Source organism: Pinus tabuliformis, chromosome 8 (assembly GCF_031772625.1).
Source record: "Pinus tabuliformis cultivar Carrire ecotype Pingquan chromosome 8, CPIR1, whole genome shotgun sequence".
NCBI lineage: Eukaryota > Viridiplantae > Streptophyta > Pinopsida > Pinales > Pinaceae > Pinus > Pinus tabuliformis.
The window spans coordinates 339,613,927-339,686,015 of record NC_142294.1 but is presented as its reverse complement, the minus strand read 5'-3'; positions in this window follow the sequence as shown (position 1 = coordinate 339,686,015).

The window sequence follows — 72,089 nt, the reverse complement described above, 5'->3', positions numbered from 1 at the left end:
TAGACACTATTGGGTACCAGTGTCCCACAATGGCCATGTTCCTCAAGTGCTTTACCAATATACTGTTGCATGTTCCAATTCCTTTCACTGGCGCTGCTAATTCTTGTAGTCAATTTCAACCACCCAATCGGGCATTTTCGTGCTTCCTGTATGAGTCACATAACTTCCATTAGATTCAAAATAAATTGAAATAACTTCAAATCACACCTCATTGTTGGCTCGTCAATAAGGTATGCTTGCAAATATGTTTTCTTCCTGTCACAATAAGTCAAACCAACATCTTTTACCAAATCATCATGTATAAACACATCACATCAGGTTAGCTCAAAACACAACCATCATAGATCAGAATCATAAATCAAATATAACAATCATAAACCAAAATATTAGATCAGATATGATCATCATAGACCCGAATCATAAATATGCATAATAAAACTAAAATAAAATATTGATACTTATCCTTTAATCAATCCTTAGCTTCTACCTTTTTCCTTATTCTATATGCTTATTGAATCAGTTTCCGCACTTGAAAACACCTAGTGCCTTCTCCTCACCCAGGTGCACATAAACATATTGTAAATCACATGCATATAACCACACACGACGTAAAATTCCATGCAATACATGTAGCTACCCCTAACATACAACACATACACCTACACCCAATGTACAACACAACACCATACATACTCCTACATCTGATGTACACCAAAAAACAACACAGACACCTAGACCTGATGTACAACACAATACATATATGTACACAGAGTACAACACAATGAATACAACTGTCATGATACCATGACTACAAAATGTACATACATAGTACCGTGTGCCCACAACACAACATATACGACTTGCACATAATACCACATGTACAACATGTACACAATACCACCTATACACAACACTTTCTGCACAACGTGTACATGGCATCAAACGTACACAACACCACATGCACGACATGCACACAATACCATATACACGACATGTACACAACACCACTTGGACACAACACCATATGTACAACATGTAAATGACACCACATGGTCACAACACCACTTGTACAATCATGCACACAAAACCATATGTACATAGTACCACTTGTACAACATGCACACAACACCATATTTACATAGCACTGCATATACAACATGCACATAGCATCATATGTACACACCGCATATCGAACATGTGCACAACACCATATGCACACAACACCGCATATCCAATACGTGAACAGTACAATATGTACACAACACCACATATCCAATATGTACATAGCACCATCTATACCCAACACTACATATACAACATTCGCACAACACTATATGTACCAGCCTATACATAACATTGCATAAACAACATGTACACACAATATATATGCACAACACCGCATGCGCACAATGTCATAGATGCAACATGTACAACATATGCACAACAATAGTACCACACATCCAAAACACCAAGCAACCTTACTTTCAGTGTCTCTCCTCCATGCATGCTTATTGCAACATGCCGCAAATCACACCACTTTCATTCCACTGATGTACCCCTCAACATTACCTATCCATAACATAAACATAGGAATAGTACAAGCATATAATATCAATTCATGTCCACATGATACTGACCTAATAGATCTATCAGGGTTGCTCTTCTGACTTTATTCCTTGTAGGACCTAGAACCCCTTCATGCCATTCAATTGTGTATGTAATCATTCCTTCACAATAATTATTCCTAATGACCCTGTTAGACAACCACATACATACATACATACATACATAAATATACATATAAATATTATCATTAAACAATCTGTTAGGAAATGACATACATAGATACATATATATACATATAAATATTAGCATTAATAATCATGATCCATGATGACCATGTCAAACAGATTATATACATACATACATATATACATGTATACACATATAGCCATCAACATAATCATGATCACAATATAATTATTATATATCATAAGGTCAAGGTTAAGGGAACTCCTTTTATGCGCATAACACATGCGCACCATCAAGAACAACAGTTCCCAACATATCCAAGGCATATGATGCCTCAAATCCATTCACCTTACCTTTCTTGATTACCATTCCCATGAATTTCCTACCATCGTCCATTTGCACCAATGAACCCAAACATTCCAACTTCCTGTCATACTCTTGCTTTCAACTTCCATTATACATGCACCAAGCTTCATCTAGTTACCTTACTTGTCAAGTACCACACAGCTCTCCCAGAGCTCCATTAATTTTCCTCTTTCCCAACCAATTCCCAGGACTCAAAACATAAAAGGAAAGAACAAGAAGAAAACAAAAATCAAACCATGAAATACTAATAACAATATGATACCACAAACATGGTGGTAAGGTGTTGCACCATAAATAAAAAAAAATGCAAATCAAGCACAAACAAATTGCAAAAGACCGAAAGAACAAGACTAACAATAGACACCATGAATTAATTCCCATGGTTCCTAGGGAAATCTCAACCTGAGCCTTCTTCAATATTTCATGATAGTCTTTTTTCCATGCAATCCCATGCATCATATTTCTATAAACACATAACTGTCAGTGCATAATAAACATAACAATACACCAATTACCTTACCTTGTTGTGTCAAGCACGTTGTCTTGAAACTGAGCACATCCACACCATCTCTCAAGGGACTCCAATTGCTTTGACAGATGTACCTATAACTAAACACTAGTTGTTACACTTGTCCAATACATGTCCATGAATATAGCACATACCCACATAATGTCAGATGAAATCAAGGTTAAGAAGACTTCTGGTATGCAAAGCACTCATTCGTTTGGAATTAGGGTTTCCAAACATAGCCAAATGAATTATCACCCAATTCCTTTCTTTTACCTTTACCTTATTTCAATTGAGTCTTACTATATACTTTCGCATCACCCAATGGATAGTTATATAAACAAATCAACTATCACCTTGTCATGGTAATACCAAGCATGTTTCCTGCAACTATTCACACATGTCAACCACATGTTCCAAATATCAAGACAATCATATCTATCAATTTTAAATCAACCTTTACCAAGGTTAACCATCATGTCATAATCCATAGTCAACTCATAGTCACTAGACATCATGCTACAATTGTCACCTACTACACTCAGGTACATGTCAGCTATCTCAACACATATGTATTAGTACAAGCATCTTAAAACAAGATCATTATGTTAAGAAATCTTATAGAAACATACTCACATCATTCAAGTAATCAAACATTCATACAATATATAGATGACATAATACACACGAAACACTCAAAAACCAAATAAATTACATAGCCAAACATTCAAACACCAAATAGACGTCATAAGAAAACACATACGTTAATGTATATCAGGGGAGGCTATCTTGTCTGCACAATCAAGCTAGATTGGCACGATATAATTTCACCACATATCAACTCAACCATAAATAAGATCATGATATCCATAATAGCCACTAGCTAACATGTTCACATCATAAACTCATCAACAATTAGCATTCACGCATAGAAATCACATATGCACAATTAGTCTAGATTAATACAACACAATGTCACAAATAAGTCGACTCATACCTGAATGTCATAACCCTAACCATCTGCACAGGCCAATCCAATTAGTATGATACATATAACATCAAGATATTAATGCTATATCCCTAATCATCAGGTTACTAACATATAACAACAAGTTATATATCATGCTCATCAACAACATATAACCTAATCATCAAACTAACTATCATATAGCAACAACAAGTTAACCTATAACATACTCATCAAGAACATATAACATAATCATCAAGTTAACTAACGTAAAAGAACAACAGCACTGCATATAACAAGAAGTTACTATCATTCATAACTATACGACCGCATTGATTAACTAGTATCTACCATGCATGTAATCACAACAATAAATAAAATGAAAAACATGTATATAACCCTAATGCACATAACAATCCATTAACTAACATACTTGCATGCCAAACATATAATACCTGTATGATGATCTTCTCTTACCCCAAAGTCTAGTGCTGCAACCTCACACAAATGATTTGCATCAACTACTTCAACTCAGTCAACACATTAGCATAATAACACACCAATAGCCTCATCATGACCTAATTTCATACAATGAATTCACAATACATGTTTGACCTACCATACATACATAACCATAAACATGAAAATACATGCATAACAACATATAGACACTAACATGCATAAAAAATTCATATACAACCATACACTCATGATGACACATTTCACAACATCACCATCAACCTTCACATGAAAACATCACTACAACCATGATCAATACCATGCAAATGAAACAAGCACATGGACTACAAGCAAAAGAAACAAATATGCAACTGACATGAATGCATGACCAGCAGACCGCCCATATAGTCTGAAGGGTGAACCATGCACTGATACCACTTTGTGGTATCGCATATGACCCAAAGAGAGCGTAACCTTCTCTGATACCACTCTGTAACACCCTCCTCTCTCATATACCAAAGTAACCATCCAACTGGGGTAAACATGTGATGAGAGGCTACTATGATATGATTCAACCTCCTAGGTGACCTTAAGGATATGGAATTGATGGAAACACATCATAAAAACCTTCCACATTAGCTACAGGACCCATGAGAATCATCCTAACACTTCTGGTAACCAACTCCTCGGTCCCACTGAGTATTTAGACCTCTTGACATTTGGACACTCTCATTTTATGGGCCTAACATCATCGAGGAGGCTTTGGATGCTCTCATGACAAGGCATGTAAACATCTAGGGACTATTTTTCTCAGTGCTGTGCCAGGGTCCCCAGGATTTGAGCCACTCTTTCAGGCCCAGAGCGCAGGTCACTGCCCAGAATTGAATGGCACCTTTAGAACAAAAATATAACAATGAAACAATAATGCAAATGAAAATACTTGAACAAGCCCTTGACTTGACCCCTACTAGCCATGATACACCTTTCATCAAACATATCACGAATATGTTATCTACAGGTGTAAATAACAGATCTAAGAATAAAGGTCTCATACTCATATGAAAATCTCTAAGAAGAATTAATGCCTCAACACAATAGTTGTAGTTTCATCCATTAAGTCATAGATACATTGTTCATTCATTTACAAGTAAAAACGTGATGAGAGCCATACATAACCAACATATTAGCAACAAAAATACCAAGGATATCACAACCATATGATCCACATATAAACCTATATAATACTCATAGAGATATAAGGAGAAAAAATGCCATATTGATGATGAAAAATCCAAACCCGGGATGGACTACCATGTTCCACCCGACCATAGAATGTTTGAGCCAAATCTCTCTTCACTCAATCACCCCCATGCCATATTCCAAGCATGAATGTGGGATCTCATAGAACATGTCAATCCAAAACCATCTAGGGCTTCTAGAGGCCATCCACCTGAACCCATCAAACAGTGATTCCACCTCACGGTCGAACATCACAAAACCATCATCAGATTGGTCTCTATCCAAGCCTTCCAGGGCTCCAGAGCATTTGTTCCAACCAAGGCTTCTAGGACTAGTAACTCAACCCATAGCTATTGCCGAGCTCCATAGCGTTTGTCCAACCAAGGCTCAAGGAATAGTAACTCAAACCACCAAGGGGTCCAGAGAGTTTTTCCAACAAAGGCTACAAGACTAATAACTCAACCCAAGATGTTAAAGGGCTATAGAGCATTTGTCCAACCAAGGCCCTAGGAACTAGTAACTCAACCCATGCTAAGGAAATATGAGAACCAACCAGAAAACAAAGCAAATGAACCCACAACACCATGACTATCCAGGAAATGGAAAGGCTAGGAAATTCCACTGTCAATCCAAGCAGTACTCCATGCCAATGATAGATCATAACCAAGAAACCACATGCATGTGTCATGCATGCAAAAACTAGTGAGGAAAACATACATGCAACTCGGTACCTGCAATCAAAATTCGTTGTAGTTGTTGATTCCGATGTCCTCTTGTGCTTTCATACTCTTCCTTTACCTTCTTCCTCCAAAACTCCAAGTATGCCACACTCTCCAAGAGTGTTCCAAGAAAACTCTAAGTATCCAAGCGTATGAGAGAGAGAGTAGAAGAGAGCTCCACCAAAACTGAGCTGACCAAAGCTTTCACTTACCAAGCGTTCCTGCTAATCCTCAAAAGCCTTTTTATCAATGAGCGTATATTTTCTTCATTTTGCATTTTTTCCTTCAATTTCCTCCTCACATGCAACCTGTGACATTTCACCTTCCTTTTCTTCTAATTCCCATTGTTGTTTCCAATTTCCTTAGCCATAATAAACTGAAGTGAACACCCACTAGGATGTTTTTCTCGCCATTCAACTTGGAATACATGTCCCATGAACGTGGTCTTATATATTTTTACATGGATTTTTATCCAGTGATGTTACATGATTGTTGTGTAGTCTGTTGTATGTTGTTCCTATAGGTTATTATTTTTAGCAGTGGAGTCATTGTTATCACTTGGACAAGATCAAAGATCCTCTATTGGAGAAAACATGTCACATGAATTTGATCAGACATCATTCACGTAAGAGTTATAGTCTTAGAGTAATTTATCCTTTGCAAATCTGAACATACAATTTTCATCACTGCATGGTACGTTGAACCATAACATCCACTTTTGTTGTATTAATGCAATAACTTTGTTGTTCAGAAGACATATGGTTGAGGATGACTTATGTTGAGTTAAGAAGTTGTTATAGGTTAATGTGATCAAATTGAGGCAGAGAAGGATCTCAAGCTTCAGGATTGGAACGAGTCTATTTCACTAGGAGATCATGGAAAACCAGTTAAGGCACTAGGTGTTATGTTGGACACTACACATGTTAACTCAACTTCCCAGTTCTCAATCACGGCCCTAAACTGAGCGAACCTGGCTCTAATGGTATCATTAACCAACTTGTGTTGCTGGTGGTGAAATTGGACTTTGGATATGTGTTTTGCGAGCAATGCAATGCTCCAATGCTATAAGAAACGCCTGCTTGAATGAGTACTTTTGAAGTTTCAACATCATTTCGAGGATTAGGACAAAATGTGTGGAAATGGTGGAGGAGATCTCCATAGCGCGCAATAAAGTGAATTCCTTTTTCATTATAATATTCAACCATGCTTTTGCATATGAGGATCGCTGTTACGATGACCCAAATTTGACTTCATCCCTCAAATTTCATAGTTGTTTTCACGTGGGGAATTATGGCTGGCAATATGGCTCTATTGATGACTACAGTTAATTGCCAAAGTGGATGGTAGGCCAAATGAAATTGGTCGAATTACATGTTATGTTGTTGTAGGGGAAGCCATATTAAATAGTTATAGATTTTTATAACTATTATAAATTTGTTTGTAAAATAATTAAGTGACGATGATTTTTTTCAAAATTAGATAAAGAGGTCATTTTGTAAAATTGACTCTAGATACATTCCATATCTAGACGACTTCCACAGATCACTGCCAAGTGCAACAATTGGTACCCATGTATCTCGGTGGATGGGAGCTCATCCATAAAATGACTAGTAGTTCAGTTATTACAAACATGTGATTGATTGTGTCTGAAGCAACTATTTTAAGAGATCGAATGGTGTAAAACTCAATATGGATGGTTGTTCAGATATTTTGGAAGTTGTGGATCTAGGGAAGGATCCCTCATTTGTTGAAGATGTGAGAGTGGTCTTCTGATGAGGTTATGCGACAACTTGGGATGTTGTTCAGTAATTGACTTCGGGAGATCCGTGATTCAGGAGTTCGAGAGTGGAACTCGAGAATCCAGTTTGTCAACTACACCTTTCTGTGGGTTATGAGATGATTTGATGGAGTTCACTCTATGTGATTTCGAACATGTTTAATGAAGCTAATGAAGAATTTGTAGGCATGAAGATCAAAGACAAGTACCCGTTAAGGGAGAGACTTGGAAATTTAACTCCTAGCTATCTTATCCACATTGAATGAGATTCATCATCATAAATGTAATTGTTGTGTGATTGTTAATTAGTTGGATCTCAGATATTTACTCCAACTAATATAGCGCCTACTTTGGTATTTAGTTGAGATATTTTCTCAACTAGTTGATTGTATAGTTAAGATGGAATTTCTATCTTGAACGAATACTTATTGTATTTATATGTGATATTTAATCAAATGCACGAAGTATTTTGATGTGAAATTGGCTTTTCTACCTATATATTTTAGATGATAGTTTTGTCTCTTTTTTAATGGATATGTAATGATGGATCAACTATGCGTAACTATTTTTTTTTCTTATTCTACACGTCTTCAAAGCCTTACGTTATGTAACTGGTTTTCAATCTGTATAAATAAATGGAGTCGTCTACGATGGAGGAATTGCCCGGACGACAAGAAGTGATCGGGCAAAGAAATTGAAAAAATCTTGTAGATGCAGTGTTTGAATAATGTTTTTGATGGTGGAAATTCATTCAGCAACATCAAAAACCTCCAAGACATCTAAAATTATGAATTTTGACAACTTTTACTTTGATTTACAAAAATCCCTACCAATTTTTTTCAAAATATAATCAGAATTTCTATAACTTTCACAGCAAAAAAATATAATCGTTAGAATACGGTTAAATAAACTTCGAACCATGCGATTTTGAAGCTAAGGAAATCAAACTCTCTAGAATTATACGATATACGAATCTAATCAGGGAAATTTGGTATTTTTTTTTACCGAAGTCCCCCTGGTGCTCCAACTTATGCCACTTCTTTTAGTACAGGTTAAGCTGCTGCTCCCGCTGCGATTAATGTATATCTAACTTAAATGTAGTATATTTAACTTCTTTGGAAAGAGTATGTATGTATAAAAGCCGGACGGCATACTTTTTTTTGAAAAGTAGTACAATATTGTTAATCGAAATGAGAAAATATGAAAATGATATATATAAATAGTATATTTGTGTTAGTGATTATTTATATTAAAAAATAACATATATATATATATAAACTTTCACTAATGGAAGTGAAATGAAATAAAAAAATATGAAAATGATATATATAAATAATATAATTGTGTTGGTGATTATTTATATACATATTTTTAATCTATATAAACTTTCACTAATGGAATTGTGTTAATGTTATTTTAGATATTAAAAGAAAATATAAAATAGTGTGTTTATTTCACTTTTGATAAAAATATTTAATCACGTCTTCACAGCACAGATATAGTGTTAATGTTATTTTAAATATTAAAAAAAATATAAAATAGTGTGTTTATTTCACTTTTGATAAAAATATTTAACGAAGTCTTCACAGCACAGATATTATGTTGTATATCACTATATTCCATGTATCTCGATCTTGTGGGTTATACACGGGAAACCAAATCAATGAAGTGTCGAGGGCCTAACTGTTTTAAGGTTGCTATCACGATTTGGTCTAAGGTAATGTATTAAGCTCTATAATTAATATATAGATTGGATTTTATTTTTCATTTTACAATTGAAAGAAATATCAAATTTATATATATATATGCAATGGTAAAACTTGAATTTTTTTTATACAGTTAATATGAATTTTAAAGTTTATATTAATAAATGATAAGAGGTTGATTATTGATAATTAGTTGCCGATGGGTTTTGGATTGATGGTGAATGGGTGTATTATTAAGGCACTCCTTGCGATAAGTCACTAGTTCAAATCCCCCGTCGGTGCTTACCTACCAAAAAAAAGATTATTGATAATTAGTTTAGCGATACCACATATTTGCTCAAAATCTCTATTAACATAGAATTTAGATAAAGGCAAATGGTTCTTAGATTTTTTAATAAGATCCCTTTTTAGGATATCTTCTATTTCTTTACAATAGAACTTCTTGAGCTCTATAGACATGTGTAGTTAATATTTCTATTTCATCATGGATCAACACAATAATGCTCATTATAGCTTTCTCGTGTTAAACTATAAACATCCTCATACCTCCTATTTTTACAAGGGGTGTTATAGGAATTTCTTCTAATGAGGGCATAGTTTTCAGAGTGTATGGGAGAGGATTTATATGATATTTTTCTTCATTGTCAAGAGTATCTTGTTCATGGTTTTTCTAGATGTGCATAATTTGTAGTTTTTTAACTTGTAGATTTTTTATCTCTTCTAACAATTGTTGATGTGCTTGATGAAGGCATTCTAGATCATTTTTTTGCTTGGCCTTAGCTTTTCTCTTTTCTTTGATTTATGGGAACTTCGAATTCCTTCCTAGAGACGTTTGTTGTTGACCGAAAAATCCAATTTATTTTTCTTGGGAATCTTTGAATAAGAGGAATCAAAGTTGGATTTGTCTTCTTTGGCTTTTCCCTTTCCAAAATATATCTTGTTGAACATTTGAACCATTTGGTTCTTTTTTTTCTCTTCCTTCCATATTTTGTATGGCCATAAGAAACAAGGGCTATGCAGATTCCTTGTCCTATGCCATGAAGCAAGCATTACCAGCACATGGGTGCCCTTTTAGGCTTGCTTAATGGTCCTTCCATGACCAATGAAATTGGTGGTGTTGGTCTTCAGTGCTATCTAGACTCTAATCATCTGAATATGTATCATTTGGTTCATAGTTACATTCTTTAGAGTCAGTCATTCACACTAGTTTTCATAGAAATTCATAACTTGTAGAAAGTGATTTCTAGTATCTGATGTCTAAAAGGTTTGAGTCACTTTCTTCTAGAGCATCCTTCTTTCAAAATCTTCAGATAATAGAAATCTTGCTTTTCTGATTTAGGCTACTTGAATTGAGGGCATTAATAAAATGTGTGGGAAGGATCCCTACAATTTGGGCATAATATGATTTGTTTACCTCCAAAATCACAAGATCCTCGTTTTCTTGTTGTAGCTAGAGCTTTGCCTTTTTTAGAAAGGGATGTAGGGAAATCTTCCAAAGTTAGTCCTAAAGCACCACAAGTTCAACATTTATATTGCTTTTTGGGTCCATATTTCCCTTCAAATTTGAGGTTTTGGCTCAGATATGGAAGGAACACCCTTTCCTTTCAGAGGTTTTCTTGGTTTTATGGGGAATCCATTTTTTATAGTATTTGGAATCTTCAAGATTTTGTTATTTTCTCTATAGGTAATATTTTGGATTCCTTTTCTTCTTAGGAGTGTCTTGTAAACATTTACCATGTTTTCTACATATACTGGCACCGCCAGCCAACTTTGTTGCTTAAGAAATGGATTTTGTGGCCTTTTTACAAGAACATAGTTCTATAATACATCATCCAACCAAATTTCTGAGTTTTTCTTAGGAATAGAAATCTACAGGATCTTTGATATGACTTTTAACAAAGACTTTGAATCTTGCAATAGGTCTTGACAAATATTTATCTTTCCAAAATATAGTATTAGGTGAGCTGGTCTTATTGGTTTTGATGACCTATTCCTTGTGATATTATTCATACTATCCTAGGGTTTCCATCCTCATTGGCATAAAAGATTCTTTATGTTTATTGACCAAACCTTCTCAAGCACCACACTATTCTTCAATGGTTTTACATATTATACAACCTATCATTTTGTTTTATTCGTGACGTCTTACTTTGCAACTTCTACATATGTGTAGGTATCCCACTGAGCCTTGGTGATGATTGTATTCCACCATTTTTTTATGCTTGAAAATCCAAATACTATGGAAGTAAAAAACTCCACAAGATTTGTTTCTCCTATTCCAATATAACCCTTGTAACAAACCAGCGTCTGGGTGCAATTTGTGAGGATTTATTGCTCACTATGGCCATAAAAAATCTATATATAGAGGTTCTTGGCATTTGTATTCTCTTTGGTCTCTCATATTTTGATACTTTTCTATGTCAAGAGGTGGCATTTGGTGAATATAATATTCTATTATTGGTGGAATTATGACAAGGTTGATAGACCTTGTTAGTATGCAAGAGAATTTTCTTCCTTTGTTGGGAAAATCGGTGCAACATTGGTAAATGCAGAGGAATGGACTAGAGCAAGAGCCAAAGCTCTTAAAAAAGTAGAAGGATTGGCTTCTATTTTATAAACATTAAACTTGGATGCATCAATCTTTTTTTGGCTACACCTCTACTTTATCTTCCTTCTCTTGGTGTTGATTTTATTGAGCACTATAATCATGATAATTCCTAAAGCTTCGTCAACATCTTCATCATGTTTTTATAGGGATGCTTTTAGCTCATCAATGGATGTAAGCAGTAAGCTGGAAATAGACTCTTTCAATTGATCTACTCTTGTAAGATTCAAGTCTTCTATTATTTGTTGGCACTAGATTTGGAGATGGTCTACTGATCCTTGTTTAGAAAAGTTGAAGTTACAGATTTAGACTACAAGTCCTCTTAAGGCCATATTTGTCCAATTTCATTGCTGAGTTTTCTCTATGTTTTCTATTTTCTTAATAAACAAGGTGGTAGTAACAATAGGTTCAGAGGTTTCATTTGGAATATTTAGATGCTTAGGATGAGAAAACTATGTACATGTGATGGTAGTAGATTCATCTCCTAATTCCCAAGTGTGTCCAAAGGTAGTCAAACTACAATTTTCTTCAACCTTTGGAGTAGATGGAGTAGATGAACGTTTCCCAGACTGAATCATGAAAGATCCATATGACTAGTTTTGTTTGATCAATTCAAATAAAGATATCCATTGGTCATTTTCTTTCATCTAGCTCTGACATGTTGCAGATCAATCCTTTTTGTCATGTTTACTTATTCTTTGGTTAAAGCTATCAGAGTTAGGGTGAGTATAAGAGGTAACAATAGAAAATATTTTTCATATAGGAATCTCCAAGATTGAAGGGTTTATGACCCACAGGTGCTTCACCGGGGGAGAAATACCATACCATGTGCATTCATATTGGAGGATATATATTGAGGGGAAAATGACATAATATATTAAGCATATAATAGGGGGTAAAGGGTTTTTGTATTGGTAGGTATAAAAAATGGAGCTCAAAGTTAATGGAAAAATATAAAGGGGCATACAAAATGTTAATGAAAAATGGATAACTACAATATCTAGTGAAAGTAGAGGTTTTTTAAATTGGAAAGGTGTATTGGGTTCACATTGGTAGGGGGGTAAATAATGTGCTTTTTAGAGGTATTTTCCAATATGAAGTCAAAATAAGGGTATTATTTAGTATGCCACGAATGCACATGATATGCGAGAGGTTCATTTAGTGGAGCCCTTGTGTTATGACCATGCTTAAGTGTCTCAAAGGATTCCATTTGTTCTAAATTACGCACATTGAAACCTTCACGTAAATTTTTGGTAAATATGGATGGATGGAGTACCTTCTCAATAAAGTTATTTTTTTCTTCTATTAGCCTAGGGTCAAGACTCCATCCAAGCTCTAGATTCATTTTCTTGACTAGACAAAGGTGCATATCCAAGAACTCTTCTTATGTTGGGATTTCATTGGCTTTGCACGAAAATTTCTAATGAAGAAACAAATTGTTGCTAGGACTCTGGCCATTCAGTTTCTGTATTTAAGGCAAAGGTTTTCTAATTTCTTAGACCAATCTGTTGTTGAAGCCATGAACCAATGAGATTCTTTCGGCTCATGAGGGAATATCGCTGCACATAGAATTTATTTTGCAGACATAGATTTTGTAGATAGACTTTTTGTATTGAAGCACTAAAAAACAATAGAGATTGGGGTTGCAATAGGAGCAAATGGATTAAGATTAGAATCACCATGGTGGTTGTGCATTTTGGAAGTTTGTACATTATAAGAAACAAGTAAAGAGCAGAGATGACATTGTATAAGGTCGTGAATGGAAGACCAATCACATATAGGGTCATGGGTGTAGCAAGGAGTGGTTGCACCATAGGAAGATGTAGGGTATGAGGAAGTAGAGAGATGGGGTAGAAAGTAGATAACAACTTTATCATGATATTTAGATATATGTGTGTTATTAATGGTGATTTGAGGAGAAGGATTAGGATCTTCGACTCTCCATTTTGTAGGGGAATCTAGCTAATCACATGAAATGAGTTGAGGAACTATTTTGGAAGTGCTGACAAAAGTGTAGATGAAGGTAGAGCTTTCAGAATCCTTATCAAGGGCATGTAGGACTATAGGAAATAAGGTATTTGTATATTGGAGAGCCAATTTGTAATGTGAAGCAATATTCTCATATTTTGGCTTCATATCATACCATTTAGTTAAGTTTTTTATCTAGCAAATATCATTTAGGTGTTCATCATTTATTGAAACCCTAAAATTAGGATGATAGTCAAACTAGATAAAACCCCTTGCAAAATCACTTTCGACACCACTAATTAATACATGGAAAAATTGGTGGAATCTATTGTCTAAAACAATTATGAGGAAAAACACACAAATACTATACCAATGTAAAGGTTCTATACCAATTCGATGCATCTTGAATGCATAAATAAAGTTAACTTTAACCTTCTTTGCTTCTAACCAAATTTCTTTAGAGTAGATATGCTACGATGGAAAATTCCTTTAAGCCTTTGAAACCATTTGAACAATTTTAAAATGGGAAGAAGCTCTAACATGAAACATAGGCATATCAACATAAGCTTTTTTGGCAACAAAACATAGGTAATTGCCATCTAGGTAAAGGCTTAATCTCCCTTATAGACTTTACGGAAACTATTTACATCACTCCTATGCAAAAATCCAAACATTTTAGAAAAAAGATAATTTATATCACTACACTAATTTTATTTAGTTATTACAACCTTAAAATCCATTGTGTGCAATATCGCTTAAAATAATTATTTCACAACTTTGATAATCTTTGGAGTAATTGGATTTCAATTATTCGCTTAGCGGCATGTTATCGCACGTTGCTAAAATCAACGAGGAAATTGTTGCCAACATTGTACGGCACAAAAAATGTTTGAAAATTCACCGCAACTTGTGTACAGATTCTCACGCAGCGTGTACGGTAAGTTGAGTTGATGACGACGCTCGTTTCCTCGAACCTCGCCATGAAAAAACTGTAAAATAACATATAAAAATATTATTTGTTTCGATGTAAAACGACTTTTCATGTGTAGAATGACGAGCGCTCATTAAATTAATGAAATTAATTTAATTGTATGAAGAGACGCAACTGATATATTTGTATGAATAAACGCAACCGATATTTGAGACAATTGAAAGCAACTTTCGTATGGTATTGTCAAACACGTTACATTATGAAAATGCAAACACGTTACGACGAAGCACTGAACACGAAGAAGTTTTCTAAGATCGTGCCTTCTTCACAAAAAACGGAAACGAAAGCGAATGCAGTCACGTTTTTGATGGTGATTTTTTACATTTATATAGATTTAGTTTGACAAACACGACTGCAAATATCGTACAACTTATGCACGGGAACAGTGATCGCGGAGAGACACCACAGAAATAAAAATGGCCAGGCTCAGGGTTGGAATTTGGATATTTTTTTACAGTTTAGATTTTTATATTTTTGATTAAAAATCGTTATATTTAAAATCTTGTTATAATGTTTTCATAATAAATTAACCCTTCACTAATAAATTTTTAATTAAAAATTTACTTTTCAATAACACATTTATGTTAAAAAAATTCACTATTTATCATAATAACATATTTTCTATTTTAAAATATATATTTTAATATCAAAATTTCTTAATAACCAAATTAATAATCAAATGAAGATTAAAATTAGTTGTTGAAAATTAAAACTCCTTAATTGTGAGTCTGGTTAAAAAAATTATAAAGTCCCTTATAATAAAGAACATGCCATGGGGCTTACTTTGGCTTTAATTTTAAACTTAAATCAAATAAGAAAAATGACTATTTGATTTTAAATTAAAAGCTAATTTAATGTATAGTAGAGGAGAAGTAAAGTAGTTCTACATCATAGAATGATTTGTTGTGAGTTGACTTAGGTAAAGAATGATACTAGTTGATTTTAGACTAAAATATGCTATAAAGTAGAGTAGACACATAATCTTTACATTACATAATCATTTTTTGTAGATCAAATGTTATTGATGCTTTTGGAAAACCATAAAAATATTGCATTCACCAAAAGATAAGATAACAAGATATAGATTACCCAACCATGTCATAAGAGTGAACATATCATTGTATTATCATTATTAGTTTTGCATATGAGGAGATAGCTTACAGAAAGAAAAACCAAACATATTTGTTTTTTTGGGTAATTAGGCTAAACCTAGGTTGGGTTCATTTAGTCTATTGGATGGAAGAACTAACTATGCACTAGTAGGATGCTATCACAAGGATTGTGGAAATCTCATTGGAGCTTGGAACATCCCTTGGATAGTTTAATTCCCCCAAAAATGTTTTCAATCCTCAATCCCTCCTGACCCCTCCCCATGATGTTTCAAAGTGAGACCTAGTCAAAACTAAAGCTTCCCAAAACAAGTGATCTAATTAAAAAGAGATTTTACCATTAATTTTATCATTATGCACTAAAATAAAATTAGATTATTACTCTTGAAAAAAATTATGGAATTCCTATTCCCAAATAAACATGCCTAGAAAAAATACCATTATAAACAAATTCAAACTTTTTATCAAATCCAAAAAGAGTTTTCACCCATACAAATTTGAACATCCATACTTATTAATTTTGTCCATTAACTCAACCTCCTTATATAATTTGGATTCCATTGAAACATTACAAATAATGAGTATTCTCAATAGGTAATTACTAGAGAAATCAACAATGGTTGATGCATTTTTCATTGAGTAGATATATTTACAATAAATTTTAAAATCTATTTAAAAGATAAGATATTTCATAAGATACATATCATATCCATTAATTGAGGCTATTTGTATTGGTTTTGCCTAATTCCTAGAGAGATCTAGGATTGATAATGTGTTTTTCATTAAGAGTAGATATATTTACAATAACTTTCAAACTATAATTATAAGTTTCCAAATTCCAACCCTTCTGATTAAAAATTTTCAAATTCCAACCATGTAGAAGTTTATAGATAATGGTCTACAATATGAACCCCACCCAACTAAAGCAAGTAACGCCTTTTGAAAGGAACGTTTTATCCAATTACATGAATCTCCAAATAGTCACTGGTGAAACTCCAGATAATATGATTGAATTACAATGTAGTATAAAGATGATGTGATTGAATTACAATGTAGTATAAACTAGAAAAAATTCATTTTAACTCTTGATCTCTAGATCTAACTAGTGGCTAGAGGGATCAAATATCTTTTCACTCTAAAAGAGGTTTGCACCACAAAAAAATTGATCCCTCTCTGAGCTTGGTAGATCTAGAATTAAAATAGATCTATATTAATTTATAAAACAATTTAAGAGAAAATACATTCTCGCGACATTGTTATATATTTTTCCTTTCAAATGTAGATATATTCACATTAAATATTTATTTTGTATTGAAATGTATATATGTTCACCTTAAATGTTTATTTTATATAAAATAAGAATATGCTCATATTAATGTTTATTTTATATCCAAATGATAAAATATTTTGAAATATATATATGCAATTGTAGATGATAGCCATTTCTTTTTTCCAAAGAAAAAATCAAACTTTTTATTAACTTAAATAAAAAGCTACATAGTATATGCGTTAAGCGTTCATTTTTGCTGTATGATTTGCAAATCATAGAGCGCATAGGATGTAATATATAAAATCTTGTCAAGAGAAACATGAAATGAGCTGTTCCTGAAACCAAGAAACAACAAGAAAATAAAAAATGATCCAACTGGCCTATGCTTTCCTACCCTTCTTCTTCTCTAGTCTTCGCCAACCTATGTTGGGGGTGGTATCAATAATGGCAAGCTGGTTTTCCATTGTATTCGCTGGTTCTTCTTTGTCAGATTCCGATCCTTCGGAGCCATGAGTTCGTTTGATGGCACTTACTTCCTGCTGAGGTTCTTGTTGTTGTTCCATATTGTTATGCCCCAAATTTGTCTCCTAGGTCTTATCTTCCTGTATGTTTCCCTGTCCTATTTGCTCGCCTGTAGGTTTCGTCTGCAATTCCTCTTCTTCTAGCGGTTCAGTATGCTGCCAACCTTTCGGTTTTTTCTGTTGTTTCTTATTTCCTTTTGGCTCCTCTCTAGCCAGTGGACAAGCGTAGTGGAGGTGCCTTGTTTGGAAGCATCCGAGACATATGAGTGTTGTGTTCTCATAATCAAGCGGTTGAGTCCATAGTGAATTATTAAAATTCAATGTGATGTGATCTGGAAGTCCTTGACTCAGGTCCACTTCTATGTATATCTTGGCAAAAGTGAAAATTCCTTGAGAAATCTTATCTTCATCTAATTTAAGAAACTTCCCCAAGGAGTTCCCAATAGCTATTAAAACTTTATGATGCCAAAAATGTAGTGGGAGGTTATGAAATCTTACCCAAACTGGCATTTTTCAAACTACCATGGTATTTGCATCGAAATCCAGGAACTAGGGGGTGATGAAGAGGCTAGCATCGCCCCAAAACCAAGGCCCATGATTGATGATGTTATCTCGATCGTGTTTTGAGTTGAATCTGACTATGAAAAACCCTTTTGGGCATAAATAAATTTCATAGCTGGGTGTCCAATTGGAAAAGATCCATTGGGGTAGTGCATTGGACTTTTTCTAGAACCCATTAAATCTACAGATAATAGCATTTTGGGATAAAACAATGTATAGACTAGCTACCTTCGGCATAGCTACTGTAAGTAGTGGAGATTCTGGCTTATGTTCCAGAATGTAGGGGCCTAGAAGTTATGTTGTTGGTGCTGGTTTGTTTTGCATGTGTTCCTTTCCTTTGACTGCATCACAGAAAGAGCCTAAATTTTTAGAGTTGGCTCCCTTGCATCTTCCTCATAGTCTCAGATTTAGTATGATGGTTGAATCTTTAGTGACGCCATAGTTCTGAAGTGTGTGATTATCCAGAAGATTGTATCCTGTATATATCAGATTTTGGTATGTTGTTGGGGCTCCCAGTTTTTTCTGGATCTCCTATTTTAGCTCCTTAATGCTCATCCTCTTACTGATCTGTATGCAATAATGTCTGCATTATGTTGATCTGATAAAAATTTGCATAAGATCTTCTTCCATTCCTGGTGGATCCACATTGTCTAAACCTCCGTCTGTTGGATCTGCCTTTGTTTGCCCAGGATCACCACAAGGTTTGGGAGGGTGCCCTGTTTTCTTCTGTTTAGACTGGCCGGGGTGGTTTTTCAGAGGCCCAATAAGCCCTGCCACTACTTCAAGAGAGATGGTCTCTTTTGCTGGGTCCCCTATAGCTCTTGGATTCCATTCCTGCAGTTTCCTTCGATCTATTGCCTGGATCATCTCGTTTCCAAACCCCGGGTCATTTCCTTTCAAACGACGTTCCTCTGCGATTTTGGCCCAGGTGTCAGGGCATAGGGGTTTTCTGATTTTCCCCTAAATATGGGTTTTGTGCAGGCTTGTTATTCGTCTAAGGGCCCGATTTCGTGGTTCCATTGCAGATCTAGGCAGCTGACTATCTTCCTTGGTTAGGTTGCTTGATCCAGATCTGTGGTTTTTCCCTGTAGAAACGCCCTCAAAAGTGATGTCTTCAAATATTCTTGAGCTGGTCCCGTCATCGCTTAGGTATCCCTTCTGCAACCTGGTCATCTCAGATATCTGGAGACCCAGATCTGGGTTGTATTCCTCCATGTAGAACAACCTACAATGTCGGTGGGATTGATAGTGTTTGACTTCAGTCATCATTGTCTTACACTTGTACCTGTGCATGACCGCATCGCTATAGCATCCCACCAGCAAATACACAGTCGGGAATTATTTCTTTGCCTGATCCAGAGATTGCCTGTGGCCGAAGTGGATGAGATTGTATCTTCCGTTTGCGTATAGTGCTAAAGGTCTTCTCAGTCTCTGACGGATCTGGGTAGGGGTGGGGATCAAACACGCGAGCAGGAGCTGCCCATTCATCGCCATCTCCATGAGTCTCTTTTTCCCTTAAGTTTCATATTTTTCAATGATAGCCATTTCTTGTTAATCGTTGTTTTTCCATTAATTTCATATTAATTGTAACTATGTTTAGAATAAAATAAAAAATAATATTGTTTAATGACCTTATTTCTTTAAAACTGCTTTGATTTTCATAGTGACCAACGTAAAATTAATGTGTATCCCATCGAGCTTCCTTTCTAACATTCCACAATAAACACAGGGAAGTTCCTTTATAACATTCCACAATAAACAAGGGAGTTCGATAAGTGGACTACAACCTCTCCCATAAAATAATTTAGGAAATTTGATTTCTATCCTACTTATTTATAGAAAATATATTAAATGTTTATTTATGTATTAATAAATATAGAAAAGTAAAATTTATTTATGTATTAGTAAATCTTTGGAATTGGTGCTAAGGTTTAGTAAAATAAAAAATAATAGCACTGCTTTGAATTTAACAATGTCATCATTAAAATTGCATAACCTAACAATAAAATTTGTATAACCAGGTGTATTTCATATATCTTTTTATTCTATATACGGAAGGGAACCATTTTTTGTGTTCAACATAATATCCACACACATTAATTAGTGGATAAAAACTCACTCCTGTTTCGTTCACTAATCGATTAAAAATGAGTGGAATGGATGAAAACAGGCCAACGCCAGATTTGAAAATGATAATGGTGAGGTTCTTGCTTAATAAATACAATGGAGAGTTGAATCCTAAGAAAGTCAGAGTCGTAGAGCATGTTGAAGCCGAAGGTCCAGAGCATGAGCGGGAGCTGGGGTGTCATGCCCAAGAGCCGAGCGCTTGCGATGTGCCACTATGGGGTGCAGACATATTTAGTTAAAGGCGATGAGTTCGGTGGTCGTTTAAATGCACCCGAGTCACATGCGACGAAAGTTGTGATGATGGGACGAGTTGGGCAGTCGTTTAAACACACCCGAGACACGAGTTGCAACAATCCAACACGGAGATGAAAATTTGGCTAAGTATGGAAAATATTGTTTTCAAGCTTATATGGTGCACGATTGGGTAATTGGACCTGATGAGCCAACGTAGGGGGGCAACCCGATGGAAAGATGTGGTGCGATGGCCAAATTGAGAGGTCACCTTGGGCACGCCAACCCACCTTCATCCTGGAGGAGAGCGTACAAGTATGAGGATGCATTTGAGGAAGAAGGCATCATCCAACAACAAGTTCAAAACATCCAATGCAAGTTCTAGCAAATGGTGGATGAGCTAAGTAAAGGTGAATGACAAAGGGCGAGGCACAAATGCGCTGTGGACCATAGCACCGAGCCGAGGAAGAAGACAGAAACGAGTTTCAGATGGCAGGTGGCAGGCGGGGAACATCTTCCCAGTGGGCGAACTACTGAGGGCATCGGTGCATGGTGGGGCACATCTCCCTGATGGGTAAACAGTTAAGGGCGTCGCTACACGGAAGGGTGACCATGCTCGACTCATGAGTTGCAACAATTGATTTCAGTGTGACGGGTCTATGGTGCGGGTGAGTGCCGAGAGTCGAGGACAAGTAGCGAATTGGTGCCAAATGTGTGACAAGCCATGAACAAAGCACTGAACGAGTTGTGACAGAACTAGTTGTGCAACGAATGATTGTGGAGGGAAACCCAAGTGGGTGCCTATACCCAACGAGCTGTGGGCGACCTGACCTGGCAGGGGTGGGTGTTCTTGCCCGAGGGCGAGCTGCACGAATAGCGTGGGCCATTCTAAATGATAGTTGGGCACTGCTGAACAGTGCAGGCCGAATTATGGTATTTTGACAGAATTGTAGAGGTTAAACTTAGGATTCCCTCACAAAGGTTGTATTTGTATATTTACTTGTAAAAGACTATTATTATCATTATTTAGGGAGACTCTAATAAGGGAGTTTCCCCTCCCATTAAAGATTATGTCCACTATGCATATGTTTATAAAATGATGACGATGAATGCATTTCTGTCGTGTTAAAAAGATGAATTCTTATGTAAAAATTGAAAAATATTCCAAGTGTTGAATGTTAGGCGTAGTCCATACTTAAGAGTATCCGTGAAAAGAAATCAGGTAGCAGTGCCACACTTGGCTATGTGCGGTTGAAATAATACTACCATGATAGGGGCACGACTAATGGTATTAGAGCCTTGATTCAGAGGATAAGTTGAAGCTAATCCAATTTCACTTCATGACAAGGATTAGAGGCTTGATTCAGAGAATTGAGGTTTGCAGATTGAAGTGTTACTACTACACTTTGTGATAGGTTTATGTGGGCCAAAATTAACAACAAGACATGAGAAGTTGGGAATAATGACAAGGGAGGCTCTTGCTTACCTTATACAGGTTGAAGCGGATGAAAGAAGAGAACCCACAGATTCAAGATGAACTTCTTCAACTTGGTTGGGCAATGGGGCAGGATGTAGATGCAAATTGTGATGATGAAGAAGTGGAAGTCGTGATGTATGAAGATGTTGCATATGTGAGAATGATGGAGGAAGAACTTGAAGCACTTCCAATAGCTTAAGTTGAACCATGATCGTACATATTGCAGAGATTGATGGATGAAGGCACTCACATGGAGGAGCCTCATGACGAAGTAAGTATTTCTATTACTACTTGTCTTTCACTAGAGCTTTTGGAGGATGGACCATATGCAAGGAAGGGCAAAGACAATTTGTCGATGTAATGGGAACCTTAACATGGATGTATACGATGAGACCTTATGTGGAGAAGCAAGGAAAATTGACTGTTGGAAACATTGTTGGAGCAATTTGTGACCTCATGGTAGGGTGTGAAAATGCTCGTGACAAGGGAGAAACATGATGATCATTGCGGAGGATGGGTCATGCTTTAGCCATATGAAGAATTGGCTAAATCATCAGCATGACTCATGGAATGATTGGAGAAATGGAACACACTTGAGGTTTTGAGGATACTTGGGTGGACGCTTTCATAGATGAAGACCATGAGGTAGTCTTGGTGGACCTTTAGTGGGGGAGAAATGATGTAAAGAACCTGTATGATATGATATGACTTGAGGATATATGTGTTTTGAGTGACCGAGGGCACTAAAACTAATTGAGGATCAGGATGAGATGACCAATTCTGTGATGGGTCTACCTAGTTGGACAACATGAGTAGCTTGAGTCATGGACATCGAGTTGGATAGATGGAGCATGGCAGACATTATGCAAGAACATTTGAAGGTGCACTTGTAGAGAATGTCACTTATGGGCATCTAATGAGGAGTGCCGAGGGAGGGATGTTGTACAGATGGATTTGCTATTATGACATGGAGACATTTTACTTATGAGTCGATGGAGATGTTGTGCACATTTGCACAACAAGGCCATGGACAAGATGATTTTATGAGGAGCCTTTGAGAGCATTCCTACTACATGGAGAGTTGAGGCATCTTTCAAGGACCTTTGAGGCTGAGACATGTACGCTTGCTGAGGTGTGTTGGGTTGTGTTATATTATTTCCACGTAGTTAATAGGGGGTTTGAAGGGCACCCGTAACCCCAATTTATGGGGTCCGGGGCAGCGCCCCGGAAAATTTTGGTTTTGGACCATATGTTAGGTTGGGCGAACCCAACTATGATTTTGTGCATGATTTTCGCACATGTTTTTTGGACGCGATGGTTTTCGGTCCATGGTATTGGACGCAATGGTTTTAGGTCTATGGTATTCGATGCTTTGGCATGTATACATATGTATTGTAACATTGAAAGGAACATAATGAAAAATCAAGCTGGTAGTGCCAGTTTTGGGATCCAGGGAAAAATCTCTGTGCATATGTGTTTTATGGGTTATGTTCTCGCAATAGTTATTTTCTTTGTTTAAGAATTCGTATGCATGTAATTTCTGTACAGGGTTAAAACCTACATTTGGTATCAGAGCTGTTTTGGCTTAAGGGGACGCCTTTGTTGCTGAGGGGTTTTGCTCGGGCCTGTGGTAGACCCTATTCAGTGGGAGATCTGCGAGATCGATTCTGGTGGTGAAAGAAGATGGCAAGCAGTGGAAAAATAGAGATTGAGAAGTTCAATGGTGAGAATTTTGAGTTGGGGAAACTCAAGATGGAGGATCTGTTGGTGGATAAAGATCAGTGGATCGTGGTAGATCCGGGTACTAAACCATCGGGAGTGACCGATGAAGAATGGAAGAAGTTGGATCGGAAGGCAAAGAGCACAATACGATTATGTGTCTCGGATTCAGTATTGCTGAATGTATCAGGGGAGGCTATGGCAAAGGCTTTGTGGGTCAAGTTAGGGACTTTGTACCAATCTAAGTCTCTGGTGAATAAAATGTTCATGCGAAAAAAGCTATATAACCTGAGGATGAAAGATGGAGACTCGGTGACAGAGCATCTGAATGCGTTTAATACTGTGGTAAGTCAGTTATTATCTGTTGATATTAAAATTTCATATGAAGATAAGTGCATCAGTCTGTTGTGTTCTCTACCAGATTCGTGGGATAGTCTGGTTATTGCAATAGGTAGCAATGCAATTGCTTTGCAGTTTGATGAAATAGTCTCAGCCTTACTGACGAAGGAGATGAGATGGAAAAATATGGACAACCAGAATGGTGATGCCTTGTCTGTACGAGGATGGTCCCAGAACAGAAACAAAAATAAGCCATCGAGTGGGAGATCTAAATGTAGAGGGAGATCTAAATCTGCAAGAAAACCTACAAAGGTGGTGTGCTGGAAATGTGGAAAGGAAGGACACTTCAGAAGGGATTGTAAATCTAAAGCTCCTGATAAAGGAAAGGGATCTGATGATGCTCCTTCTGCAGAGGCAAAAACCACCTCAGATGAAGGTGGGGATGTGTACTTGGCTTCTTCAAGTACACATGTAGATCATGAGGCATGGTTGATTGAATAAGGTGCATCCTTTCACTTCACTCCCCATAGAGAGTGGTTCTGCGAGTATGAGAAATACGATGGTGGTGATGTCTTCTTAGGAGATGATAGGAAGGCTAGAATCATTGGTCGGGGAAAGGTAAAGTTGAAGTTGCAAGGTGGAAGGGTTAGAACACTTCCGGGTGTTCTACATATTCCTTCATTGGCCATAAATCTGATTTCTGTAAGCAAGTTGGATGATGCAGGTGTAAAGACGGTGTTCGAGAAAGATACCTGCAAGATGGTTTGAGGAGCACTGATATTAATGCGGGGAGTTCAGATTGGAACTCTGTGCAAGCTGCAAGGTAGCACTTTTGTTGATGGGTGCAATAGTTCTATGGTTCTTGAAAATGGAGTAGAGAATCTAGTGGTCTCTGGAGAGCAGACCATGTTGTGGCATCAAAGGCTTGGACATATTGGAGAGAAGGGCCTTCGAATACTTCATGGTAAAGGTATGGTATAAGGTATGAATAATAGCTCTCTCGATTTTGATTTCTGTGAAAATTGTGTATATGGGAAGTAGAATCGGGTGAGTTTACCCTCTGGTAGTAAGAGGACGAAACATATATTAGAGCGTGTGCACAGTGATGTGTTTGGACCTGTGAAGGTTCCATCACTGGGTAAGTCTGTGTACTATGTATCATTCATATATGACTTCTCAAGGAATACATGGATATATTTTCTCAAGAAGAAATCTGAATTCTTTGACAGGTTTAAAGAATTTAAGGCTCTGGTGGAAAATCAGACAAAGAAGAAGATAAAGGTGCTGAGGATAGATAATGGTGGAGAATTTTGCAGCAAGGAATTTGAAGAATTTTGTAAGAAGTGTGGTATAGCACGACAGAAGACTACTCCATATACACCTCAGCAAAATGGAGTCACAGAAAGAATGAACAAGACGTTGATGGAAAGGGCAAGAAGCATGCTCAGTGGTGCCGGGTTAGGACAGGAATTCTGGGCAGAGGTGGTGGATACTACATGTTACCTGATCAATAGATCACCTTCATCAGCGTTGGAGGATAAGACTCCACAAGAAGTATGGACTGGTAAGAAACCCTCTCTTTCACATCTAAGGGTATTTCGATGTAATGCATATGTACATGTTCCAAAGGAGAAACAAACCAAGTTGGATAGTAAATCTGAAAAGTGCATCTTTATTGGGTATAAGGATGGTTTAAAGGGTTACAAGCTTTGGAACCCAGTCACACGGAAGGTTTTGTACAGCTGAGATGTGTTGTTCAGAGAGGTAAAAGATGTTATTCAACATGAAGTCCAACCAAAGGAACCTGAGAAGATAGAGTTTGAGCCAAAGGAGGAAGAATCAGACTTTGCAATAGAGGAGGAATCAGAAGATGAAGAGCCACAAACTCCGGCTGTGAGAAGATCAGTTCGAGAAGAAGGCAGCCATAAAGGTATAGTCCATCTGCTTTTAGCTCAAATTTTGCTTTGTCTGTTACTGATAATGATCCCAGAACTATGAAGGAAGCAGTGGATTCAGAGGATGGAAAACTCTAGAAAGAGGCCATGGTCAATGAAATGGCATCTTTGCACAAAAATGAGGCTTGGGATCTGGTGGAGTTGCCGGATGGAAGGAAACCCATTAGCAGAAAATGGGTGTTCAAGAAGAAGACAAATGCAGAAGGAAAGGTGGAGAAATACAAAGCTCGGTTGGTAGCAAAAGGTTATTCCCAGGTGCCGGGAATTTATTTTGGTGATATTTTTTCTCCTGTTGCCAAGGTAACTTCTATTAGATTACTTCTATATGTTGCTGCTGCTTTTGATTTTGAGGTAGAACAGATGGATGTGAAGAGAGCATTTCTTCATGGGGATTTGGAAGAGGAAATCTACATGAAGCAATCTGGAGGCTTTGCGGTGAAGGGTAAGAAAGAACTGGTATGCAAGTTAAATAAGTCTTTGTATGGGTTAAAACAGTCACCAAGGATGTGGTATCAGAAATTTGATACATTTATACGGGGACTTGGCTTCACTAGAAGCAAAGCAGATCATTGTGTGTATTTTAAATTAATTGGTGACCGTATTATTTATCTGGTCTTGTATGTGGATGATATGTTGCTGGTTGGAAATGACAAAGAAATTATCTAGGATTTGAATACCCAATTGTCCTCCAAATTTGACATGAAAGATCTTGGTGCTGCAAACTATATTTTGGGCATGGAAATTAAAAGAGATCGGTCAAAGAGGAAGCTCTGGTTAAACCAGAGGAAGTATGTCGAGACAATACTCAAGAGGTTTAATATGCAGGATAGTAAACCGGTTAAGGTTCCTATTCCTGTAGGTGTGAGGTTATCTGCTGAACAGTGTCCCAAGAAACAAGAAGAGGAAGAGGACATGTCCCGTGTTACATATGCAAGTGCAGTGGGTAGCCTAATATATGCAATGGTCTCTACTAGACCATAAATTGCACATGCAGTGGGAGTATTGAGCAGGTTTATGTCAAAACCTGGGAAGGAGCACTGGACAGCAGTGAAGCGGGTTTTCAAGTATTTGCGTGGCACTAGTGATTATGGTTTGTGCTACCAAGGAAGACTAGGATTGGACAGAGTGTTGGATATTCATGGCTTTGTTGATGCAGACTGGGCTGGAGATATGGACCAGAGAAGATCTACAAGTGGGTATGTGTTTAACCTATTTGGAGGTGCAGTCAGTTGGATGAGTAAGAAACAATCTGTAGTGGAACTATCAACTACAAAGGCAGAATACATGGCAGCCACTCATGCAAGCAAGGAGGCATTTTGGTTGCAAAGATTGTGTTCAAGTATGGGGTTAGTGCAGGGAGCTATAAGAATAGACTGTGACAGCCAAAGTGCAATTTTCTTGGCAAAGAACCCTGCTTATCATTCAAAGACAAAGCACATTGATGTTCAGTATCACTTTGTGAGGGATATGATAGAAGACAGAAAGGTGTTGCTGGTAAAGGTGGACACTTTGAAGAATACTGCAGATTCATTGACAAAATCTATGAGCTCTGAGAAGTTCTCTTGGTGTAGAGAAGCAATGGGAATCTCAGGGCTGAAAAAATGACTAAGCTCTCCTGTGGCCCCCTGTGGAAAGAAAACAACAATTGGGAGATTGTTGGGTTGTGTTATATTCCTTCCACGTAGCTAATAGGGGGTTTGAAGGGCACCCGTAACCCCACTTTATGGGGTCCGGGGTAGTGCCCCGGAAAATTTTGGATTTGGACCATATGTTAGGTTGGACGGACCCACCTATGATTTTGTGCATGATTTTCGCACATGTTTTTTGGACGCGATGGTTTTCGGTCCATGGTATTGGATGCGATGGTTTTCGATCCATGGTATTGGATGCTTCAGCATGTATAAATATGTATTGTAACATTGAAAGGAACATAATGAAAATCAAGCTGGTAGTCCCGGTTTTGGGATCCAGGGAAAAATCTTTGTGCATATGTGTTTTATGGGTTATGCTCTCGCATTGTTTATTTTCTTTGTTTAAGAATTCGTATGCAGGTAATTTTTGTACAGGGTTAAAACCTACAAGGTGTTGGATGGAGATGATTCATGGAGCTCATGATGACATGAGATTTTTGCAGCCATTGGTGACTTCATATTATAATGGTCTTGGAGGATCTGATGCATTAAGGTGCTGGGGTTAGTGGTGTACCTGTCTTTGATGCAGTATGGGGTGGATACTTTTGAACACATTTATGGGTGTGTTAGAGAGAGTGACTTGATTGGGATGATTGAGATGAGACCAAATTTCTTTTGATGAGGAACCATGTAGTTTTCTTATCAAGCCCACCTAGACTACCCTCATCCAGGTAGTATAAATTCTCATTTTTCTTTACTATTGTAGTTATTGCCTCTTTTGTTTAGAGCTCCAAAGGTAATTTTGGGAGATTGGGCCATAGAATGTTTCTACATGGTTTATCTTTTGAAGGGTCGAAACCAAATTTCCATCTTTGTAGGGAGAGGAATCCTCTACCTTTCACCCACATGGATTTGTAGATAAATTCTACGTCTTCAGGGTGAGTGAAATGGAATGTGAACCATCTATTTTGGATCATGCTGATCCGAGGTCTATATTTCAAGATTGGCGATCCATAGAAATAAAATCTATTGAAGCCATTGAAAAATACATTAGTTTTGTTTGTTTTCCTGAAACAATGTAGTCAACATAAAGTTCAATTACTCAGGACCGTACATAAATTCATTTTTTTGGTGGTAATTTTAACTTAGGTTGGGGAATGATAAAATTTTAAGAGGGCCCATTTATCTCTCAAATATTCTCACAACTCATCATCACCTGTAACTAATCTTGGTTGACATGGTCAATACATCAAGTACCTTAGTTGGGAGCAAGTTGTTCTAAGTATAAGTTTGAGTTGTTTAATTAGGTATTCAAAAATTGTTTAAACAATAAAAAAACACACACACATATATATATATATATATATATATATATTCAATACATCAAGTACCTTAGTTGGGAGCAAGTTGTTTTAAGTATAAGTTTGAGTTGTTTAATTAGGTATTCAAAAATTGTTTAAACAATAAAAAAACATATATATATATATATATATATATATATATATATATTAATTAATTTAAACTTCAACAATTAGGAAACTTTTTTAAATGCAAAATGATTTTTTTTTTATTGGTTTGCGATAAGAGAAACCATAAAAATAAAAAAGCAGTAGAGTTTCTGGTATAGTATGTCAGTTGAACCTAAAAATAAAGCTTTCATAATAATAAAACACATCTTTATCTACTTTTGTAAAACATAAGTAATACTCTTCATATCTTTGTAAGTATCCTTTTTACTTGTAAACAACATAACAAAAATATAAGTAGGTCTCATCTTTTTGGATGAAAAGTTTACTTGAATTGTATTTGGACGGTCTTCTTTATTGATGAAGTGGAGAATTCCAGGTTAGAAAATTTCTTTGCTAGGAAGGAGAGTCTTCTCATAAGTTTTTTATTCTATATTTAAAGCTTTTCAACACAAAGTAGAATCACTTGGTCAGATTATAAGTGCTCCACCAAGACCCTTCTCATTATCATTTTAAGTTGCAAATAGATATTGATGGTTTCACCTTTCCACTATCAATTGGAGTTTCCAATAGATATTGATGGTTTGCATGTATCTTGTGTTCCGAGTTGTGGTTCTTCCGATGTATAGAATCCATCAACCCACCTCATCCTACATGTAGACATCATGATAAATCTATTCTATAGCCAAGCTTCACATTTATCTTTTTGTATCCCAACTTCAATTATTCGAGAAACATAACAGAAATAGATAGTAGTTGGGCTTTATACTCCTTCTTAGGCCCTAGAAGTGGAGGAGATAGTTTCGTCTCCCTCCCTTACAGGTGGCAAGGAGCTGAGGTGATTCTTTCTAAATGGTGACAAAGTGATAGTGAGAAGGCTATTATCTAGGAGAAACACAACAAATAAAGGGGAGGAACACAATGAAACCAAGGAGCATTGAGAATCTTGATGCTGGACAAACAATTGGGATGGGAGTCCTAACACAAAGAGATTTGAAAGTAAAATAAACCTGTGAAGAATTGATCCTGTAAAGATTAAACAATGTTTAATATAAGGAGAGGCTAATAATACCCACACACTAAAGGGAAATTATGAGTCGAAAACAAAGAAATAGAAACAACAACAAGAATACATCTCTAATGCCCTATATATTGTACTAAAACCTCTAATTTTAAACAGATAAGTAGAAAATAAATTATATGAACCAGAGAAAAGTATGGACTATGGGCTTGTGTGCTGGTGTTGTAACTTGAGCTCACTCTAGCCTCATGTTCCAAGCCATCTTAACAATTTGGACACTGAGAGGATAACTCCCTGAGATGGAAACCACTTAGTAGAGTTTCCACCAGAGAATTCAATCCCAACTAACTTAGTAAAATAAAACTGAAACACGAAGTGCCCAACCTCATCACTCCCTTGTATATGGAACATAGAAACATATAGTATAGTAATTGGTTCGAACCAAAGGCACTTAATTGTGCTTTTTAAATCAACCTTGTCACTAGAAAAAACTCGCATATTATGGATCATCCAAAATACACTTGATATGATAACATATATTTGTCCTTGATGCAACCATAACCGATACCATTCACATGCTTTGCTATGAGGAAGATACAACATCAACTTTTGGCTACTCTTCATTACCATCGATAACCACCACCTTTCATTAATCTAATCTCATCTAATGAACAAACCCATTCACTTCATGATTCCAACCATTTTCCATGTATAGGTTTTCTTGTGAGGGGAAACCTCTGAGCTGTCCTTTATCAGCTTATATATACTAATTGTCCTCATGAACAGTCTGAGTGGGGTGAAAATATCATAAAACTTAATCATATATACATTAAAAGAAAACATATATTAAAAAACATAGTAAACTAACAAAAATAAATAAAAATTCAATGGCATTAATAAAAACCTCAATGGAACTTGAATATGTGACTTGTGGGCATGGTATTTTTGCCTTGAGAGGGACATCCTATAACACAAAATGAGGGAAATGATGTGTAGCTCCTTTCGTGCTCAACCTCAAATTGGCACATGCGTATTTTGAAATAAAAGTAATATTACTTAAATGAAAAACAATGTATGCTAAAATAATCCATTTAAATATCCATGTTAAGTAATCTATTTCAATATACATTCTATATAAAGGGAGAAAATTCAAGAAAAAAAATTAATTTTGACCATAATAAAATATTATGAAACCTAAAGAGAAAAGTAATCTATTTTATTATCAACTTCTCTCTCTCTCTCTCTCTCTCTCACACACACACACACACACACACATATATATTTCAATGTATGCTATGTATATAATATATTTGGTTGAGAAAGAGACTATATTATATATAAAGTAATTGAAAAAATATTGCAGGGTTAAGAAATTTAATCTAATTAAACTATTCTAGGTTTTGGTTCATCAAGTGCTCAAGGGGATTTTCAAGGTGTTGAACCCATTTATGCATTCAAGAAACTTTTTAAATTATGAAAAATTACAAATATATATATATATATATTCATATTAATGGGCTAACCTAGTAACCCCCTCTTTGCGATCTATGCCTTGCCTTATGTGTAGGTAAGGAAGCCTTGTGTGTAGGTAAGGGAGAGTTAATGGTTCTTATAGTAAATTACCTTCCATGATGTGTCTCTTGTTCAAGGGTTTTGGTTATAAATCCATTTTAACCATAGATCTATCAAACGCTAATAGGGATCAAATCTCTCAAGATGCAATCTCTTTTCGAAAATTTTCACTCTAAATGACATTTGCGCTTTAAGAAATTTGATATCTCAGCACCTGATAGATCCATGGTTAAAATGTATCTACGTTGGTTTTAATTAAACTAAAAATAAAAAAGTGCATAACTACCTTTGCCATAAATTTCAACCTTCTTTTCTTATATTTCTAATAACTACAAAAAATATTCCATAAAAAATCTATGAAGATTCAGTATCCACTATCCACTTGATAATTATGAACATATAATAATAAACAACCCTATCAATACAATAATGTAGAAAATTTGATTTCATTTAAATATAAAAATATACTTGCCATTTTCAAAAGATGTCTGCAATCTATGAATTTTGTGCTTAATAATTTTTTTTTTTTTTTTTTGTGAATTGGTGATATTTATATTAATGATAAAAATGGAGAATTACATAAAGAATGACATTATTGTCACCCAAATTCAAAGGACCTTGAAATATCTACACATCCACATATCAAATCCAGAGCAAGGTTTACTTTGCAGTACATAATTACCCAGAATTATATCCCATACGAAGCAAGTCTAGCAAACAATACAGATTAATTTCAAGCCCTTTATAGTAAGGAAAACTAACCATAGAGAAAAAATACACAAAATCATTGAATCCCATAATGTCCTCTTCACAAAGTACACTATAAGATAAGTCCCATTAAACACCAGGTTGTAGATAAAGAACACTAAGAACCATGAAGAATCTAGCTAATATCCAAAGGAAGTAGTGTATATCAAGAAGGTTCACTCGCATAGACAACACCGGTCTAAATACAACCAGTCTAAATATTTTGTGATGCAGATAATCTTCATGAGCATTCGAAAAAGGTGACCATGCATCATAAGTCATGTTGCATGATAGTAATGACAAAACTTACCACAATATTATAGAACAAACCATGCAACAATATGCGTGATTTGAGAACAAGAACTAGAACAAAGCATTGAGTCAACCATAGAATCTTGTAGCAAACAAAACACTCCACCAAGACATAGGTAAGTCAAATCTGACAACCCATCGTAGAAAACCAACCATGACCAAATCCAAAACTTAGTCCCAAAAGCAAAGTCCCTCAGTTGTGCATATAAATATAAAAAAATCTTCTTGAACTTTGAGATTTTGAAAACAAAGCATGAAATCTCCCAATATTCAATAAGCAAAATAACATCACAATTCACTATAGACCCGAAATTGTAAATAAAACACCATAGAAGTGTTAATTTTTCATACGTCTATATTGTTCTTTGCTTTGATAATTGCATTTCTTCATTAACACATTAAGTTCACCCCATAGTATCATAACATTATTCAAATTTACATCAATATTCAGCAGCATATGAAACTATGTAGAAAGAATAATATCATGATCATCAATGTAGTAGAACATAAAGGAAAAATAGAAGAAAAACATTCACACATAGAGACATTAGGATTGGTCGGAGACCAGGGAAAAACCCACTATGGGGAAAACTCCTACAAATTCTTCTTCTTAGATTGTCATCAAATGATTCAACATAATAGAGTACAATGATCTAGATCTTCATCTATGCAACTAACCAACAAAAAAAATTATAACATCCATGAATGAATCCAACAAAGATTATACTTAGAAATATGACTCTGAACACTGTAATGAGTTGTCACTATTTGTAGTCAACTGCTGAACCCTGTGTTCATTGAGACAAATCTTTGGAATACTAAGATTTCATCTTTTGGCTCCTAGTCACATGGAGGAGGAGTTATGTGAGCGATTATGGTTGCCTAGTCGCTCCCTTAAGCTTGGAAAGTGAGCGTCTCGGGTGAGATCTAGAATGAAAAAACCCTATCGCCCCAGTCACATGAATGTAGAGTTTTCCATGTGAGTGGAAAGCTCTAGTTGCACTTATGAACTTTTTTGTGAGAAACTACAATGGAATCCTTCCTAAGATATGCTTGTGACTAAGGCCCAAAACCCTAAATAAAATATGCGAGCTTTGGACCTTGTAATTTCACCTCACAGAGAACATGATCCTCCGTGGACGAGCCTTAGACCTGTGCGACCCAAAAACAACATAGAAGAGTGTCTCATGATTGTGTCTAAATGAGGTAGAGTTGACTTGCATTTATAGCCTTTCAAGGTGGTCCACTTTGCTTTAGGGCTGACCTTTTCAAATATGCACATGTGGGATTTTCTTCATATCTACACTTTCCCTTATCTGATTCGAGTGATCTTTAGGTTGATTTTGGTCCTCTCAAAAATAGAAATTGAATGCAATCATTATCTCCATCAAGTGATTTTTCCAAACTAGAATTTGATTATAGTTGCATATTTTTAACACTCCTTCTCAACCAGGGAGAATTCAACTTGCCAATATCAGACCATCAATCATCATTTCATATTTTAATCATATTCCATCTCGATATTTGAGACAATTGAAAGCAACTTTTTATGGTATTGTCAATCATGTTACATTATGAAAATGTGAATTTAGCAGTTTAACCTAGATGACGAAGCATTGAACATGAAGGAGATTTTTAAGATCTTGCCTTCTTCACAAAAAATGGAAACGAGAGCGAATGCAATCACGTTTGTTATGGTGATTGTTTACATTTATATAGATTTAGTTTGACAAACACGATTGCAAATACCATACAAATTGTCGATGGTAATAGTGATTGAAGAGATACTTCGCAGAAATAAAAATGATGAGGCTTAGGGTTGGAATTTGGATTTTTTTTACCTATGAGATAAAATTGATGTTTTGGTTTTTTATATTTCTAATTAGAAAAGTTTATGTTTAAAATTTTGCCATAATGTTTCCGTAATAAATTAACCCTTCACCAATAAAATTTTAATTAAAAATTTACTTTTCAATAAGATATTTATGTTAAAAAATTCATCATGATAACATATTTTCTATTTTAAAATATATATTTTTATATCAAAAATTCTTAATAAGCAAATTAATAATGAAATGAAAATTAAAATTCGTTATTGAAAATTAAAACAACTTAATTGTAAGTCTCGTTCAAAAAAATTATATAATCCCTCATAATAAAGAACATGCCATGGGGCTTACTTTGGCTTTAATTTTAAACTTAAAACAAATAAGAAAAATGACTATTTGATTTTAAATTAAAAGCTAATTTAATGTAGAGTAGAGGAGAAGTAAAGCAGTTCTACATCATAGAATGATTTGTTGTGGGTTGACTTAGGTAAAGAATGATACTAGTTGATTTTAGACTAAAATATGCCATAAAGTAGAGTAGAGACACATAATCTTTACATTATATAATGATTTTTTGTAGATCAAATGTTGTTGATGCTTTTGGAAAAACATAAAAATATTGCATTCACCAAAAGACATGATAACAAGATATAGATTACCTAACCATGTCATAAGAGTGAACACATCATTGTATTATCATTATTACTTTTGCATATGAGGAGATAGCTTACAGAAAGAAAAACCAAACATATTTGTTTTTTTGGGTAATTAGGCTAAACCTAGGTTAGGTTCACTTAGTATATTGGATGGAAGAACTAACTATGAACTAGTGGGATGCTATCACAAGGATTATGGGAATATCATTGGAGCTTGGAACATCCATTGGATAGTTTAATTCCCCCAAAAATGGCTTCTGTCCTCAATCCCCCTTACCCCTCCCCATGATGTTCGAAAGTGAGACCTAGTCAAAACTAAAGCTTCCCAAAACAATTGATCTACTTAAAAAGAAATTTTACCATTAATTTTAACATTATGCACTAAAATAAAATTAGATTATTACTCGTCAAAAAAATTATGGAATTCCTATTCCAAAATAAATATGCCTAGAAAAATTACCATTATAAACAAATTCAAACTTTTTATCAAATCCAAAAAGAGTTTCCACCCATAAAAATTTGAACATCCATACTTATTAATTTTGTCCATTAACTGAAGCTCCTTATATAATTTGGATTCCGTTGAAACATTACAAATAATGAGTATTCTAAATAGGTAATTACTAGAGAAATCAACAATGGTTGATGCATTTTTCATTGAGTAGATATATTTACAATAACTTTTAAAATCTATTTAAAAGATAAGATATTTCATAAGATAAATATCATATCCATTAATTGAGGCTATTTGTATTGGTTTTACCTAATTCCTAGAGAGATCTAGCATTGATAATGTGTTTTTCATTGAGAGTAAATATATTTATGACAACTTACAAACTATGATTATAAGTTTCCAAATTTGAATCCTCCGGATTAAAAGTTTTCAAATTCCAACTGTGTAGAAGTTTGTAGATAATGGTGTACAAAAGGAACCCCACCCAACTAAAGCAAGTAACACCTTTTGAAAATAATGTTTTATCCCATTACACAACTCTCCAAATAGTCACTGGTGAAACTCCCGATAATGTGATTGAATTACAATGTAGTATAAAGATAATGTGATTGAATTACAATGTAGTATAAATTAGCACAAATTCATTTTAGCTCTTGATTTCTTGATCTAACAAGTGGTTAGAGGGATCAAATCTCTTTTCACTCTAAAAGAGGTTTGCACCACAAAATATTTGATCCCTCTCCGAGCTTGATAGATCCATAATTAAAATAGCTCTATACTAATTTATAAAACAATTTAAGAGAAAATACATTCTCGCAACATTGTTATATTTTTGGATTGCAGGTTTTTGTTAAATATATTCACATTAAATGTTTGTTTTATATTGAAATATAAATATATTCACATTAAATGTTTATTTTATATAAAATGTAAATATACTCATATTAATGTTTATTTTATATCCAAATGATAAAATATTTTAAAATAAATATATGCGATTGTAGATGATAGCCATTTCTTGTTAACCGTTGTTTTTCCATTAATTTCGTATTAATTGTAAGTACATTTAAAATAAAATAAAAATGGACCTTATTTCTTTAAAAGGGCTTTGACTTTCATAGCGCTCAATGTATAAATAATGTGTATCCCATCGAGCTTCCTTTCTAACATTTCACAATAAACACAGGGAAGTTCCTTTCTAACATTGCATAGTAAACAGGGGAGTTGGATAAGTGGACTAAAGCCTCTCCCATAAAATAATTTAGGAAATCCAATTTCTATCATACTTATTTATAGAAAATATATTAAATCTTCATTTATATACTAATAAATCTAAAAAAATAAAATTTATTTATGTATTAGTAAATCTTTCGAATTAGTGTTAAGGTCTACTAAAATAAAAAATAATAGCACTGCTTTGAATTTAACAATTTCGTCATTAAAATTACATAACCTAACAATAAAATTTATATAACTACGAGTATTTCATATATCTTTCCATTTTCTGTACGGAAGGGTAGCATTTTTTGTTGTCAACATGATATCCGCACACGTTGATTAGTAGATAAAACCTCAGTCCCGTTTCGTTCATTAATCAATTAAAAAAATGGACGAAAGCAGACCAACGCCTGATTTGAAAATGCTAATGGTGAGATTATTGCTTAATAAATACAATGGAGAGTTGAAGCCTAAGAAAGTCAGATTGGTAGAGCATATCGAATGTGAGCGGGAGCTGGAGTCGGGGTGTCACGTCCATAAGCCAAGCACGTGCAATGTGCGATGGTGGGGGCTAGACATCTTTGTTTAAAGGCGATAAGTCGTTGGGTGCGATGAGTTGGGCGGTCGTTTAAACGCGCCCAAGTCACATGTGACAAAAGTTGCGATGATGGGATGAGTTGGTGTGCGACGAGTTGGGCGGTCAGTGAAATGCGCTCAAGACACGAGTCGAATGATCCAACACGGAGATGAAAATTTGGCTAAGTATGGAAAATTGTGATGGAAAGCTTATACAATGCACAATTGGGTAAGTGGAACCGATGAGCCAACATATGGGGGTGAGCCGACGTAAAGATGTGGTGTGATGACCAAATTGAAAGGTCAACCTTCCACCTTCATCCTTGAGGAGAGCGTATAAGTATGAGAACGCATTTGAGGAAGAAGGCATCATCCAACAACAAGTTCAAAACAAAAAAGATGAGTTCTAGAAAAGGGTGGATGGGGCAAGGAAAGGTGAACAATGAAGGGTGTGGTGAAGACGGGTTGTGGATCGTTGCACCGAGATGAGGAAGAAGACATAAATGATTTTCAGGTGGCATTTCATAGGCAGGGCATTTCTTCCCCACGGGTGAACTGTTGAGGGCGGCGGTGCATGGTGGGGCACATTTGCTGAGCACGTGAACTGCTGATGGCATCGCTGCATGGAGGGGCAACTGTGCATGAACTCACGAGTTGCGATGTTTACTGTAGTGCGATTGGTCTACGGTGCGGGTGAGTGTCGAGAGATGATGACGAGTTATCGACAGGCACTAGAGGTGTGAAAAGCCATGAACGAAGCATCAAATGAGTTGTGAAGGAACTAGTTGTGCGACAAATGATTGCAGAGGGCGACCCAGGTGGGTGCCTCTGTTCGATAAGTTACAGATGACCCAACCAGTCAGGGGTGGGCGCTCCTACCCGAGGGTGAGCTGCACAAACAACGCAGGGCACCTGAATGATAGTTGGGCACCACTGAATGGTCCAGGATGAGTTATGGTATTTTGACAGAATTATAGAGGTGAAACTTAGGGTTCCCTCACAAAAGCTGTACTTGTATATTTACTTATAAGAGATTATTATTATCATTTTTTGGGCAGACTCTAACCAGGGAGTTTCCCCTCCCATTAAATATTATATCCGCTATGCATATGTTTATAAAATTATGATGATGAATGTATTTCCATTGTGTTAAAAAGATGAATTCGTAGTAAAAATTGAAAAATATTCAAAGTGTTGAATGTTAGGCATAGTCTGTACATGAAAAGAAACTAGGTAGGGGTGCCCCACCTGGCTATGTGAGATTGAAATACTATTGCCAGGATAGGGGTGTGACTCATGGTATCAAAGCCTTGATTCTGAGGACATGTTGAATCTAATCCCATTGCACTGCGTGACAAGGATTAGAGGTTTGATTTGCAGAATTGAGGTTTGTAGATTGAAGTGTTACTACTACACTTTGTGACAAGTTTAGTAAAGGTGAAGCTTTATGCTTGGGCCAAATTGAACTACAAGACATGGAATTTTGGGAAGAATTCCAATGGAGGCTCTTACTTATCTTATATAGGTTGAAGCAGATGAAAGAAGAGAACCCATAGATTCGAGATGAACTTGAATTCTTGGAAAGGAATGTTGAAGGAGAATGTCTTTGACATGCTTGGGCAATGGAGCAGGATGTAACTGTAGCTTGCGATGATGAAGTCGTGATGTATGAAGATGTTGTAGATGTGACAATGATGGAGGAAGAACTTGAACCACTTCCAATTGCTCAATTTGAACCAGGATGATACATATTGCAGAAATTGAAGGATGAAGGCACTCACATGGAGGAGCCTCATGATGAAGTAAGTATTTCTATTACTACTTATGTTTCATTGGAGCTTTTGGAGGATGGACCATATGTAGGGAAGGGCAAAGGTAGATTTCCAATGCGATGGGCAACCTTACCATGGATATCTACGATGAGACCTGTTATCACCTAGAACTACAGTCACATGTATATAATTTTTGTCCAAAGTTCATTGTCAAAAATGGGTGTCAAATGGTTTTTGTCCTATGTTTCTTACTTAGGGGTCATGTTTCTAAAAGGTTTTGATGTGAATCATTCTCAAATACTGTTGATTATCCTCCATCATGATTGTATAAGCCATGTCTTATCTCGTACATGTCACTGGTCCTTTCCGTATTTTCGCAGCGCAGTTTTATTGGTTGATTTTGCAGCGCAATGATGTTTTAGCCTTTTCGCAGCGCATCAATATCCAGCCATTTTGCAGCGCATTTTGCTAATTTATAACTATCTGTGCTACGAAATCGCAGTTTCAGGGATTTTGCAGCGCATATTCCTAAAGGGTCACATCTGGGGATGAGTCATTGTCTCCGTCCAGTTATTGTCAGTTGGCGTACCTCCCAAACACTTATGAGCCATCACTCCACCAATAGATCCATAGGCATGCACATAAAAATCATTCTAACGGTTTTGTCATGCATGAATGTTTTATGATGTTTGTAAATGATGCATAAAGTGGCCAGCTTGTGCGATAAGATATTTGAATTGCAAATGAGCCCGAGTTCAAATGAGCCCGAGTTTCTTTTTCAAGAGAGCCTGCATTTTAAAAAATTTGAATTTGCCATTTGAGTTGAAGCTGGTGGTGATTCTCTGTGAAAAAATTTCGAAAGCGGAATGGAGAGGAAGGAGCATTGGTCTGGAAGATGTCAGAGAACAGAGCCTGAAGGGTTGGATCTTGCATTGAGAGACTAAGGGGTCAGGAAAGCTTTCAAGGATGCTGGCTGTTGGAATTTCCGTGAGGAGCTGCAGGGTGCCCATGCTGAGGTAACAAAAGAATTTGCCTTGAATTTTACAGGTTTAAATTCTAAAGTATCTATGTTAGAATTTCAAGTATCTCCAGAGGCAATTGCTAATGTAACTGAAATTCCAAGAGGAGGGCAGGAGTGGTTTAAGAACTTTAAATTTGATTTGAACCCCTGCAAAGAATTTCTTAAAGAGGCATATGTGAATGAGGATTTAACAAAGGCTGTGCCTAGGAGTTATGTTAAGGAGCACTATGCTCAGCTTCTTACATGTATTCAAAAGTATTTAACCTGTGAGGGTAGATATAACAAGGTTTAATCCTATCACTTTAAGTTGTTGTTTCATTTTACTGGTAAAGTCTCTATATATATTCCATTTTACTTGTTTCGTAGTCTCAGTAAGATGTGTGATAAAGTTAAATTAAGGAAGGATGACCGTGAGACATCATTATTTCACCATGGTCTAGTCAAACTGTTAGTGCTGGATGGTCTTCAGAAAATTGGCAGGGATTGGAATTCTTTCATCTATATGGCTGGTTTCCAGAGTAAGACAGGCCTCACCCCACAGCCGGTTAGAGAAAGAGAAGAATCAGTGAAGGAACCTACAATAGCTGAACTTAGAAAGGAGGCTAGGGATAAAAATAAAACCAAGTCTCAGTTGAACAAACCAGTAAAGCCCTTGGTTCTTAAAGAGCCACCTCAGCCATCATCAAAGGAAAAGGTTAAGCACAAGAAAGATGTACCTGGATCAAGTGGGTCCGAAAAGAGTATCAAGAGTTAAAACAAGGAGTCAATTAAGCAAAGAGAAGGGAAAATCAGTAGCTGTAGAGGAAAGTCCAATTTCAAAGGCCAGCTTAAGTGATTTGCTTGAGGCCATTGAGTTTGAGCAGGTAGAACCGGTGCATGTTGAACCCCTGCATATTGATTTAACTCAATCATCACCGGAGAGCACTAAGAAATCTAAAGCTTCGAAGAGACTAAGGTTTGATGAACCTAGTGAGGAGTTTATTTTCAAACCACGAAGGCCGTTTACAAGGAAACAAGTTAGCGAAGCTGAGAAAGTGCATAAAGGAGAGAAAGTTGTAAAGATGCCCAGAACAGAGGTAATTGAAGTATTGTCCAAAATAGTGGAGGCAGTCAAGCATAAAGACAAGAATAGAAAAGTTATTATTACCCAAGGAGGAAATGTGATAGCCATAAAGAATCAAGCGGGGACAGCAAAAGATGAAATTGCCAAAGCAAAGAATGTCATTAGAGAGCGTGCAGTCAAGTATGCCAACTATCGAAGAGCTGTGTTAAAGGGTAGTAAAAACCTAGTGAGTCAAGTGGATTCAGTGGCTGATGTGTATACATGGACAGTTCCAGCTATTAAACAAGCTAAATTCATCAGAAAAATGAACATGACTCTAAGAGCTGAAAACAAAGCCCTGAGGAGGGAGATTGCAAATTTAAAGGCACAACTAGGTTAACTAGCTGCTCATTAATGATGAGAGAGGTCATTTTTTTTTTAATTTTGGCAAATTTTGTTAAAGCTCCATTGTTTTGAAGACATATAGGTCTCTGTCACTTGTAAAGAAGATTTAAAAAATTAGAAGTTCAAACAAAAATTTCCTTACTGCAAATACACTCTGTTTTAGCAAAAACAGCAGTTTCGTAGCGCACTACGAAACTGCTGTAGGTGTTGTTTTTGGATGAAGACAAACAGTTCAATGGTAAGATCAGAAAATTTTTGAAGGAAACACCTAAGGAGCATAAGGGAGACCACATGAGGCTATCCTAGCCATTCAGATAATGACAAGTGTGCCTTTTTGTAAAGGTGAAATATTTTTTCTTGAGCTAAAACTTTTATAAAGGTACTTTATGACCAGTTAGGGTTTGCTAGAAATGGCATACGAGGAGTATTGTTTTGGTTTATACACATGTCTGCCAACGAAGCCTCCAACACATCTGAAATATGGTGATGCTCATAAATTTTGGGGTGTTAAAGAGCTGGGAACATGTTGCTTAACTTTCGAAGAATGGTGGGAGACAAGGACCGGAAAAACAGGGGTTTGTTCTTATGATCAATGAACCATCAGCGCATTCAGTATCCAATGCTAACCTTGTTCATTGCATCCACTTCTCAGTTATCTCGGCCAAACTGAAAGGAGACAGGTGTCCAAGAGCAAAGAAGGATCATGATACGAGGAAGATAGAATTAGATATGTAGTTTAATTAGCACTCTTTGTAATTACAGTCAGCTCTTGATGTATTTAATGAATTAGTTAATTGATAGATAGGGGTAATTAGTGATAGTCTTCGAGCTCCCTTCATGCTGGAGGAGGAAGCTCATAGTGGTTAAGATTGTATCTCTATATATAGATCAGACTTTGATGTAATGGAGGTTGGATGTTTTGGAGAAGACTGTTTTTGGTTTATGTATAAACAAATTTCAGTCATGCAAATGACTGTGTTTTCTTCTCAGGATTCACAATGGATCTTCTTGTTAAAATGTGTGATGGTATTCTTTCTTTAAGGTTCTTTTACAGTTTTGTTAATGCATAATCACTCAGAACTCATGAATCATGCTCTGACTTCCTGTATGCTTTGGCAAACTGTGGTTTCAAAGTTATGTTTGAACATATAGATGTAAAGTGCCCTGATTTCTATGAAAGGATAGTGTTTTGTTTGCTGAGATATGAGAGACTCCATAAGCCCAATGGGAATCAATTCAATGTTATCCAGCCAGCTTATTTTTCATGTGTCTTATAAGAGTTAGCCATCTTTTCTTGTCATTAGTCAATATTCATAATCTGTGAGAGAGCCCTCTCAGACTAAGGAGGCTAAGCCTTAGTCCAAAGCCTGGTTTGAAATAGTTACACAGAATCTTGCTGATTGGCAGCCTTCAGTGCTTGATTTTGCGATAACATTTTGGTGCGTCTGCCGGGAGCCTGAAGATTACTCATTCCCGTAGTTATAAGATTGAATTGAAGGTAGCAGGAGTTCAAAAAGGTTTTCGAGGCTGCATTCTACCTTGGTGACTCCATGAATTTTAAAGTTTGAAAGGTGGCTTCGAAAGGAAGGTATACAAGGAGTAATCCTGACCCAAACCCACCTAGTCCTGTGGAAAATCCTAATATCATCTCAAGGAGTAAACAAAGATTTTCTCATATACCAGGTACTTCAAATATTTCAAAGTCTTTGTTTCCTGAGTTTTCTAGAAGTCCTGAAGATAAAATTGTTGATGATAAAATCCAAGAAGTGTTGTTGAGGTCTGAAAACGAAGAGGAGCTTATTGGTATTATTTTGGATCTACAAAAGAAAGGTATTGATACTTCATCTTTAGTGTCACAAAAAGATAAAGAAGAGTTTTGGGAAACTGTTACTTCTGAATTGTTATTAGAGAAAGAGGATTTGAAACAGCTTAAAGAGCTTGACCCTTTTGAAGTCTTACTTAAATCCAAAACTGGTTTACCTCTCCCAAATTGGAGTTCTTTTGTCAGTGGCTTACAAAGTCCCAATAGCCCTTTCCGTACTCATACTTTATCCTCTGCCTCTGCTAGTCCAAAAAGTCCTCAGACAACATCTCATATTAGTTCTGGTCCCCCTAGTCATACAGTACTTGTTATCCCTGCTCCTCCTTTCATTATGGCTATACCTGCTAGGTATGCTCCTCTAGCTCTCCCTGCTGTTTTGCATGATCTTCCTAGTAAATATGCTGCTAGGATTCCAACATGGGGAGGAGATGATGAAGTTTCAGCCGAGGAACATGTGGATAGATTCAATGACTTTGTTGATAGGGAAGAAGTAGATGATGAAGATGTAAAGTTAAGACTGTTTGCTCAAACCTTTATTGGGGAAGTCCGAAAATGGTTTAAAGCCCTTGGAGCTGGTAGTATTCATAGTTGCCTTGAATTTGAAGATAGTTTTCTGAGAAAATGGGGAAATAGGACCAATCCTGTTCAAGCCCTTAACGAATATAATAGTTTAAGAAGAGCTCCAGATGAAACTGTTCAAATTTTTTCTAAGAGGTTTAATAAAGTATATAATTCCATTCCAGCACATTTGAAGCCTCCTGGAGCCTTGGCACAGTTAAGATATGCTGAGTCATTTGATTCAGATTTTTCTCTTCTACTCAGAGAAAGAGAGTCTGCTACTCTTGCTGACATGCAGAATGATGCAGTTAAGGTAGAGGGTTATATGCTAGCTGCTAAGAAGTCAAAGATGGCAAAGAATAAGATAAAAGAAGAGGAGAAACCTTCCACCTCTGCTCAAGAAGACAAGTTTGAAACCATGATGAAAACCATGGAGAAGTTGATGGATCAATTAGCACTTGGGAATACTGCTGCTCCTCAAGCACAACAAGAACCTCGGTTCAGGAACCCTGAATTTAGAAGGCCTCAAAATCAGCAAAGGCCAAGGGAAAATAGAAATCAGCAAGCAGATCCTCCAGTGAGACCTCCTTTCCAACAAAACATGGTGGATGAAGAGGAAGATCCTGAGGTACCTGAGGAGTCTATTCATTGCTTTGGTGAAGAAGACTCAGAAATTTTCTTAACAAAAGAGGAACATGATGAGTCTAGTTTGGTAAAGGCAGAAGAGGAACCTTCTGATTTCTTAAAAGGTTATCAGCATGCTATATTTGAAATTCAGAAGCAGTATAATCTCAGAAACCGAGATGTCCCTATTACAGCAAATAAAGCGCAGCCCAAGAAAAATGTTTCAAAAGAAGTTGAAGACAAAAAGGAAAAGTCAAAGCAGATTGATGGTAAAGGTGATTCTTCTATTGATAAAAAGGATATTCAAAACCCTGCACTTCCTAAGGAAATTGAAAGGTCTAGTTCTATTTTTAATATAGAAAATGAGATTGCAAAAATCAAAATATGAGTCCCAGTTAATGAAATTCTGAAAGTAGACAAATATAGAAGCAAGATTGTGGAAATGCTTAATTCTCCACCAGGAGGGGCTGATATTCTAAGTGTGCAAGAGGATAATCCTATTATCTGTTTAGGACCAAGACTTGAAGATGAACAAAGTGATGAGTTCCCTCCTTTTTATATAAGCATTAATATCCATGATATGACTCTACATAATGATATGCTCGATTCAGGGGCATCACATAACCTCATGCCTAAGGTAATCATGGAAAGAATGGGATTAGAAGTAACTAGACCATATAAAGATTTATTTTCTTTTGATTCAAAGAGAGTTCATTGCATTGGGTTGATAAAAGATGTTGTTGTGGCACTCACACAAATCCCAGCAAAAACAACTGTCATGGACATTGTTGTTGCAGACATTCCACCTAAGTTTGGGATGCTTCTTTCAAGGTCATGGGCTGCAAAAATCAAGGGTACCATGCAAATGGATCTGACATATGCTACCATTAAAGTGTTTGGTGAACAAAGGAGGTTGTATCGTGAAACAAGGATGGCATATATGGTAAGCAGCAAGGACAAGCCTCAGAATTTTCCTATTTACTCTTGTGATACAGGCCTTGGATCAGCTATTCTTTTCAATGAATCAGTTGGAAAAGAATCACAAGATGAACATGCAGAAAAACAGTGTCAGGAGGTACAGCAAAGAGATGAAAGAGACATCACTGGTTGCTGGTCTCTATACTTTGATGGAGCAGCAGGAAAAGAAGGCGCAGGAGCTGGGATTTGGATCACTAGTCCAACTGAAGAAAGTAAGTTTCTGTCATACAAACTTAACTTTGATTGTACCAATAACATGGCTGAGTATGAGTCTCTGGTATTAGGCTTAGAAACTTTGATAGAGTTGAAGGCGAAGAACATTGCTGTTTGTGGAGATTCTGAATTAATTATAAAGCAAGTCCAAGGTGCATATCAAACAAAGGATGCAAGGATGAGAGCCTACAGAAATTTAGTGTTGGAATTGTTGGAAAAATTTCAATCCTATACCTTCAGTATAAAAACCAGAGATCAAAATTCTGTTGCAGATTCTCTTGCTGCTGCAGCCAGTCTTTTTATTATTCCCAAGCATTCTTCTGATATCTATGAAGTGAAGGTTCACCATAGACCAGTCATCCTAGATAATATCATAAATTGGCAAGTATTTGAAGATGATCAGCAGGTAAGAAATTTTCTTGAGTTGAAAGAGGAGTTTGAGCATAATCAAATAGATCAGAAAAATATGTTAGCAGAGATAAGGGACAAATCTGAAGTGTTGCAGCTGCAAAACAACCTAATCCCTAAAGGCCTCATTCCACTGGAAAAGTTATTTGATCAGAATGATGTGTTTAAAGCACCAAGATTGCAAGCTAATGAAGAAGAAATAGAAAGTTGTAATTTAGGTGATTCAGTTGTGCCCAAGTTAGTCAAGATTTAAAAGTTTTTATCAGCAGATATGAAGGTCAAATATGTTGAAATGATGAAGAAATTTATTGATGTCTTTGCATGGAGCTATGCTGATTTGAAGCAGTATGATTCTTCAATCATACAACACACCATCCCAATTAAGAAAAATGAGAAGCCTTTTAAGCAGAAATTAAGAAGGATTAATCCCCTTCTGATGCCACTGATTGAAAAGGAAGTGAAAAAGCTTTTTGATGCAAAAATTATTGTTCCAATCAGATTCTCAAATTGGCTTGCTAGCTTGGTACCAGTCAGGAAAAAGAATGGGGAGATTAGAATCTGCATAGACTTCAGGAACTTAAACAAGGCTTCACTGAAAGATAATTACCCTCTTCCTAAAATGGATCTCATTTTGCAAAATATTGTTGGTTCCCAAAGAATGTCTATGTGGATGGCTTCTCAGGGTATAATCAGATCCTTGTTCATCCAGATGATTAGGAGAAGGCAGCTTTCACTACACCATGGGGCACATTTATATATGCAAAGATGCCTTTTGGCCTCATGAATGCAGGAGCGACCTTCCAGAGGGCTATGGACATTGCTTTTGTTGAAGAAAAAGATAAATCAGTGGTGGTATATCTTGATGATATCACAGTCTTTTCAAAAAGGGAAGAAGACCACTTAAAGCACCTTGAAAAGATCTTGCTAAAGTGTAAGAGGTTTGGTATTTCTTTAAACCCAACCAAAAGTATCTTTGCTTTAACTTGTGGCAAATTGCTTGGACATATTATTTCTGAAGAAGGAATTAGGATTGATCCTAATAGGGTCAGTGCTATTCAAAGGCTAGATTTTCCAAGGAGCAAAAAAGAGGTTCAATCCTTTCTTGGAAAAGTTAATTTTGTTAGAAGATTTATTCCTAATTTCTCTGAAGTGGTCAAACATATAACAAAGATGTTAAGAAAAGGAGCAGATTTCAAGTGGACAGCTGAAGCAAAGAAATCATTTGAAGAAATCAAAAAGGCCCTCACTCAAGCACCAGTCCTCATCAGCCCGGATTTTACCAAGGAGTTCTTGATCTTCACCTTTTCTTCTGAAGATACAATTGCTGGAGTGTTGCTGCAGAAAGGAAGTCAAGGTACTGAACAACCCATTTCTTTCTTTAGCAAGACATTGGCTAATGCTGAGTTGAAATACAATATTTTAGAGAAGCAAGCATATGCATTGGTAAAAGCTATTAAAGATTTTAGAATTTATGTGTTGCACTCTCATATTGTTGCATATGTGCCAAGTGTTGTTATAAAAGATATTCTTACACAAGCAGACCCGAATGGAAAAAGAGGAAAATGGATAGCCAAGTGGTTGGAATATGATATTGAGATCAGGCCCACCAAGTTGGTAAAGGGTCAGGGCTAGCAAAGTTGCTAACTCAGTCAAATCTAGACTGTATTGGTATCAATTTTAGCACAGAAATATCAGAAATTTCTGAGAGTGAAGAAGAATTGGTTCAAATCAATGAAAAGTTTTTGACATCAGAATGGTATAAGGATGTGGCATTTGTATTGCAGCACAATAGAGCTCCTGATAATCTTTCTAAATCTAAAGCTCGGTTCACAAAGCTGAAATCTCTTAGATATTTTGTGTATGAGCAAAATTTATTTTGGAAGGATGCAGGAGGAATTTTGCTAAATTGTCTCATTGAAGAAGAGGCTGATAAGGTCATTGATGAATTTCATAAGGGAGATTGTGGAGGCCATCACTATTGGAAAGCCACTGCAAATAAAGTTTTGAGAGTTGGATATTTTTGGCCAACTATGTTCAGAGACATTTATAAAAAGATAGCAGCATGCCATGAATGTCAAGTATTTGAAGGAAGGAGAAAGCTCATGCCATTGCCATTGGTTCCTATCTATGTTGAGGCACCCTTCCAGCAGTGGGGATTAGATTTTATAGGGGAAATCCATCCTCCTTCATCAGGGCAACATCGCTGGATTCTCACAGCCATTGATTATTTTACAAAGTGGATAGAGACAATACCTACCAGGCAAGCAAATGATGCAGTGATAATTTCCTTTTTAGAAAATAACATCTTATCAAGGTTTGGTTGTCCACTCAAGATTATCACAGACAATGCACATGATTCTAAGTCCAAAAGAATGATAAACTTTTTCCATCAGTACCATATTTCCCTTGGTCATTCCACTGCCTACTATCCGCAGGGAAATGGCTTAGCTGAGAGTTCAAACAAGAGTCTTGTGAGGATTATCAAGAAGCTGCTGCAGGAAAATAAAAAGGCTTGGCATTTAAAGCTGAAGTATGCCTTGTGGGCTGATCGAATTTGCACAAAGAGGTCCATTGGAACATCACCTTATGAACTTGTGTATGGAGCAGAGGCTATTTTCCCAACATCTCTTGGGGTACCAGTTATGAAGCTAATTCAGGGATTAGAAGAGGAACCAAATGCCATACAACGAAGGATTAATCAGTTGATAGCTTTGCAGGAGAAAAGGAATGAGGTGTTTGAAGACCATCAACAAAACCAGAATAGAGTCAAGAGAGCTTTTGACAAGAAGATCAAAGAGGTCATATTTCAAATTAATGATAAAGTCCTAAAATGGGAAGCCAGAATTGAAGAGAAAGGTAAACATGGCAAATTTGAAAATTTGTGGAAAGGGCCATTTCAGATTTCTGCTTTCCATGGAAACAACACTTACATTCTGCAGGAAGTTGATGGAACACCATATGCTGGAGGGCCTGTTAATGGCAGGTTCTTAAAGCATTACAATCAGTGAAAGTCTGCCAAGTATCTCATGAGCATTTTATATAACAGTTTTATGAAGTTTTCTTGTTAAAAATAAATGACAAGCTGAACAGAAAAGCTTTAGCTCGAGGAGAAGGCCCACAAAGCTATAAAGGAATGCTTGTCAGCTATGTGTATGTTTTATAAAATGGACAAAGCACTGGTTCTGCGAGTTCTTAGTGTACTACAGGAGCACACTATCCCAAGTGGAGCCACTGTTATCACCTAGAACTACAATCACATGTATATAATTTTTGTCCAAAGTTCATTGTCAAAAATGGGTGTCAAATGGTTTTTGTCCTATGTTTCTTACTTAGGGGTCATGTTTCTAAAAGGTTTTGATGTGAATCATTCTCAAATACCGTTGATCATCCTCCATCATGATTGTATAAGCCATGTTTTATCTCGTACATGTCACTGGTCCTTTCCGTATTTTCGCAGCGCAGTCTTATTGGTTTATTTTGCAGCGCAATGATGTTTTAGCCTTTTCGCAGCGCGTCAGTATCCAGCCATTTTGCAGCGCATTTTGCTAATTTATAACTATCTGCGCTACGAAATTGCAGTTTCGGGCATTTTGCAGCGCAGATTCCTAAAGGGTCACATCTGGGGATGAGTCATTGTCTCCGTCCAGTTATTGTCAGTTGGCGTACCTCCCAAACACTTATGAGCCATCACTCCACCAATAGATCCATAGGCATGCACATAAAAATCATTCTAACGGTTTTGTCATGCATGAATGTTTTATGATGTTTGTAAATGATGCATAAAGTGGCCAGCTTGTGTGATAAGATATTTGAATTGCAAATGAAACCGAGTTCAAATGAGCCCGAGTTTCTTTTTCAAGCGAGCCTCCGTTTTAAAAAATTTGAATTTGCCATTTGAGTTGAAGCTGGTGGTGATTCTCTGTGCAAAAATTTCGAAAGCGGAATGGAGAGGAAGGAGCATCGGTCTGGAAGATGTCAGAGAACAGAGCCTGAAGGATTGGATCTTGCATTGAGAGAGGAAGGGGTCAGGAAAGCTTTCAAGGATGCTGGCTGTTGGAATTTCTGTGAGAAGCTGCAGGGTGGCCATGCTGAGGTAACAAAAGAATTTGCCTTGAATTTTACAGGTTTAAATTCTAAAGTATCTATGTTAGAATTTCAAGTATCTCCAGAGGCAATTGCTAATGTAACTGAAATTCCAAGAGGAGGGCAGGAGTGGTTTAAGAACTTTAAATTTGATTTGAACCCCTGCAAAGAATTTCTTAAAGAGGCATATGTGAACGAGGATTTAGCAAAGGCTGTGCCTAGGAGTTATGTTAAGGAGCACTATGCTCTGCTTCTTACATGTATTCAAAAGTATTTAACCTGTGAGGGTAGCTATAACAAGGTTTACTCCTATCACTTTAAGTTGTTGTTGCATTTTACTGGTAAAGCCTCTATAGATATTCCATTTTACTTGTTTCGTAGTCTCAGCAAGATGTGTGATAAAGTTCAATTAAGGAAGGATGACTGTGAGACATCATTATTTCACCATGGTCTAGTCAAACTGTTAGCGCTGGATGGTCTTCAGAAAATTGGCAGGGATTGGAATTCTTTCATCGATATGGCTGGTTTCCAGAGTAAGATAGGCCTCACCCCACAGCCAGTTAGAGAAAGAGAAGAATCAGTGAAGGAACCTACAATAGCTGAGCTTAGAAAGGAGGCTAGGGATAAAAAGAAAACCAAGTCTCAGTTGAACAAACCAGTAAAGCCCTTGGTTCTTAAAGAGCCACTTCAGCCATCATCAAAGGAAAAGGTTAAGCACAAGAAAGATGTACCTGGATCAAGTGGGTCTGAAAGAGTATCAAGAGTTAAAACAAGGAGTCAATTAAGCAAAGAGAAGGGCAAATCAGTAGCTATAGAGGAAAGTCCAATTTCAAAGGCCAGCTTAAGTGATTTTCTTGAGGCCATTGAGTTTGAGCAGGTAGAACCGGTGCATGTTGAACCCCTGCATATTGATTTAACTCAATCATCACCGGAGAGCACTAAGAAATCTAAAGCTTCGAAGAGACTAAGGTTTGATGAACCTAGTGAGGAGTTTATTTTCAAACCACGAAGGCCGATTACAAGGAAACAAGTTAGTGAAGCTGAGAAAGTGCATAAAGGAGAGAAAGTTGTAAAGATGCCCAGAACAGAGGTAATTGAAGTATTGTCCAAAACAGTGGAGGCAGTCAAGCATAAAGACAAGAACAGAAAAGTTATTATTACCCAAGGAGGAAATGTGATAGCCATAAAGAATCAAGCGGGGACAGCAAAAGATGAAATTGCCAAAGCAAAGAATGTCATTAGAGAGCGTGCAGTCAGGTATGCCAACTATCGAAGAGCTGTGTTAAAGGGTAGTAAAAACCTAGTGAGTCAAGTGGATTCAGTGGCTGATGTGTATACATGGACAGTTCCAGCTATTAAACAAGCTAAATTCATTAGAAAAATGAACATGACTCTAAGAGCTGAAAACAAAGCCCCGAGGAGGGAGATTGCAAATTTAAAAGCACAGCTAGGTTAACTAGCTGCTCATTGATGATGAGAGAGGTCAATTTTTTTTTTTAATTTTAGCAAATTTTGTTAAAGCTCCATTGTTTTGAAGACATATAGGTCTCTGTCACCTGTAAAGAATATTTAAAAAATTAGAAGTTCAAGCAAAAATTTCCTTACTGCAAATACACTCTGTTTTAGCAAAAACAGCAGTTTCGTAGCGCGGTGCTGTTTTTGGATGAAGACAAACAGTTCAATGGTAAGATCAGCAAATTTTTGAAGGAAACACCTAAGGAGCAAAAGGGAGACCACATGAGGCTATCCTAGCCATTCAGATAATGACAAGTGTGCCTTTTTGTAAAGGTGAAATATTTTTTCTCAAGTTAAAACTTTTATAAAGGTACTTTATGACCAGTTATGGTTTGCTAGAAATGGCATACGAGGAGTATTGTTTTGGTTTATACACATGTCTACCAACGAAGCCTCCAACACATCTGAAATATGGTGATTCTCATAAATTTTGGGGTATTAAAGAGCTGGGAACATGTTGCTTAACTTTCGAAGGATGGTGGGAGACAAGGACCGGAAAAACAGGGGTTTGTTCTTATGATCAATGAACCATCATCGCATTCAGTATCCAATGCTAACCTTGTTCATTGCATCCACTTCTCAGTTATCTCGGCCAAACTGAAAGGAGACAGGTGTCCAAGAGCAAAGAAGGATCATGATACGAGGAATATAGAATTAGATATGTAGTTTAATTAGCACTCTTTGTAATTACAGTCAGCACTTGATGTATTTAATGAATTAGTTAATTGATAGATAGGGGTAATTAGTGATAGTCTTCGAGCTCCCCTCATGTTGGAGGAGGAAGCTCATAGTGGTTAAGATTGTATCTCTATATATAGATCAGACTTTGATGTAATGGAGGTTGGATGTTTTGGAGAAGATTGTTTTTGGTTTATGTATAAACAAATTTCAGTCATGCAAATGACTGTGTTTTCTTCTCAGGATTCACAATGGATCTTCTTGTTCAAATTTGTGATGGTATTCTTTCTTTAAGGTTCTTTTATAGTTTTGTTAATGCATAATCACTCAGAACTCATGAATCATGCTCTGACTTCCTGTATGCCTTGGCAAACTGTGGTTTCAATGTTATGTTTGAACATATAGATGTAAAGTGCTCTGATTTCTATGAAAAGATAGTGTTTTGTTTGCTGAGATATGAGAGACTCCATAAGCCCAATGGGAATCAATTCAATGTTGTCCAGCCAGCTTATTTTTCATGTGTCTTATAAGAGTTAGCCATCTTTTCTTGTCATTAGTCAATATTCATAATCTGTGAGAGAGCCCTCTCAGACTAAGGAGGCTAAGCCTTAGTCCAAAGCCCGGTTTGAAATAGTTACACAGAATCTTGCTGATTGGCAGCCTTCAGTGCTTGATTTTGTGATAACATTTTGGTGCGTCTGCCGGGAGCTTGAAGATTACTCATTCCCGTAGTTATAAGATTGAATTTCTGGAGGTAGCAGGAGTTCAAAAACGTTTTCGAGGCTGCATTCTACCTTGGTGACTCCATGGATTTTAAAGTTTGAAAGGTGGCTTCGAAAGGAAGGTATACAAGGAGTAATCCTGACCCAAACCCACCTAGTCCTGTGTAAAATCCTAATATCATCTCAAGGAGTAAACAAAGATTTTCTGATATACCAGGTACTTCAAATATTTCAAAGTCTTTGTTTCCTGAGTTTTCTAGAAGTCCTGAAGATAAAATTGTTGATGATAAAATCCAAGAAGTGTTTTTGAGGTCTGAAAACGAAGAGGAGCTTATCGGTATTATTTTGGATCTACAAAAGAAAGGTATTGATACTTCATCTTTAGTGTCACAAAAAGATAAAGAATAGTTTTGGGAAATTGTTACTTCTGAATTGTTATTAGAGAAAGAGGATTTGAAACAGCTTAAAGAGCTTGACCCTTTTGAAGTCTTGCTTAAATCCAAAACTGGTTTACCTCTCCCAAATTGGAGTTCTTTTGTCAGTGGCTTACAAAGTCCCAATAGCCCTTTCCGTACTCATACTTTATCCTCTGCCTCTGCTAGTCCAGAAAGTCCTCAGACAACATCTCATATTAGTTTTGGTCCCCCTAGTCATACAGTACTTGTTATCCCTGCTCCTCCTTTCATTATGGCTGTACCTGCTAGGTATGCTCCTCTAGCTCTCCCTGCTGTTTTGCATGATCTTCCTAGTAAATATGCTGCTAGGATTCCAACATGGGGAGGAGATGATGAAATTTCAGCCGAGGAACATGTGGATAGATTCAATGACTTTGTTGATAGGGAAGAAGTAGATGATGAAGATGTAAAGTTAAGACTGTTTGCTCAAACCTTTAATGGGGAAGTCCGAAAATGGTTTAAAGCCCTTGGAGCTGGTAGTATTCATAGTTGGCTTGAATTTGAAGATAGTTTTCTGAGAAAATGGGGAAATAGGACCAATCTTGTTCAAGCCCTTAACGAATATAATAGTTAAAGAAGAGCTCCAGATGAAACTGTTCAAAATTTTTCTAAGAGGTTTAATAAAGTATATAATTCCATTCCAGCACATTTGAAGCCTCCTGGAGCCTTGGCACAGTTAAGATATGCTGAGTCATTTGATTCAGATTTTTCTCTTCTACTCAGAGAAAGAGAGTCTGCTACTCTTGCTGACATTCAGAATGATGCAGTTAAGGTAGAGGGGAATATGCTAGCTGCTAAGAAGTCAAAGATGGCAAAGACTAAGATAAAAGAAGAGGAGAAACCTTCTACCTCTGCTCAAGAAGACAAGTTGGAAACCATGACGAAAACCATGGAGAAGTTCATGGATCAATTAGCAATTGGGAATACTGCTACTCCTCAAGCACAACAAGAACCTCGGTTCAGGAACCCTCAATTTAGAAGGCCTCAAAATCAGCAAAGGCCAAGGGAAAATAGAAATCATGCAAGCAGATCCTCCAGTGAGACCTCCTTTCCAACAAAGCATGGTGGATGAAGAGGAAGATCCTGAGGTACCTGAGGAGTCTATTCATTGCTTTGGTGAAGAAGACTCAGAAATTTTCTTAACAAAAGAGGAACATGATGAGTCTAGTTTGGTAAAGGCAGAAGAGGAACCTTCTGATTTCTTAAAAGGTTATCAGCATGCTATATTTGAAATTCAGAAGCAGTATAATCTCAGAAATCGAGATGTCCCTATTACAGCAAATAAAGCGCAGCCCAAGAAAAATGTTTCAAAAGCAGTTGAAGACAAAAATGAAAAGTCAAAGCAGATTGATGGTAAAGGTGATTCTTCTATTGATAAAAAGGATATTCAAAACCCTGCACTTCCTAAGGAAATTGAAAGGTCTAGTTCTGTTTTTAATATAGAAAATGAGATTGCAAAAATCAAAATATGAGTCCCATTTAATGAAATTCTGAAAGTAGACAAATATAGAAGCAAGATTGTGGAAATGCTTAATTCTCCACCAGGAGGGGCTGATATTCTAAGTGTGCAAGAGGATAATCCTATTATCTGTTTAGGACCAAGACTTGAAGATGAACAAAGTGATGAGTTCCCTCCTTTTTATATAAGCATTAATATCCATGATATGACTCTACATAATGCTATGCTGGATTCAGGGGCATCACATAACCTCATGCCTAAGGTAATCATGGAAATAATGGGATTAGAAGTAACTAGACCATATAAAGATTTATTTTCTTTTGATTCAAAGAGAGTTCATTGCATTGGGTTGATAAAAGATGTTGTTGTGGCACTCACACAAATCCCAGCAAAAACAACTGTCATGGACATTGTTGTTGCAGACATTCCACCTAAGTTTGGGATGCTTCTTTCAAGGTCATGGGCTGCAAAAATCAAGGGTACCATGCAAATGGATCTGACATATGCTACCATTCCAGTGTTTGGTGAACAAAGGAGGTTGTATCGTGAAACAAGGATGGCATATATGGTAAGCAGCAAGGACAAGCCTCGGAGTTTTCCTATTTACTCTTGTGATACAGGCCTTGGATCAGCTATTCTTTTCAATGAATCAGTTGGAAAAGAATCACAAGATGAACATGCAGAAAAACAGTGTCAGGAGGTACAGCAAAGAGATGAAAGAGACATCACTGGTTTCTGGTCCCTATACTTTGATGGAGCAGCAGGAAAAGAAGGCGCAAGAGCTGGGATTTGGATCACTAGTCTAACTGAAGAAAGTAAGTTTCTGTCATACAAACTTAACTTTGATTGTACCAATAACGTGGCTGAGTATGAGTCTCTGGTATTAGGCTTAGAAACTTTGATAGATTTGAAGGCGAAGAACATTGTTGTTTGTGGAGATTCTGAATTAATTATAAAGCAAGTCCAACGTGCATATCAAACAAAGGATGCAAGGATGAGAGCCTACAGAAATTTAGTGTTGGAATTGTTGGAAAAATTTCAATCCTATACCTTCAGTATAAAAACCAGAGATCAAAATTCTGTTGCAGATTCTCTTGTTGTTGTAGCGAGTCTTTTTATTATTCCCAAGCATTCTTCTGATAGCTATGAAATGAAGGTTTGCCATAGACCAGTCATCCCAGATAATATCATAAATTGGCAAGTATTTGAGGATGATCAGCAGGTAAGAAATTTTCTTGAGGTGAAAGAGGAGTTTGAGCATAATCAAATAGATCAGCAAAATATGTTAGCAGAGACAAGGGACAAATTTGAAGTGTTGCAGCTGCAAAACAACCTAATCCCTAAAGGCCTCATTCCACTGGAAAAGTTATTTGATCAGAATGATGTGTTTAAAGCACCAAGATTGCAAGCTAATGAAGAAGAAATAGAAAGCTGTAATTTAGGTGATTCAGTTGTGCCCAAGTTAGTCAAGATTTCAAAGTTTTTATCAACAGATATGAAGGTCAAATATGTTGAAATGATGAAGAAATTTATTGATGTCTTTGCATGGAGCTATGCTGATTTGAAGCAGTATGATTCTTCAATCATACAACACACCATCCCAATTAAGCAAAATGAGAATCCTTTTAAGCAGAAATTAAGAAGGATTAATCCCCTTCTGATGCCACTGATTGAAAAGGAAGTGAAAAAGCTTTTTGATGCAAAAATTATTGTTCCAATCAGATTCTCAAATTGGCTTGCTAACTTGGTACCAGTTAGGAAAAAGAATGGGGAGATTAGAATCTGCGTAGACTTCAGGAACTTAAACAAGGCTTCACTGAAAGATAATTACCCTCTTCCTAAAATGGATCTCATTTTGCAAAATATTGTTGGTTCACAAAGAATGTCTATGCTGGATGGCTTCTCAGGGTATAATCAGATCCTTGTTCATCCAGATGATCAGGAGAAGATAGCTTTCACTACACCATGGGGCACATTTATGTATGCAAAGATGCCTTTTGGCCTCATGAATGAAGGAGCGACCTTCCAGAGGGCTATGGACATTGCTTTTGTTGAAGAAAAAGATAAATCAGTGGTGGTATATCTTGATGATATCACAGTCTTTTCAAAAAGGGAAGAAGACCACTTAAAGCACCTTGAAAAGATCTTGCTAAAGTGTAGGAGGTTTGGTATTTCTTTAAACCCAACCAAAAGTATCTTTGCTTTAACTTGTGGCAAATTGCTTGGACATATTATTTCCGAAGAAGGAATTAGGATTGATCCTAATAGGGTCAGTGCTATTCAAAGGCTAGATTTGCCAAGGAGCAAAAAAGAGGTTCAATCCTTTCTTGGAAAAGTTAATTTTGTTAGAAGATTTATTCCTAATTTTGCTGAAGTGCCCAGCCTAACTCATGGATTGATTAGAGAAAGGGCACAAACTTGAGGTTTCGATGATAGTTTGGTGGATTTCTTCATAGCTGATGAGCAAGAGGCAGTCTTGGTGGACCTTTAGTGGGGAAAAAATGATGGAAGGAACTTGTATGATATGATATGTCTTGATGATATATGTGGTTTGAATAACTGAGGGCACTAAACCCGATTGAGGACTAGGATGAGATGACCAATGTTGTGATGGGTCTACTTAGTTGGACAACATAGGTAGCTTGAGTCATGGACATCAAGTTGGATAGATTGAGCATGGAAGACGTTATGCAAGAACATAATGCAGGAGCACTTGTAGATAATGTCACTTATGGGCATCTAATGAGGAGTGTGAAGGGAGGGATGTTGTGCAGATGGATTTGCTGATGTGACATGGAGACATTTTACTTATGAGTCGATGGAGATGTTGTGCACATTTGTACAACAAGGCCATGGACTAGTTGGATTTATGAGAAGTCTATGAGAGCATTCCTACTACATGGAGAGTTGAGGCATCTTGCAGGGACCTTTGAGGCCGAGACATGTATGCTTGCTGAGATGTTGGATGGAGATGATTCATGGAGCTCATGATGACATGATATTTTTGTAGCCATTGGGGACTTCATATTATAGTGGTCTTGGAGGATTTGATGCATTGAGGAGCTGGGGTTAGTGGTGTACCTTACTTTGTTGTAGTATGGGGTGGATACTTTTGAACAAAGTTATGGGTGTGTTCGAGAGAGTGACTTGATTGGGATGATCGACATGAGACACTTTCGAGTTGATGGAGTTGCAACAATGATGATGCCTTGGTGGCAACACTTGGGCATGGGTTGATCCGAGACTTAACCACTTTTGATACATGGTGGCTGATTGGTTTCTAACCATGGGCAGCACATGGATGATGAGACAGGTGTATTCTTGTTTCTTTGATAGACTTGATGTATGGCATCTTACAAATGTGATGGAGGTTGCTTCATGGAACTGGATGTGGCACATTGAGAGTTGGTTTGATGAGAGGATCTCTTCATTTTCAGGAGATGGATCTTACACATATATGGATGATGATGTTTGGATAGATGTGATTGATTGACATGCAACACATCGACACCAACATCATGGACAACATGTTACGTATGAGATGGATGCTACTTCATGGACCTGGGCATGGCTTACTTACATTTTGATGGAGATGGGACGGATTCTTGATCAAGTTGATGTTGTGACATGATGCTGAGAGAAACAACCGATGATGGCATGAGGAGGTGCATTCTCATGGTTTAAACGTGACAGTTGGACTGATCACCTACTAGTTCGAGATGTGGGGGATATCTGTGTACAAAGGTATGTTAGATTTGGGTTGGAGTATCGTGGTAGCATATCACATGAGGACGATAGATGAGGAGGATTGACATGATAGATGTTGCAGTGATAGCATGTGTCTTCTATTGGAGGGACTAGCCTTCCATGGTTGGGCAACATGTGGAGATTGCGACGGACGTGGTTGATGATCATGGATTGAGGATACTTTCCTATTCATGTAGACATGAATCTTGATGGTTTGTGTGATGACAGAGTAGAGAAGGGCAACATGGACATTTTGGATGTTGGAGCTAATGACACTTTGTGATGTCGTATGATGGTGTTGTCGAGGACGAAAACCATTTAGAGTGGGGGAGTATGTCAAGCCCATGAGCCGAGTGCGTGCGATATGTGCTGATGGGGAATGAACATCTTTTGTTAAAGGCAAACAGTTGTTGGTTGCGATGAGTTGGGTAGTCGGTTAAACGTGCCCGAGTCACATGCGATGAAAGTTGCGATGATGGGATGAGTTGGTGTACAATGAGTTGGGCAGTCGGTTAAATGCACCCGAGACACGAGTTGCGACGAGCCAACACGAAGACGAAGATTTGGCTAAGTATGGAAAATTGCAATGGCAAGCTTATATGGTGCACATTGGGTAAGTGGACCTTATGAGCCAACATATGGGGGCGAACCGACGTAAAGATGTGGTGCAATGGACAAATTGAGAGGTCGGGCTGGGCAAGATGACCCACCTTCATCCTTGAGAAGAGTGTATAAGTATGAGGACACATTTGAGGAAGAAAGCATCATCCAACGACAAGTTTAAAACATCCAAGGTGAGTTCTAGTGAAGGGTGGATGAGCTAAGGAAAAGTTAATGACGAAGGGCGAGGTGTAGGTGGGTTGTTGAGCGTAGTGCCAAGCTGAGGAAGAAGATATAAATGAGTTTCAAGTGACAGGTTGCAGGTAGGGCACATCTTCTCGATGGACGAATTGCTGAGGTTGTCACTACATGGTGGGGCACGTCTGCCTGGTAGGCGAACCGTTGAGGGCATCGCTACACAGAGGGGCGACCTTGCCTAAACTGACAAGTTGTGACGATTGACTGCAGTATGATAGGTCTACAGTGCAAGTGAGTGCCGAGAGTGGAGGATGAGTTGTAGACATGCGTTAGAGGTGCAACAAGCCATGGACGAAGTGTCGAATGAGTTGTGAAGGAACGAGTTGTGTGATAAACGATTACAGAGGGAGAACTAGGTGGGGGCCTCTAGTTGACGAGCTACGGGTGACTCGACCCAGTAGGGGTGGGTGCTCCTGCGTGAGGGTGAGTTGCACAAAGAACATGGGCCATCCTGAATGATAGTTGGGCACCGCTGAATGGTGCAGGTCGAATTATGGTGTTTTGACAGAATTTTAGAGATGAAACTTGGGGTTCCCTCACAAAGACTATATGTGTATATTTACTTGTAAAAGATTATTATTATCATTATTTGGGCAGATTCTAACTAGGGAGTTTCCTCCTCCATTAAAGATTATATCCGCTATGCATATGTTTATAAAACGATGATGATGAATGTATTTCCACTATGTTAAAAAGATGAATGCTTAGTAAAAATTGAAAAATATTCTAAGTGTTGAATTTTAGGCGTAGTTCGTACTTGAGATTATTGGTGAAAAGAAATTAGGTAGTGGTGCTGCACTTGCCTATGTGCAGTTGAAAGACTACCGCTAGGATAGGGGCATGACATAGGAAGCTGCCTGAATATCTTAACAAATTGATGGATGTGTATGAGGTTACTAACGACGTTTTTGAAATAAAATAGGCCATTAAAATAACGTTTTGTAAAGTTCATGACACTTCTTTAGAAACAATAATATAATTTTTTTAAACGTACTTGACGGGCATTTTTCCTTATGAAGGGTATTTTAACCATCAAATTCCATCCTTGGTGAGGCCCTTCAATGAATTAAATAAGCCTTAGCTACCCAACATTCAAATTTTCTCCGAAAATTATCGAAATTCATGCAAGATTTTAATAAAATCTGGCAATAATTTTTGCAAATCTATGTTACAACTATCAAACTTCCATATTTTGGTTTCCTCTGGGGTTTTTGTGGTGTTGAATCCATTTCCACCATAAAAAACTCAATTCAAACATTCCTATTGCAAGCTTTTTTGAATTTCTTTTACTGAATTCCAGCTATTTTTTACTGTCCAAGCAAATTTGAAGGTTGGGTAGGCGATCCCATTAAATAATAGTGGTTTTGAGGCAATCCAGTATTCTATCAATGGTAGATATTGATAAAGCAAATTACCAATAGAAGAAAAGTACATTGTCATTTGTAGGCCATGATTCCAGTTTTTCCAAAATCATAGGGAGAACCCCTATAAAACAGGCTCGAGCCTTCCCAACATGACAAAAGTGAGCCTAACATTGAATCATCAATATCTGACAAGAGAGACTTAGAAGCAAAACAAAACAAGAGAAACCACATAGGAAAAAATAATATATCAAAAGAAAATTACGAACAAATAAAGTCATGAGAAGGACCAAAGAGTGAGAACATAAAACAGAGCAATCAAAAGATAATTTGAATAGAGCGCAACAAAAACTCAAAATCAAATTCCTGAAATTGGATCGAACCTAAGGTTGCAAAACATCCATGCTTTTTAAAAACATCAACTTCTCTATTTTTCTCAAGAAAAATGTGGGAGAACGAGATGTACCGAAAGGTCAAAGATAAAGTCCCGATCCTCTCTCTCGAGTTGAGGAGGTTCGATGTTTGAATATTTCTGTGATCATTCACCCAATCAAATATTGTCTTGGAATCCCCAAAGATGACAATATCCAACAAGCCAATCCAGTTAGTGTAGTGAAGGATGCACCATAATGCCAAAAGCTAGATCCTGGTGTTCATGACCTTACCATAACAGGAAAGAAATTGAAACGATGAAAACGTTCTATATACATTTCCATGCCACTACTACATGAACTGAAATATTTCGCTCCATCGAAGAATCCAATAGGGAAAGTTTTCCATATATCCTTGGTGGGGCAGGGAGAGCGAGGAGAGAGGGTGGTCACTACGGAGAATTCTTAGTAGAACACCATGATTGAAGAGAAAATCTTGTATACTTCTGGATGAATTGAATCAAAGATAAGAGCATTGCGGGATCTCCAAATGCCCCATAAAATAAAGAAGGGGAGAGACCTATGATTTTTGTTGGTAGAAAACCAGTGTAGGAGGCAGTCTATGATGTTCTTCCAAACTCAGAAAAACATTGGAATCAAGGAGTCTAAGGACTTCTAGCCACATCGATATGGAAAATGGTCATTGCAGGAAAATAAAAGAGATCCTCTCCATGATCCCTAAAAACCTCACATAGTTAGATTTTCCCTGGTTAATATCTAATTATGTGCCACCAACCAGAGGAAGGATTTAAACTTCAAGATTAGGTTACATCTCCATGTCGTGGGCAACGATGAGAAGTTCAGAGCCATCTCGACATGCTAGTCTAAGATGTTAAAATCTTATTTTACAATGATTTTTCCTTTGTGTAAACCTCCCTTCCAATATAATTTGTCCTCCAAGTGTGATAACGAGATCCCAAATAGTTGTAGTTTAAGTATATACCTATCCATTTTTGTGAAAGATGAGCCAAAATGTTCAACATATGGGCATCTTTCTAATGTGTTGTGGACACCCATGCTTAAGGAAAAACATCTATGTCCTTAAGCAACTGAATGTTAACACCATGAAAAAAAGTGATGAGTGGGAAAGAAACAATGTTTGAGCCATCCATACCTAAGAATATATAAAGTCCAATTTTCATAGAGGATCCATTGCCAATGTTCTAAGACAAATTGACGAGAAACCAATGTTTGGTTAGAAGTAGACATCTCCACGATTGGGAAATCGTTTATGGCTCTGGAGCACCTACTTGAATGGACGCCTAAAGGTGCTTATTTTTGAGATATTTTTCTTTGATGATCCTGCCCCATAGACCTTTGCCATTGATAACCCCGCATAGGTTCTTAAGTAGTAGTACCAGATTAATTTTTTCCATGTTTTTGATCCCTAACCTTCAACAACAATGCCCCTTGTAAACATGTCCAACCTAACGAGGTGAAATTTATTATTTTTCCCTTGAGAGCCAACCCATAAGGAGCGGGAAAAAATGAAATTGTTCTTGTGGATGACACCCTTAGGGATTTAGAAAATGTGCATCTAATATATTGATATACTTTGCAATACTGAATTAGTTAGAATGAGCCTTCCTATTAAGGAAAGCCATTTGTGAGACCATAGAGAGAGTCGTTTCTCTATTTGTGTATCAGTGAAGACCAATCATCGTTTCCATATCCAATTGGTTTGAAGATGAACCCTAGATATTTGAAACCCCCTCCAAATTTATGGAATGTACTCCAAACATGACAATGATTTTCTGCATTATTTCTGCATCATGATCTAATGATATCAAAACTGAATTTTATTTGTTCATGAATAACCCAGTTATTTGCCCAAAGTCTAAGAGTATCTCATGAATCACCATCCACTCTCTTATATCTAACTTCTCGGTGGAAAGTAAGTCATATACAAACAACATATGTGAAAGAGTGATGTTTTTTGTTATCCTTCAACGAGAGACTCTACCTTGTACCCTTGCTGCAAAAATACTTCTTCTCATGCCATCGATTACCAATAGGATCAATAATGGAAAGAGTGCACAACCTTGTCGAAGGCATCTCGATGCTGGAAAGAAATCTGTAGGGATTCCATTAATTAAAATGGAAAAATTGACCGAAGTTATACTTTCCTTTATCAAGTTTAAATCTTCTAGCCAATGCTGATCTTTGTCAGAATCATCCATAAATATTCCCATTCAACACAGTTAAAGGCTTTGGAGTGTCCAATCTTCATAAAACATGCATCAATGTCTCGAGATTTAATTGAATGGATGCACTCTTGTATAATTCCCAATACATCGTGAATCTGACGCTTCTCAAGAAAACCAAATTGCCTAGGTGAGATGAATCTAGATAAGATTGGTTCAATCTGGGTGGAAATTTTCTTGGAGATAATTTTATACATCATGTTATAGAGTGAAATAGGATGAAAGTCTGAGAAGGTAGTCAGATCCACTGTCTTCGGAATTAGGTCTATAAATGTGGGATTCACTGCTCCTAATACCCTACCAAGTCTCTTAGACTCCACCAATATTATGACTTATTCGATTGTGATGTCTCAAAAGTGGAGAAATAGTTCCATGGTCCAACCATCTAGTCAAGAACTCTTGCCCGTGGCCAACTTTTTAAGTGACATTATAATTTGGTCTTTGTCATCTGATTGTTCCAATAGCGAGCAAGTCTCATTGTTAATTATTTGTGGATATAGTGATACAAAGTCCATATATTTCTGAGGTAGAAGCTTCTCTTGCTCTCAGAGAATATTCAAAAAATATGAATGTGTCTTTCTCTAAATCGTTTTGTCCGTTAAGAATCACCCCTCCATCAATCTTTGTTTGCCAAATTATTTTTTTCATATAGTTTCAGGATGCCTATCTATGGAAATATCTAGTGCTTTTGTCCTCTTCATTGGCCCACATCTGACAACTCTTTTATTTCCATTCCTCTGCTTGGCACATTAGTATTTGTCTTTTTGTTTTGTCTAATTCTGTTAACTTTTGTTTGCATGCTTCAGAGAAGTAGTCTTTTGATTGTGGTTCTCTAGAATTTTAATTTGTTCATTGATTTGAATAATTTCTCTTATCCTCGATTTTTCCTGATGTTAATCCCATCTTCAAACCACCTATTTTTTATTTTCAACTTAAGACAGAGTTTGTCCATTTTTTATTTTCCAATGTTAAATTATTTATTTTTTGTCCAAAAGTCACAGACCATTGAGATGAATTCTGTTTATTTCAACCAAAAGTGGTTAAACATAAAGGTAGTGGTATTCCCTTTTGAGATGCCTTTCCAGACCAGAAAAATAGGAAAATGATTAGATATTTGTGATGGAAGAATCCATGCACTCAAGTTGGAGAGACCGACAGCTAGTCCTTTTTTCAAAAAGAAGAAGTCTACCATTTTTTATATGCCATAAGATCCCCATTGACCATTTCTCCATGTCGGTCCAATTGTATCAGGATTTATATCTGTGAGAGAGTTATGAAGAAACAATTCCTTCAAGTGTGTTCCAAGAGAGTATGGTATACTCTCTTTGACCAAGACCTCTGAATTCTCTAGAGTGAGGTTGAAATATCCTATTAGTATCGTCGATTCAAGATCAAATACGTCATTCTTTTCAACTCAGAGCTAGTGTTCTTTCATGTTATTGTATGGAGAATATATATTGATTATTTGTAGTATAGAGGATAACCCTTTTCGGGAGCCTATGATGAGTATGCCAACTGAGGATCTGTAAGCTTTAAAATAAAATGTCTCATCATTCCATAGTGCATCCAAACCTTTAGACAATCCAGAGGCACTAGTGGTGTAGACATTTAGGAGTTCCCAGGAGTTTTCCTTGTTGAGGATTGTGTTTTATAGTAGGATGATATTTGGGTCGTGGATTTGTAAGATATTTTTGAGGGATCTACTTTTGTGGGTTAATCCCAAGCCTTGGATGTTGAGATACATTATGGTCCTTCTAGAGATGACTGAATGCATGACATCGATCTAAGGACTCAGGGCTCACGAAGGGAAACATCCAAGTGCCCGACCTTGATGTATGAAGGTTTGGATGAGGAAGATACATTCCCCTTTGGAGGCTCTTTGAATTGATACAAGAGATTTGACACAACCATAGTTCAGTTAGATTTTTTTTTATTTGAACCCTCTTTTTTTCCTTGTGGTGACATTTTTCCGATATGCTTATCTTGAGAGTACAACGCTTGATTAATTGTGAGGGATTCCAAGCTGCTTAAACAATCGTGTGCCAAAAGCTCTAGCTCAACATCCTCAGTATATGGAGATAATGTTCAGTTCTGGGGAGCTCCGAATTCGATTGGGTAGTTTTAGTATTGTAGTGAAGATTCCTCTTCATGGGTCATAAGGACTTTGAATTTTTGTGTAAGGCTATTGTGGCAATTAATCCTTGCTGAGATTGGAGGTACAAAATTGGATAATGATTTGATTATGGGGTTGTTGTGAAGTGGATCCTGATTAGGCTATATATTCTGGGGCAAGGGATAGACGAGAGGATGTTAGAATTAATGGAGATTAGGTTATTATTGTTACGTAGTTATGATTGTGATTTTATTGGATATTCAGTTCCTATCATTTAGGAATTCGATTTACTATCCCTAACAATGTGTCTCTATTTATTATTGGAGTTTAATGTGAAACCTAAGTGGCATATTTTCTTGTAGGAGCTCCTGGTGATCTGCACCTGTGAGCTCCTCCTGTGTTGTTTGCTAATTCATATCTTCCATATGCAACTGTTGACATGGTATCAGAGTTGCAAGAAGGAGAGGCCTGTAAGATGAGTTGAGGAATATAAAATTGTGACGTCATCGTAGGTTGAATGAAGAGTACTTGCGACGGTACTATTAGGGACTACTGAAATTTTTATATTCGGATAAAATCACAGGTTTCTGGTGTACACCTGCAACTAGTCGTGAAAAAGAGGTGAACAACCACAACGGTTAAAGTAGTGGAAAAGCAGTGGCTATAGTCGTTAAAGACTGTGTTTGTTTGTTGCGTTAAATTTGAGGAGAGGAGATTAAATTTGTGGTTGCATTTGAAGGAGATTAACGGTGGTTGTCTTTTCACAACACATTGCCACACATGAAGTTTTTTTAAAATTGTAAAGTATTTATGCATCTTTTCTAAAGCCACTCTTTACTTTAAAGCTTCACGCATATTTTTTCTTACCCACCCTTTTTACATTAAAGCTTCACGTGGATTTCTGAATTTGGGAAAAAAAATTTAATTAAAGGTTTTAGTTCTTTAATTAAAAACAAAAACGAATTTAATTATTATTTTGAAGGAATCCTTATTTAAAAAAAAAGGGTGTGTATTTTTGGAGTGATGTTTTTTAAAAAGAAAAAGAGGATTCAGAATTATTTTAAGTGAAATTGGAGGAGGGCAATTGTTTTTTATTTTTTTGTGAAGGAAATTTGCAGTGAACAGGGTATTTTTTTTACATTTGAGGTTTGCTCAAATTGTTGAAGATTTTATTCATTCAAGATGAATAATCAAATTGTCAAAGCTTATCTCAATGAGAGTAATAAGCTTGATGGTTCCATTTACACAAATTGGAAATTTAAGCTCCAGACTTTGCTTGAGGGACAAAATGCTTATAGCATTGCCACCGGTGATGAAGTCAAGCCAACTACTGCAACTGGTGGATCAAATACAACAATTCAAGACTAGGGGAAAAGGGATATGAAGGCAAAGGTTCTACTCAAGCTATCAGTCAAAGATTGCATCATCCATCACATTCGAGATTGTAATACAATAAATGACATCTGGACAGTTCTCAAAGAGATGTATGAGATCAAGAGCATGAGTCAAACCTTGTACCTTAGGAAGAATATTCTGTCAATCGAAATGGAGGAGAATGAGTCTGTTTCTTCATTCATATCTTGGATAAAGGAAGTTAAAGATAAAATGTCTGATATCGGTCAAACCGTGGGAGATGATGATCTCGTGACAATTATGATGAACGACATGACAGATGATTATCAGATGTTTATAATCATATTGAATGCAAGAGAAAAGCCTCCAAGATTTGAAGAGCTCACTGGGATTTTGCTACAGGAAGAGGAAAGGAGGTTGTCTCTCAAACCTCAAAATTCAGATCTTGCATTGATGACAAAGTTCAAGCCAAAAGGGAAAGTAGTGGCTGATCACAGGAGAGACAACGCATCAAGAAAAAGGACACCACAAGGTATTACCTCACATAAACATGACTCTGCTCCTAAATGATTTTATTGTGTTAATATAGGCCATATTGCTAAATTTTGCAATAAGAAAAAGTCAAATGAGGAGAGGTACAAGCAGAGAAGACATGCAGGTCATTTGGCTGATGCAGATGCAGATCAGAATCAGGTTCTCAAATTGTTTATGGTTGAGGTTGAGATTGCTTTAGCTATTGTGGAGGATGAATAAGATATTTGGTTCATAGATTCTGGAGCCTCCTCACATATGACAGGTAAAAAGCAATGGTTCAGAAATTTTAGAGAATCCAACACTAGAGTAGAAGGTATACCTTGGAGATAATAGAGGGTACAAGATCAAGGGACATGAAGATGTCCTTGGTACTCTACCTGATGGAAAGATCAGGAGTATATCTGATGTGTGGTATATTCATGTTATTAAGAAGAACCTAATTTCTGTGTCAAAGATTACAGATCAAGATCTCAAGGTAGAATTCTTTAAATCTCATTGTATTATTAAAGACTTGTTGGACCAGATGAAGCCTATTACTACAGGTATTCATAGAGGAGGACTCTAAAAACTGGATGCGAAGAGCACACCACATCAATCCTTGATGTCATCAGATATGTCTACTAAAAATTTGTGGCATCAGCGACTTGGGCATATCAATTTCAGTCACCTCCTTCGATTGCAGAACAAAGGTATGGTAGATGGTCTTCCTGTTTTGAAAAAGATACATATTGATATGAAGCATGTGCATTTAGTAAACAACATAGAGATGGATTTCCTGCTATTAAATATAGGAAATAGAGGGATATGCTTGAAATTGTACACACTGACTTATGTGGCTCGACATAGACATGATCATTAGGAGGGGCCTATTATTTTTTAATATTTGTTGATGATTGTAGAAGATTCACATGGGTATATTTTATTAAATAGAAGAGTCATGCTTTTGAGTATTTCAAGCAATACAGAAATATGATTGAGAAGTAGACAAGAAAGTTCATCAGGATTCTTCAATCAGATCAATGCCGAGAATTCAAGAAAGGGGTTTTCATCAAATACTATAACGACCATGGGATTGACTAGCAATTTACAATAGCTTACACTCCTGAGTAGAATGGAGAAGCTGAGAGGAAAAATAGAACACGGGTTGAGTGTGCTCGTAGTATGTTGAAAGGTAAGAATCTAACTAATGGTTTTTGGGCAGAAGCTGTCAATATTGAAGTATATCTAAAGAATAGGAGTCCTACTAAAATTCTTGGTTATAAAACTCCTTTTGAAGAATTGTTTGGCTTCAAGCCTACATTAAGTCACCTTAGAGTATTTGGTTGTAAAGCTTTTGTGCATGTTCCCAAAGAGAATAGGAAGAAGTTAGATTCAAAGGCCATTAAATGTACCTTCATTGGATAGTGCAGTGAGTATAAGGCTTATAAAATGTTTGATCGTTCTACTCACAAGGTGTTTGTTAGTAGAGACATAGTATTCCATGAATAGGTTGATGATGGAAATCCTATTCAAAACAATGAAGAATGGCATGTACCCTTACTTTCAGATGAGGATAGTGAAATACGGACCAATCAACAACAGTAATATCAGTAGGAACAACATCAGTAGGAATAGCAGCAGTAGTAGCAGGATAAAGAGGAAGAAATCGAGTTTAGTCCATAAAGAGAAGAACACAGTAGAATAATTGACCCCCACCACTCAGGAGATCTAGCAGGCCGAGACATTTACCAGCTTGATATAGGGATTGTATGCTCATGACTAGTATGTTAAACATTACAGAACCTTCTAAATTTTATGAAGGTAGTAAGAGTTCTGAATGGAAGGAAGCAATGAAAGAGGAATATGACCCCATTATTAAGAACAATACTTGGGATCTAGTAAAGCTTCCTAATGATAAACAACCCATAGGTTGCGGATGGCTATTTAAGTTGACATTTAAAGCAGATGGGTCTATTGATAAGCATAAAGCAAGGTTGGTGGCAAAGGGGTATTCCCAGAAATAAGGTATTGATTGCAAGGAAACATTTTCCCCTGTTGCAAAACTAAATACCATTAGACTAATTATTTCTTTAGCCACTAAGCATCATTGGAAAATACATCAATTATATGTTAAATCTACTTTCTTAAATGGTGATTTAAAAGAAAAAGTATATGTAGTGCAGCTTGAGGGGTTTGTTAAGAAGGGAGAAGAGCACTTAGCATGTAGATTAAAGAAAGATTTATATGGTTTAAAGCAGGCTCTTAGATCCTGGTACAAAAAAATCGACTCATTTTTTCTCATGCATGGTTATAAACGGAGCAAAAACGATCCGAATTTGTATACTATGTTTAATGGTGACAGATAAATAGTGTTGATTTCTTTATATGTATATGATCTGATCATGATAGAGAGTGCAGACAATCTCATTGTAGAAATCAAGTAGTAGTTATCACAAAAAATTGAGATGAAGGACCTTGGATAAATGCATTACTGTTTGGGTCTAGAAGTTTGGAGAGATTCAATCCAAACTTTCTTTTCCCTGGGTAAGTATGCTAAGATTTTGTTGATTAAATTCAAAATGGATGAGTGTAATGCTGCATTTGTGCCTTTACAGAAAAACAACAAACTTCAGGTGAATGATGGTTCTAAATATGCAGATGCAACATTGTATAGAAAGTTGGTTGGTAGTCTTATTTATTGACTACAATGACACTAGATCTAGCCTATGCAGTGAGTGTTTTGAGTCAGTTCATGACTCGACCTCATGAGAACCATTGGATTGCAATGAAAGGAGTGTTGAGGTATCTGCAAGGAACTTCAAACTTTGGTATTTTATATTCTCACTCATTTGATGTTAGTTTGACAGGTTATACAGAATTTGATTGGGTAGGAAATTTAGATGATAGAAGATCAATTATAGGTTATGCCTTCAACATTGGGTCCGAGGTCATCTCTTGGTGTAGCAAGAAGCAACATACTATTGCCTTATCCTCAGCAGAAGCAAAAAATCAAGCTATGTGTGCAGCAACATGTGAGGCAGTTTGGTTGCGCAAATTTCTCCAAGATGTAGGAGAAGAACAGACAGAAGCTACGGTTATCAATTGCGATAATCAAAGTTCCATCAAACTGGCCTATAATCCTGTGTTTCATAAAAACACTAAACACATAGACACTCAATTTCATTTTGCCAGGGAGAAGGTGCGGTCCAAAGAGATTTGTGTTGAATATTGTAATTCTTGTGATAATATGGCTTATATATTTACTAAGCCTATGGGAAGACTGAAATTTGATTTGTTTAGGGACATATTAGGTTTGTTTAAGAACCCTTTCTCCATTAAGGGGGAGCATTAGAATTAATGGAGATTAGGTGATTATTGTTACGTAGTTATGATTTTGCTTTTCTTGGATATTCAGTTCCTATCATTTAGGGATTTGACTTACTATCCCTAACAATGTGTATCTATTTATTATTGGAGTTTAATGTGAAGCCTAAGTGGCATATTTTCTTGGAGGAGCCCCTGGTGATCCACACCTATGAGCTCCTCCTGTGTTGTTTTCCAATTCATGTCTTCCATATGCAACTGTTGACAAAGGAGGTATCACAGGAGGGTTCTTAAGGGGATTATTTTCGATTAGCGGGGATGAGTTATAGTTTCTAAGATGGTGGTCTATTAGCGGGGACGATTTATAGTTTCTTGGATTCTGGTCTATTGGTGGGGACGAGTTATAGTTTATGGGATCGTGGTCTATTAGCATGGAGGAGGTATTAATCATAGGATCACGGTCTACCATGGAGTTGAGAGGTGGCAAAGAAAGATTACTTGTCTCTAGGCTAATTTTTATGTGTTGATCTCGAAAGCCTTCCCATGTCCCACCTCCCTGTCTGCCCCATTTGTGGAAATTTG